General features: G+C 36.2%; 2 protein-coding genes and 1 pseudogene across 3 annotated transcripts; 2 read left to right on the plus strand and 1 right to left on the minus strand.

Moving 5' to 3' along the window:
• Nucleotides 1-2,642: 2,642 nt before the first annotated feature.
• On the plus strand, nucleotides 2,643-18,295 carry LOC132295189 (uncharacterized). 2 transcript variants are annotated; one of them, XM_059793355.1, is made up of 10 exons: nucleotides 2,643-2,935; nucleotides 3,039-3,161; nucleotides 7,801-7,846; nucleotides 7,958-8,009; nucleotides 12,542-12,637; nucleotides 13,377-13,430; nucleotides 13,495-13,560; nucleotides 14,366-14,444; nucleotides 14,528-14,636; nucleotides 17,982-18,295. In XM_059793355.1, the coding sequence occupies exons 1-9, from the start codon at nucleotides 2,870-2,872 to the stop codon at nucleotides 14,603-14,605; spliced, it is 660 nt and encodes a 219-aa protein (XP_059649338.1). In that variant the 5' UTR covers nucleotides 2,643-2,869; the 3' UTR covers nucleotides 14,606-14,636; nucleotides 17,982-18,295. The 2 variants fall into 2 exon arrangements, with proteins under 2 accessions (XP_059649338.1, XP_059649337.1); XM_059793354.1 differs by lacking the exon at nucleotides 17,982-18,295 and having other exon boundaries at nucleotides 2,648-2,935; nucleotides 14,528-15,102.
• A 3,790-nt stretch (nucleotides 18,296-22,085) lies between these two features.
• On the minus strand, nucleotides 22,086-35,559 carry LOC132295190 (SAC3 family protein C). Its single transcript, XM_059793356.1, has 9 exons — nucleotides 35,172-35,559; nucleotides 31,709-31,809; nucleotides 27,792-28,013; nucleotides 26,584-26,805; nucleotides 26,392-26,477; nucleotides 26,077-26,173; nucleotides 25,164-25,256; nucleotides 24,909-25,063; nucleotides 22,086-23,325 (listed from the first exon to the last, which is right to left on the minus strand). Exons 1-9 carry the CDS (start codon nucleotides 35,383-35,385, stop codon nucleotides 23,295-23,297), a joined length of 1,221 nt encoding a protein of 406 aa, XP_059649339.1. The 5' UTR covers nucleotides 35,386-35,559; the 3' UTR covers nucleotides 22,086-23,294.
• Nucleotides 35,560-54,723: 19,164 nt separating this feature from the next.
• LOC132297972 (small nucleolar RNA R71) lies at nucleotides 54,724-54,822 on the plus strand (annotated as a pseudogene).
• The last annotated feature ends 17,267 nt before the right edge of the window (nucleotides 54,823-72,089 follow it).

The raw sequence follows: 72,089 nt of genomic DNA on the forward strand, positions 1-72,089 counted from the left end.
TGAGGATTTCAATTTTCCATCACCACCTGAAGGTAAAAATATTATCTTTCCATATTTATGCATTTAACATTACAAATACGTTAATTTTAATACTTAACATGACAGGTAAGTTTTATTTAGTGGACTCTGGGTACGCCAATCAACCGGGGTTTTGGCCCCTTACCGGGGTCAACGTTACCACATGCAGGAATATGGTAGACATACTAGAGGACCACATGGTAGAGGGGTGTACAATTTTAGGCACTCGTCATTGAGGAATATCATAGAGCGATGTTTTGGGTTGGTAAAGATGAGATTCGCTATATTGAAGCAAATGCCCCCTTATCACTTTGACACTCAAGTTCTTGTTATCATTACCTGTTGTACATTGCATAATTTCATAAGATCTCAAGGTGAATCTGATGAAATTTTTGATTCTGAAACCCCTCAATCTTCACAAAATGAACCTGATGTGGATGACGATGTTCAGGTGGCCAGTGCTACTAATACACAGATACGACAGATGGATATTTATCGTATGGATATTCAAGAAGATCAACGTTTTGGCTTTGTTTATTATTAGTTTCAACTACAAGGATCTCTCTCTCTCTCACATTCATCATGAACTTATATATATATATATATATATATATATATATATATATATATATATATGAAACAAAACAAAGTTAAATGGAATGCAAACCAAAAGAAAAAGATAAATGGAGTGTAAATATTTGCTCTCATTGAAAGATTATTACAAAGTTAGATTTGTAATTTGGTTGCCATTAATCATGTTTATGCAGATTTATTCATTATTACAAATTTTAAGATTTGTAGTTTGGTTGCCACTACATGTAAATTTATTCATAATTTTTTTTCCCAACTCTAATGCAGAATATTTTTATTTTATTTTATTTTTTAAAATTTTAACAATTTATCTCAAATCATAAAGAAAAATGGACTATTTATATATAAACTTACAATTGTATTCATATATATAATTTTTCAAAACAAAAACAAAACAGTCTTTACCAAATAGGTATTCTGTTATTGATTCAGAATTTTTGATAACAAAACTAACTTCCCAAACGTGTTTTGTTTTCGGATTCCTTAAAACACATGACAATACCAAACACGTTATCATATTTCTGATATACAATTATCAAAAATAAAACAATCGTTACCAAACATGGATCCGATTTCTACTAAAAACATACTAATATCAAAACGGTTGTTTTCATATCATAGCAAACCATAACATAAAACATTATCGCCGTCCAAACGGACCCTTAGGTATTCATGTTTAGTTTCGCAGAGAATTGGGAGGGTCAATTTGTCCGCATAAATTATTTTAATTTTTTTAAGTGAACAATGACAAAATTATCCTTAAAAGTTTTAGTTTTGATTATTATTCATCTTTTCTTAATTTTGTGGTCACTCTTAGAGCAATTTTATACAGGCATGGGGGAGCTTGTCCCACATCGGATTTGGATGAAAAAGTGAATGGGTATATATAGATTGGGTGTTAGCCCCACCTAATAGCTTAAGTTTTTGGGTCGGATCGTGAAACATCCACCCATTACAGTTGGTATATATTAGAGCCAGACCAGTCATTGATCCGGTATCATTGGCCTGGAGGGCGTTCGGGTGTGCACCCCAAGTAGGCTGTGTGGTCCCCGCAATGAAGGCGTTATAAGTTCAGGTAGGGGAGAATGTAATAAAGGGGAGCTTGTCCAATATGAAATCCAAATGGAAAAATGAATGGGTATATATATGGGTAGAGTATTAACCTCACCTAATAGCTTAAGCTTTTGGGTTGGATTGCGAAGCACTCACTCATTACACTTGGTCACTAAAATTTAATTATTTTTTTAAAAAATATAGGCATGGAGTAAGAAAGTACTTCTTTTTTTTTTTTTTTTTTTTTTTCCTAGCAAACTAGGGAGAGGAGACTCGAACATGGGTACACTTGATCGGGAAGTTAGTTGATCTACCAAGAAAATACTCCATACTTTTAATTTTCTTCATACTCCAATTCAAATATCGATTTTATATTTCCAAACCCCAAATCCTACTTGAGTAGTTTTGTGCAAGTGCAACATAATAATCCATGCTAATATCAGTTCTTTTTAAAAGAAAGTTGAATGCTTGAGCCCAGTTAGGGGCAAGGGGCAACATCATCTCACACCTCAAATATCACTTTTTAATGGTACCATCCCTTGAGATTTGGACAAATCTCACATGAAGACACCCTTCAAAAATAAGTATCATTCACGTTACAAACGTTTGGTTTATTTTTCATTCACATTTCAAAACGTCAATTTTCAATGATGTCAGACCACTTTTGACATGTAAAATTACCTTATTACCATTTTGACTTGTCTCCACATGAATTTTTTTTTCGAAAATAAGTACCATTCACATTACAAACGTCAGAATTAATGAAGCTTACTGTTGGGTCTATCTTTGCTAGCGTGAAGGTCAGTGTTGGGTCTTCGTAACTTCACCGATTTAGTCTTTGTCATCGGCGTGAAGCAAACTTTATAATAGCTGTTAGATTGGCCGGTAAAGTAAAGATATGAGATGAAAAGAGAAGTAAGGGTTATTTAGTAAATTTTAAAATGTATGTAGGGTAATTTGGTCTCCATGTATTCAAGAAGAGTTGACATATTTGTAATTACTTTTGTGTGCTTATTTTTTGGTGTGCTTATTTTTTGGTGTCTCCGTTCTAGTATGTTTTTTTTTTTTTTTTTTGGTTAAATTAACCCTTGAAATTAATCCATAAAAAATTAAAATAAAAAAGTTCCCCTTCATTAAATGTGAATAAAAACCACGCGAAGCTGTCATTTTTCCTCCCGCCCATTATCTTCTTCACTCAGGATCTATAATGTCTCTCACATTGACAATGTCTCATCTCTCTTACCATACTACAACTCGACTCTCACATCGCCTAGTAAGCGCGCTCTATTTCTCTAATAAATAGTTGTTTATTTTTTACTATTATTCTTGTTCTAACATAAATCAAAATCTTGCATTTCTTTTGTTTCCCCCAAAAGGGTTTCAGTGAATTGTACCCAGAAATAATCATTCCCAAAGTTCCCAAACCCTCATACTCGCAGAAGATACTCAAGAAATTCTCTTTCGATCGTTGTCTTCGACTCTGCTCTGCGAACCACAATGTAAGTTTGCTTTATATATCGTTTATATGGAAAGGTTTCGTTGAATATTCACATTTTTTACTGATGAAATTAGAAGGGCATGCATAGATATGGAATTGCTTCTTTTTATTTAATTTTTTATATGTAATGTTCCCTTCTGGTCTAAGTTATGATGGGGTTAAAACTCTAATTGCCCCATTTTGGTTGATGACATTTAAATGATAAAAAATAAGAAGGGTATGTCTGGATTTGCATGTATATGGAATTGCTTCTTTATTTTATTTATTTTCTTATATGTAATGTTCCCTTCATAGGAATTGGCCATAGTTATGATGGGTTAAAACTCTGATTGCCCCAATTTGGTTGATGTATGTATTTTTTGAAAGTGTCTTGATTTTTTACTTCTGAAACTATTTTGAATTTGGGTGAACCCTTTTTTCTGCTTACTAATGGTCTGATTACCAGTGCTCAAATATTGAGTGACCGAGTGCTCTGATTATTATTTGTGCTCGCAGAACTGAATTCTGGTGCTCACCAGCACGCATTGTGAAAGTCTTTTCAGAAACACTTTAAACCATATCAAATTAAATTTAAGCGTTCTAAAATAAAATCCAAACATATGAAGCATGAAATAATGTATCTAAATGTATTACTGTTCAATATTCAATAAGCACAAACCATTGTCTACACAAACGAACTCAAACCAAATGACTCAAGACTTGTCTAAATTGAAAAATTACAAACTAAAAAGCTTTTGGCACTAACTATGCCAACATACTAAACCCTACCAACCTCTCCATTTGGAAAATTAATGATAAAACTTAAGATAGCCTAATGTAGACACCAAAATCCGGGCGTGACACCTAACATAAATCATATAACTTAATTTGCAACAGAGTCAATTTTCTATTTTGTTGTGCCACTAAAGTGAAGGTCTTAACATCAAAGCAAGCATACTAATCAGGCTCCATTCCTTGTATGAAATTATGAATAAAGCAGTTCATTTTCAGAATGAGAAAGGTACTTTTTGTAGACATTGGGGCAATTGTTTTGATTCTTTATCTTATTCAAGATAACGAAATTGACTTATCAAAAAAAAAATCAGGATAACAAAATTGAGGAATAAACTTTTTCCTTCAAACTTGGTATTTGGTTGTCCTCTCTTCATAAACAAGGTTGAGATTTCTTGAATGGACAACCTATTGTGTTCACCCGCTATGTTGCAAAATCAATATATCCTCTTTTTGGGGATACCACAAAATGGAAGAAATCAAATCCATATTAATGCCAATTTATTTGCCATAATATATGATTTTAATTGAGAAGCACTCATGTTATTTATCAAAAAAAAAAAAAAAAAAAATGAGGAGCACTCGTGTTAAAATCATACATGTTAGCGTAGATTAGACAAACAAAATAAGGAGTGGATTTGCAGATTTCTTGTTCATCTCCAACAATGACATTTAATCTCTCTCACAAAACCATTTAACAAAAACATATATTTTGCCTCCTAATTCTCTATAGTCACTACCCATTAGTTGTACTGGTCTATCCCTGACAGGAGATTCATACCTAGACTTGAATTAGTTGTCATAGAATGTGCGGGATTGAGCTTTATACTGCTTTCTTATCATGTCCAATTTCATTTATTTCTATGTGAAGATCGTTCACCACTTGCCATGAGAACAACTAGGGCAAGAACTTGGAGTAGAAAAGCAAAATCAAGTGATTTTCTGATTAAAACTGAGTGGGGAGTTGAGAAATCAAACAATCAGATTGTTTCTAAAGATCGGTTGATTTAGGAATCAGTGATAAGGAGTGTGCGTGATTGGGGGTCTTTTTGTGTGAGTTGACTGGTGTTTTGAATGGGATTATTTGCTTTAAAGCTGTGTTTGCTAACTTGAGTATCAGTACTTAGATTTAACACCAGTGCTCAACAATTTGGAGTTTTGAGTAATGGTCAACATGTAATTTAACCCAATTTTTGGCTTGTAAGCTTTAAAATACACAAAATAAAATGAATTCATTGAAAAATCAATTGATTTTCTGATTAAAAGTGAGTGGGTATTTGAGAAATCAAATAATCAGATTGTTTGTGAAGATGGGTTGATTTAGGAACCGGTAGTAGGGAGTGAGAGAGATCGGAAGGGTTTCTGTGTGAGTTGACCGGTGTTCTAATGGGATTTTTAGTCTTAAAACTGTGTTTGCTAACTCGAGAATCGGTACTCAAGATTCTAAGCACCAGTGCTCAACTCTTTGAGTTTTTAGTAACAGTCAACCCCATGGAATTTTTATCCAATTTTCGACTTCTAAGCTTAGAAATGCACAAAAAAAAAAAAAAAAAAAAAAAAAAAAAAAAAAAAAAAAAATCATTTAACAATAGACTTCACACACCAAAAATAAAATTAAAAATACTTTTGATTAGTGTGATACTGAGCTCCACCTTGCCATGTGCCTTCAATTTAACAGCCTTTGTGACCACTCCATTATGCTACATGTCTCTATGAGGTGGGTCACATGTGACTATTCTTTTCCACGTGTTGTCTCCCCACACAATGTTCTACTCCATGAGCTGGTTGGCACATAAGCAATTCCAGCTAAATTGTTTCATATCCTTTATGTACTCTATCTTGGATCATGTATATCAATCCCTTAGTCAATGTACACAGTGCTTGGACTTACTTGATATATGGGGCAACAATTAGGTACCATACTTTGAAGTTTAATCTTGATAGCGGATAAATCCATCTCCTAAACTGGGCAATCTCCCATTGGGAGCGATTGGTTTGGCTCTTGATCACCTTTCCTATCAATGTTGCTTTAGTGCTCATGCACCTTGGTTCATGTTGTTGAAGGATTTAAATATTTAAGTTACATCCTCTCTAATAGCTTAAGCTTTTGAAATAGATGGTTGTTAACATGGTATCAGAGCAGGCAAGGTCTTGTGTTGAAACCTCACCATCACCCTGATAATTAAAATTGAAACACATGCAGGTGGAGACTGATCAATCTTTTCTTCTAAGCTGGTGGAGAGTCCACACCCGATCGAAGATCCCCGGCTCACTCCTTATCTGCAACACGTGAGGGGGCGACTTGAAGGATTAAATATTTATGTTACATCCTCTAACAGCGTAAGCTTTTGGAGTAGATGGTTGTTAACACGTCATGCCATCCTCGTTTAGGAGAAGTGTCTGGGGCTCCTTGAGCTCGGTGCACAATAGTGGTGTGACTATGAGTTATGCTGCAAGGCTGAAACATTACTATTTGTGGTCTGTGGATTGAGAAAGGGGTAAACCACTGAACCTACAATACAGTACAATGAATTTAGGCACATATATAATCAGTTTACCAAAATTGACATCATTACTAAAGCCAATATCTGTAATTTACTTATACTTTAAAACGTACCTTGAAAAGAAATTTACTAGTACATACATATATCTACAGTTGTATGTGTGGCGTTTGGTTCATATTGGAGTATAATGGTGTTTCCGTGTCGACCTATTAGAGCATTTAATTTGCGGTATCATTGATCCAGGATACTTGGAGGCATGATGAAATAGGACCTTTCAGCAACTTGGAACAATATTTGTTATGATGAGGTTTATGGAACTAAGAGTACAGATAGCCTTTAGGTTTTAGGGATTAAAAGGTAGAATAAAAAGTATAGATCTTGTAGACGAAAGGAATTGAAGCTGGCTTGGGTTTCAGTCTTTCAGAGTGGTTGACTGCTAAAATTTCTGAAAACTTGTTGCTGGAAATTCTGGACTGTGATTATTTTTTGTTTTAGGTGTTAAATTAAAGACCAAAAGGTAGGGAAAAAGATTGGGGTTAATTAGGGCTTGGTTTAGTAGGATTTTGGGAAAAATACTAGGACTCCTCTGTGGTTGCAAATAGTAATCCATAAACAGTATTGGAGAAGAAGAATCGAGAAATCTCACTTAGACTCTTGTACTCTTCACTCACTAAGGTTAGGTTATATCACACATCAAACAATCATTAATTCTCTAAAGCTCAATTTTATGACTCAGAAATAGTAACTTTGGAAACTTTGACATCAAGATTGTTGGATATATATTAAAGATCAACTGACAAATCCGAAAGAGGACCTCACACAAAATACTACTATGGATTACTAATATGAAGCAGACCCATTGAATCTGGGGGACAAAAAGAAATTCCTTGATTCCTTAAACCTAATAGATCTATAAAAACAACACATTGATAACCATACATTAAGGTTCAAATAAATACCATGGACAGTTGCTTTATGCCACTAAGTCTTCAAGAATGTCGTGACTCGTAAGTGGATATGACTTCTCTAAAGAAATGATGGCTTACCACATGATCTAAGATCATCAGTAATTTGCATTTAGTGGATACCCTTGGAATTTGACTACGCATTTTTATGATTGACAGACCGTTTCAGGAATCAATGTCCCAGTCCTAAGGTTAAGTACATGATTCAACCAAACCGCCCCCGCGGACCCCCCCCCCCCCCCCCCCTTCCTTCCTTCCTTCCTCCTATTTTAGTTATTTTCAGCTGGAATTGCATGCGATGATAATTCAATTGTTTTGCTTTGTTACTTTTTCAATGAAATTTAAAGTTTAAAATATTCGCTAGTTTCTTGCTAATGATTTCTCTTCCTTGCAAGGTTAGGCTTGTGGCATGCCAGATGCTCACAACAGCTTTGGAGACAATGAAGGTACTAATATTTCTGCTGAATAACTAGGTATAAGATATATAAATGCCATATTACAATTTCATACATTCAGAGTTGTAGGTTTCTGAAACGTTTCCTCATAATATGTTTTAGGTTCAATGGAGGAGAATGAAACTAGTCAAGGAAAATTGCCCACTTTCAACGAGTACTTACTACTGCCTTACAATATTATTGGCCAATAATTCAGTTGTGTATTTGTTTCTTATATTACATTTTCTTGTTAAAAACAGTAACAGAGGTAACTGTTTCTGGAGGTCTTTTAACCTGTAGCTTTCAAATTAAAGTGAAAACAATAACTATGTCATAGCCTCATAGGTGGTCAAAATCCTTAACTTTTACCTCCTGTTTTTTTTTACCTCTGTTGTTATTAACCAATCAATGCCACAATGGAAGGATAATACAACCTTAACAATTCTGAAATTTAAAAGTAAAAGTTTAGTTTCTAGTGAAGTAGGGGCATTTCAAGGATCACTTTTCTATTCTTATTGTTGAGAATCTTGATTGAAATTTTCGTTCTGGGACCATTCCCAGTTGTGTACATCTATTTCTTTGTTCTTGTTGAGAATCTTGATACCTAAAATACCATGGCAAGGCAAGAACTAACTGCCTCTAATGTGGTAGCATGGGAATCCCATGGATATCACTGCGTTATCAGGCCTTCAGAGGCATGGCCCCAGGACTCTCAAATTTTAAGAAGATAAAACTAGGAGTCTGAACCTAAACAAATTTACATTTTACAACATCAGTTGTTACATTATTTCAAAACCCCCAAAAAAAAAAAAAAAAAAAAAAAGATACCCAATTTATGGTGAAATATATAATTATTACCTACACTACATCAAAGTGTATGGAACGAGCCAATCATCCACTTTGTTATCTTTTGAACAAAAATGGTGATATTCTTCCTCCATTGCAAAATTATTCATTTAAAAAAAGAATCCAAAACTAGTGTGAGAAAATAAGAATTTACATGAAAATCATTCAAACAATGAATTAGTATGATGCAAAGCTCATCCATGTAGTCTACTATAGAAGGTTAAATTAGACGGGTGCCAATTTTATAACCACTTGAGGCCTGAATTTTAATGTTTGGAGCCTATCCTGAAAGTGGCTACACGCTCTAATATAACCATTGATAGTGTTATTTATCAATTATTTTCAACCAAAATATGTATGCTTTGAATGCAAAAATAGTCAACAAGAAAAGTACAAACTCTTATGTTTCTTTGTCAACCAAACTTACCAAAGTGAATAACTCCTATTAGAGTCTTGGTGGAGAGATTGGAGAAGGTTTAGTGACATCTTCTTCAGGATGGGCTGGGAGATGAATTAGAAAAATCATCTTATTGGATTCTGCGTTTTCCCATATCTATTGTGGTGGTCTGGAAATTGGGCACCTCAAGTCGTATAAGAAATCATTGTTAATAGTGTGTGAAGGGTGGTGGAGGAATACAGTAGACAGATTGGTCCTTGATAGAGGTTATTGTGTCATGTGGGGTAGGTTCTTAGAAGAAAATAAGCAAGGGATGGGGGGATTTCTCATAGTCAATCAGGTTTGTGGTTAGTAGACAGTCCTCTGAGGAGGATGTCTTTGGATATGTACCAAATTATGCAGGATAAGGAGGCTCAAGATTTTGAAGGGTGGGGTGGTTTGGAACTGTAGGGGCTTCCAGGATTGGGAGTTGGAGGCCTTCACCACTTTTTCTTGGTTTGCTTAATATGATTAAAAAGTGGACTGCGTAAGTGGAGGATTTCTTGAGTTAGTGCCGAGAAGGGGCAAATTCCATCTTTGCCACTTAATATAGGATCATAAAGGGTGAGGTTTCAGCTGATTTCCTTGGAAGGCTTATTGGCATGGATAAAGTGCCTCCCAAAATGACGCTCTTTGGGTGGGACGCAACACTTTGAAAAATCTTGGTGATTGATAACCCAGTGAAAAAGGAAAAAAAATAAATAAATAAAAAAGAGGCATTTCTTTACCAGAACTAGGTGCTTTATGTGAAATAATGATGAAGAGAGGGTGAACCATCTGCCCATCTGCTGTTCAGCTGCAAGAGAGTTATGGGCCATTTCCTCTCCCTCTTTGGGATTTTCCAAGCTTACTGTTGAGGTTTTCTCTATTTGGAGGGTGCTAGACTAATTAGAGGGTTCATCTTGTGTTAAATGTGGTACTCCATTCCTTGCAGTGGTTCATTTTGGAGCGAAAGTTGCATGTTCTTTTTTGAAGGGATTGATATTTCAGTAGTGAAGTTAAAATTCACTCACTCTCTCTCTCTCTCTCTCTATATATATATATATATACACACACACACACATAAATTTTGGAGATTGGGAGAGATCTTTTGGTTACTGATTCTTTTGTAAAGTTTTTGGGTAATACAAGTATCAGTATATTTGACACATGTACTTTGTGTATATATGGGTTGCCCTCCCTTGGTACTTGTCACTAATACACTTTTATACCAAATTAATAAACAAATGAATTTGTATTAAACAGTGCAATACTTATGTTGACTTGTCACATACTCAGTTCAAGTTGTGCAAGAGTTTGGTTTAGCATAAGAGGGACAATATGGTTACCTTTTGTACCTTGTCTCATTGTGTGCAAAATGAAGTGTGGTTTCATGTCATTTTTTTTGGGAATTACAGTTTTTGTGCTGTTCACACATCCCATAGGTAATGTTGCACATTCTTTTGTTGGCTGATGTGAGAAAAGTTGTTCATAAGAAGCTGAACGGAAAACTTATGTTAAATTTTTTTTTTTATAAGTAAATGAAAACTTATGTTATTTGGACTCAGGTACATAAATTTGGTACAGGTATGTATTAAAGTGTTAGACTCTCCTAATAATTTTATCTTAGGCTTCAAGGACTCAGCTAGTGAGTCCTAAAATTGAGTATAGAGCAGACACCTATATATATGTCGTATCTTAGCATTGAGGTTTAGTTTACAAATACAAAAAGAAAGGAAAAAATTGGGAGGGGTAGAATTTTAGAAGGTCTATGAAGGATAAAAGGAAAATATAATAGCATCAGACAGTTAGTCTGAAAATAAAAAATAAGTTGGGAAAGAATATAGAAATTTAGGAATTATCATATAATAGTGAAATACTACATGTGAGTTGTGTGATCACTTTTCCTTTCTATTTGTGAGAAGATGAGACTGTCCAAGAAAAAAAGCTGTTGAAGAGTTTGAGCAGGTGCAAACTTCTTCTTCTTCTTGCTCCTATCTAGTACTGGTTCTACACTAATTTTTGCTATTTTATTGATTGTTGACCTCCAGTGGCAGAGTATACTTCAACGACTGATACACTAATTTTACATAGCCCTGGTAGTTGTCTTCTAATTCTACTTCTGCTTCACCCCATTCCAGTTAAAAACAGATGAACACGGCTTTACATCTTATTCACCAGAGTCCAATTAACACTTGAAAACTGCTTTCCAGCGTGGATATTTATAACACTTCTCACTATTGGCAACCGTTCTCTATAGGGTATAGCCATCTTGCTGTCAGCCTACCACATCTTCACATCTACTTCTTAAGCTCTATGATTAGGTTTTCCATGGTGATAAAAATTCCCTTGCCATAATAGATGCCTTGACATTGTACTTGGGAGTGGCAATTTGTGTTTCCATGTTGTATGTGTTGTGTGATGACATGGGTATCCTGCTATATAGGTCAACACGAACACGACAATTTTTATCGGGGTTAAGGTTTCTTGACACAAGCACGGTACAATTTTTATCCATGTCAAGGTTCCTTGACACGGACACGACACGATCCGCATAACTTATTTAGTAATTGGGTAAAAACTTGACATGAAATGACACGACATGCCATAATTATACTATTAGGATCATTTCAACCAATGTACGACAAAATTACATGCTTAATGGATAGTAAATGAGCTGGGTCGTTCTCGTGTTGTTGACCTGACACATTTAGTGAAACGGGTTGGCCGGTCAAACACAAACATGACATGGTTAATTAGCGTGCCAATTCGGGTTGATTTGATTACGACCCAAACACGATTAAGCCAAACCCAAACTCACTTATCTTGGGTTGTATTCGAGTCATGTTAGTTTGTCGTTTCAGGTTTTGCACCCCCTAATTGTACTATGAAAACAATTATATCTCTCTCTCTCTGCATACACACATAAATACATATATATATGAATGCAATTATCCAAGCAGGGTGGAGTTCTTGTTCTAGAGCAATATGTTTTTTCTACCTTCATTACTTCAAGGATCATTTTTCCTCTAGTTCGTATTTCCATGAGCTCCCAATTATATGTATTATGGACTGTACTGAATCTTGTCATAAAAGGTTTGTTCACATTCTTTTGCTTTTAAATGTCTTTTTCTAAATTAAATGAAGTATTACTAAGTTAGACTGACATACTTTACTACCACAAGGGAAATGGATGCCATAGAAAATTGATTTGTTTCATAAGTTTGATTATGATTATTTATATTTTTGATAAGCAAGTTTGATTAAATGAAGTCCATTTGTGCCTTTTCTACATCGTCTTGGCTTGATGAATTCTTTTATTTATTTATTTCTTCCTTCTTTCATCTCCTTTAAAATAAAAAATTAAAAAATTGCGTTAAGTTTGGTACTAGTCCACTTTCTTGGGTCATTTTTTTTTTTTGTGATCTCATTCTTCTTCTTGTCAGGATCTTGAAGAGATTGAGGAGATATGGAATATCTGGAATATTATCTTATGGGCTACTGAATACTGCTTACTATCTTACAACATTTCTCTTGGTGTGGTGAGTGAAAATATGTCCATTTGAGTTAATTATTGTTTTGGGAAAGCAGCAGAACTTAAAAATTTGCACAACATTATAACCCATTGGTAGTGCTTACACTTGATGATTGGTCCTTGGCTGCTATCTGCTCTGGTACTACGTATGTTTTTTTGGTAGTTCTAAGTTATACTATTCTCTTACTGATTGTGTCTGTTCGTCACAATATATCTCGAGTGTGCGACTTTGCAGAGGAACTGTGAAATCATTGTGTTAGGAGATGCAGATTTCATAATTAGGCTCCAAATTATTTCGCGTTTGATAGACATGTCTAAATGTAACATAAAGGACTAGTTCCAAATTTCTGATAGATGTCACCTGTGAAATAAAGTCTTAAATTATTTATTTATTTATATTTTGATTCTCCAGGTCACATTAGCAGAATTTGTTGGATTTGAAACCAATATTTGAGTGCAACATCCCACACCCCTTATTTCAGAGTTACTACAGTGCTGCTCTAGATAAAGTGGTAGAGAATTGCTTGACATGCAAATTTTGTGGTCAAATCTAAATCGAGTAGACATAAAAGTTCAGTAGTTACAGAGCAACAATAGCATCTGGAGGAATTAGTTTGTTTAATAATAAATAATCAAATATTGTCTCACTTTTAACTTACATTCTACAACTTTCCTTATATGTGTTGTTTGCTTATATTAAATAGCCATCTTTACTAGGATTGTAACTAGCTTCACTTGCATTCTAGGTTTTATGTTGCTCCAGCACCAGGAAAAATGGGTTATTTTGCAGCGGTGGAAAGGTAACAAATCATATTTAAGTGTTTCTGATTGTGTGAACTATATCAAATTTCAAGTGCTTTTCAGATTTCTCAAAATAATGGCTATGGTGTGGGCTGGAAGCCAAGTTACTAAGCTTGCTAGAGCTGGCGGGTAAGTTGCTAACTCTATTTTGCCTTATTAATTTTAGTATCTTGTAGGGGTACATACACTCTTATTCACTAAATCTCTCTCTCTCTCTCTCTCTCTCTCTCACACACACACACACGTGCGTGCGAACACATTTTGGTGTCATGATTCACTTAATTTAGCAAACCCAACATGCTTCGTTTTACTTATAAATACATTATTTTTCAGTTCGCACTTTACAACTTCTACCATTAAAATTCATTCTGCTAGGGAACGTTTAGGTAATTGCTGACATTGAGTTGAGTCTTGAAGAAGACTATAACAGCTGCTCTTCTCCACCGCGCAAAGAAAAAAGGGAAAAAATAGAAAGAATTAAAAAGAAAAAGAAAATAAATAAGAAACCATACACAAAGGTGACTCACGCCTACTGCTGTTGACATGTCTTACTCTGCTTGACCAACTGAAGGGGTTTCAATCAATATCTCTCTCTTCAATCTTGGCAGTGATTGCTGTTTTCAAAACTGTGAGAGTATGGACAGAACAACTTCTTGTGCTTTCGTTATTATATTCCAGATATTATTGGTGAATGACCAAAAGTTTGAAAACAACTATCATATCGTTGAGAGAATTTTGGAGTGAGTGATCGTGTCAATGTTTTTTGTTTTCTTAATTCTGAAGGGTTTGTGTATTATTTACTATGTATATGCTTAGATTATGATATTATTTCATGAAAATTCCTTGATAATCATCCCCGCTGAATGAGATTCTCCTTCGAGTCTTGACGTGTATATCTGAAATTTATGAGGTCCAACTTCTGAATTGCATGTAGGGCTCTAGCACTTGCACCTTTTGTGGACAGAGGATTGTCATGGTTTGCTGTCAAATTTAACTTCCAATCACAGGGGAAGGTGTGTGCACATTAAAGAATTTGTTTTTTTAAATCTCGTAATTCTCTAATTATAAGTAAGTTGTTCCTTTGACATGCTTGCAGGCTTTTATGGTGGTGGTTGGATTTTGTTTTGGGGTGGCTATCATGTTGTTTTTGGTTGTGACATTGCTGTGGGCATAAAGCTATTTCTGTTTGTTCCTCACTTTGCTAGGTGGTGGAAGAGGCTTCTCTTGTGATATTTCCGTTTTTATTTATTTATTTTTTCTCTCGAAATAATAACCGTTTTCATGCCTTGAATTGTTAATTGGCTCTCCACATGTTATGAGTTTTCTGAATATTGCAGTTCCTTTTGTTCTACAATTGTCTCTTATATAAAACATAAGAGAAAAAGAGCAAGGGGCACTGTATCAGTGCTCGGATGTGGTAAAAAGTAGGCAAGGGTTTCCGCATTTTTCGAACATGGGTAGAGTTGGTAAAGAATGATATGATAACACGTGGTGTGGCCGATGCTATGGCCTTAGATAGAGCGGAACAGAAGAATTGGATTCATACAGCCGACCCTAGTAGTTGTAGAAAGGCTTTGTTTGTTTATTGTATAAAACATAAGAGAGGAGAATTAGTTTCGATACTGATGTTACTCATATATATGAAATGAATCTGAGAATTTGTTGGTTGGAGACCACATGATTGTGAGATAATTCCATTTTGCTTTTCTTAGCACTATTGTTTTTATAACACACTGTTAGATACTATTATGAATATAATGCAAAATGTATGTATATATTTAACATTAATTGTCTGTCCTTCCACAGTCTAATGATAGCTAATATGTATTTTAAGTGTTAGTTTTTTTCTTCTGGCAATTGCAAATCTATGCTTATTTAATACTCTCACAGGTGTAACGGTGTTGTCCGAGTTGTAAATGGCAGGTCTTAAGTGCCTCCATCCTATGTTCTTAGGTTCGAATTCCCTTCCCTTATCTTCACTAACTACCAACTCTCCTTGCCAGGTCAAAATATATATATATGTTAGAATGTTTATATCGTCCATAATGTTGGGTTATTATGTAATTACCCATAGTAGTTAAGTTTATTGTGTAATTAAGCAATATTGTGTAATTAGAGTGTATAACCTTTGTTCTTTATATAAGCCTCATTGAGAGGGCTGAATAATATACACAGAATATACATTTCTCTCTCTCTCTCTCTCTCTCTCTCTATATCTCTCATGAATCTGAACATGGTATCAAAGCAATATAGATTCATGGGTGTGGGAAACGACAAGTGTGTTGCCCTTGTATGAGATTGGACTTGCGATTGGAATCGTGAGTGTGTTGTTGGTGTCTTTGCCGGAAGTTCTTGTTGTCGGTAGGTTGAGAACAACACTCGTAGTCGTCATCGTCCTTCGTCGACGTCAGATCTGAAGCCCCTTGGCCGCTTGTGTTGTTGCCGCATTGATCGTCAGCAAGCTCGCCAACATCCACCGTCGTTGTTTGCAAAGGTGAGGCTTTATAGATTCGTCTTTTTTCTTGGTCGGAAGTTGGGGAGGTTCGGTGTGGTGTTGCCGATATGTGCTTGCCAGAGTCTGTTGGTGGTTGTAAAGAAGAACAGCCTTGTTTGGCTACACGGCTATGCTATTCCAACCCTGGTTTACTAAAACCGGGATAGCAGAGACTTGGTTTTGATCCAACCCGGTTGTCCAGATCTGACCCGGTTGTCGATTCTGCATTTTTTTTTCCCCCCAGGTTTGTTTGTTTTTTTTTACCTTCTCCATGGCTTCTAGTTCAGACCTATTATCTTCTAGCTCCTTCAATCCTCCTATGACTTCAGTCAAGCTTAATGGCAAAAATTACATTTTATGGGCCAAGTCAGTGGCCATTTTCCTGAAAGCCAAAGGCTTTGATGCTCATTTGGTTGAGGATAAACTCAAAAGCACTGATGCTAATTTCAGTTCATAGGAACAAATGAATGCTCAAATCATCTCCTTAATGCTGAATTGTATTGAACCTCATATTAGCTCCAACTTGTTATATCTGGACACTGCCAAGGAGATATGGACCCGACTCCAACAGTTATATTCCGGTGCTGGTAATATAACCAGAATTTATGAGGTGTGTAGACAATTTTTTGACCTCCAGCAAAGGACTCAAAGTTTAGAAGAATACCTCTCACGAGCAATGAGACTTTGTGAAGAAATGAATATATATCAACCTATCACCTCTGATGTGAAAAGCATGCAGCAGCAACGTGAGGATTTTAATGTTGTTCGGGTTCTCACAGGATTGTCACAAGAGTTTGAACCTGTTCGTGCACAGATTTTGGGGAGTCCTGCACTTCCCTCTCTACCTGATATGTTATCTAGACTCCAGCGTGCCACTTTATCTAGTGGCTCTTCAGGAGGTGCTTCCAGTGGTGTCACTGCTCCTCCTAGCAGTGAACGTTCTGCCTTAGTTGTGAACCAGGGTGGCTTTCAGTCTTCTCGTGGTGGTGGTGGTCGTTTTACTCGTGGCCGTGGCCGTGGTCGAGGTAGAGGCCGAGACTTAAAACTTTGCACTCACTGCGGTCTTACTAATCACACTATCAATTACTGTTGGGATCTTCATGGGAAACCACCACCTTCTTCCTATGCACATCAAGTGACTTCTAATGATGGGGATTCTTTTCTCTCTGCCACACCCACTGCTCCACATGTGGCTTTTGAGAATGCTATGGTTACGATTCCCCGCGATGAGTATGCTCAGTTTCTGTCTTAACAACGGCCTTCCACCTCATCTCATCTTCTATGGGTCCTTGGCCAATCAGGTAGTGCCCCTGCATGTCTTTTGTCCTCTAGTCAAAGTCCCTATATTCTTGACTCTGGTGCATCCGATCACATGACTGGTAGTTCTCATCTCTTATATGATTTTCAGTCTGTTCCTTCCTCTTAAAGTGTTACTCTTGCTAATAGATCATCAACTAAAGTTTTGGGTTTGGGCAGTGACGGAGCCAGGATTTCAAGTGAGGGGGGGGCACACTGCCAAAAAAAAAAATAATACGGAGTATATATATATATATATATAACAACTATAAAATTCAAAAAGACAAAGAAGAAGAAAATTGTTAAAATATAAAAGGAAAGAAAAATGAAAGAACTTTAATAGGAAATAGTTAAAAAGTTTCAATTGAGGAAGAGAAATTTGACTTTTTCTACTAAAGAAATTTAAGGAATGTGAAAAGTAAAAGAAAAAATAAAGAAAAAATACGAATATAATTTTAGGAACTACAAATTTTTGGGGGAGGGGGGGGGGGGCACTATATAAATTTTTTCATATATATGGAATTTTTTTAAAAAATTACCACATATTATAGGTTGCTAGCCAACTCAGGGGGGCACGTGCCCCCCTAGGCCTTCATTGGCTCCGTCCCTGGGTTTGGGAACTATTCATCTTACCTCTTCTATGTCCCTTTCCGCTGTGTTATATGTTCCTCAATTCCCTTTTAATTTGTTGTCCATTAGCAAAATTACTAAATCTCTTCACTATTCTGTTACATTTTATCCCACATGTTGTCTTTTTCAGGATCTCAAGACGAAGAAGAGGATTGGTACGGGACATGAAGTAGGTGGCTTGTATTACTTCGATCCTGCACTATCTCCCACGGCTCTTCAATCATCTTTGTTTTCTTTCCAGTGGCACTGTCGTCTCGGCCACCCATCACTATCAATTCTGCAGCGTCAAGTCCCCGGTCTTAGTCGTGTTGAGTCCGTGTCTTGTGAAACATGTCAGCTTAGTAAGCATTGTCATGTATCTTTCAAAACAAGGGTTAATAATTGTGTTGCTAGTCCTTTTCAATTAGTTCATTCAGATGTATGGGGACCAATAAAACATATTTCTATTAATGGATTTCGTTATTTTGTGACCTTTGTGGATGATCATTCTCGGATGACTTGGTTGTTTTTAATGAAAAATGAGTTGTTTTCTATTTTCAAAATATTTCGCAAAGAAATAAAAACTCAATTTGGGTGTTCCATTAAAGTTTTACGTTCTGACAATGCCAAAGAATATTTTTCGGACCCATTTGAGACTTATTTTCATGCTAAAGGCATCATTCATCAATCCTCTTGTACTTGTACTCCGCTACAAAATGGAGTAGCTGAACGTAAAAATCGTCATCTTCTGGAAGTCTGTCGTGCCCTTTTATTTCATATACATGTTCCCAAACGATTTTGGAGTGATGCCGTTCTTACGGCATGTCATCTTATTAATCGGATTCCCTCATCAGTGTTAAAAGGTAAATCTCCTCATTCTGTTCTATTTCCCGACTCCGTATCGTTTAATTTGACTCCGCGAGTCTTTGGCTGTGTGTGTTATGTCCATAACCTTGGACCCGGTCTTGATAAACTCGACCCTCGTGCTACTAAGTGTGTTTTTCCTGGGTATTCTCGCACTCAGAAGGGCTATCGTTGTTACAGTCCTCATTTTCAACGCTATTTCACTAGTACTGATGTAACATTTTCTGAGTTTCTCCCATATTTTTCTGATTCTACTACTCCTCTCGATATTACTTCTGAGCCACCTATGCCAACGATTCCATCTTAGTTTCTTGCTTCCGCACCTCCTCGCTCTGCTGTCCCATTGCAAGTTTATACTCAACGACCACGATCGCCTACTTCGCTTCCTCTATCTCCTTCAGAGTCTTCGGATCCGACACCTTTACCTGATGATTTGCCTATTGCTCTCCGTAAAGGTATTCGGTCGTGTGTTACTGCATATCCCATTTCTAACTTTGTCTCCTACCGTCATATTTCATCCTCTTTTTCTTGTTTTTTATCCAAAGTATCTGCGCCTTTTGTTCCCAAGACTTTGCAGGGTGCTCTCTCTGATTTGGGTTGGCGACAAGCCATGGTGGATGAAATGGATGCCCTTCACCGTAATGGAACATGAGATCTTGTTCCCTTACCTTTGGGCTCCAAAATGGTTGGTTGTAAGTGGGTTTACACAGTTAAATACTTTCATGATGGGTCTATTGAGCGGTTGAAGGCTCGTCTAGTGGCAAAGGGGTACACTTAGACTTATGGTATTGATTATGATGAGACTTTTTCACCGGTTGCTAAGATTTCTTCTATTCGGGTTCTTATTTTCATTGCTACCAATTTTAACTGGCCATTGTTTCAATTGGATGTCAAAAATGCCTTCTTACATGGTGACCTGGTTGAAGAAGTTTATATAGAGCAACCACCTGGGTTTGTTGCTCGTCACACTGTTTGTTGCCTTAAGAAGGCCTTGTATGGACTGAAACAATCTCCACGGGCTTGGTTTGGAAAATTCTCTAAGGCGGCATTAGAATTTGGTCTTAACAGATGCCAGACCGATCATTCGGTATTTCACCTGCGCACTAAAGCTGGCTTCATTTTTCTTGTGGTGTATATAGATGATATTGTGATCACAGGTGATGATTTTGCTGGCATTGCTAAGTTGAAGTTGTTTCTGCAAAATCGATTCCACACTAAAGACTTGAGTAAACTTAGGTACTTCTTAGGTATTAAAGTTGCTAAATCCAAGAAAGGTATAACTTTATCTCAATGAATATATGTGTTGGACTTGCTAGAAGAAACGGGTATGTTAGGTGGTCGTCCGATTGATGCTCCTATGGATTCAAATATAAATCTTGTGTCTGATGAGGGTAATCTATTTAATGACCCGGGCAGATTTCGTCGCCTTATTGGGAAATTAATTTATATCATTATCACTCGACCTGATATTTCATATGCAGTTAGTGTTATAAGTCAGTTCATGGGAGCTCCTAGAATGCCACATTGGATTGTTGTTCTTCGGATTATCCGATATCTCAAGCAAGCTCCAGGTTTTGGGTTACTATACAAATCAAATGGTCATCTCAGGGTGGAAGGTTTTACAGATGTTGACTGGGCTGGTTCTCCTTCAGATAGGAGATTTTCTACTGGTTACTGTACATTTGTAGGAGGAAATCTTGTTGCGTAGAAAAGTAAAAAGCAAACGGTGGTAGCTCGTTCTAGTGCTGAAGCTGAGTACAGGACAATGGCTCATATCACTAGTGAGTTGACATGGATACAACATTTTCTAAAAGAACTTGGGTTGATAGTTGAAGCTCCTACTCCATTGTTCTGTGATAACCAAGCAGTCGTTCACATTGCATCGAATCCTGTGTTTCATGAGAGGACCAAACATATTGAGGTTGATTGTCACTTTGTTCGGAAAAAACTATTAAGTGGGAGTATCTCTACTCCATTTGTGAAGTCTGAAGATCAACTAGCTGATATGTTTACCAAAGCACTTGGTCATAACCGATTAAGGACTATCTATTCCAAGTTGGGATTATTTGATATATATTCTCCAGCTTGAGGAGGAGTGTTAGAATGTTTATATCCTCCATAATGTTGGGGTCATTATGTAATTACCCATAACAGTTAGGCTTATTGTATAATTAAGCAATATTGCGTAATTAGGGTGTACAACCCTTGTTCTTTGTATAAGCCTCATTGAGAGGGCTGAATAATATACACACAATATACATTTCTCTCTCTCTCTCTCTATCTCTCATGAATCTGAACAATATACACACACACATTGATACTTTCATCAACCCTCATGTAATGGCTTCACTACAATCATAACAGTTGCTCCTAAAATGGTAGTCCTCCCATTATTGTTGGGCAAATTGTGTTGACCTTTCGCGTGTTCTTCGTTTGATGGTGTTAATGGAGCTTGGTAATTTTCTATCTCTCCTCAACTCTGAATATATAAATTTATTTATTTATTTTTAATTTTTTTTTTTTTTTTTTTTTTTTTTTTTTTTTTCACTTGAAAAGCTCGGAGTCTCAAACTTTCCTGCACCACCACTTGAAATTGCAAACTGATTAATTGAAGACCTATCGATGTTGAACAGTTACAAATTAATATTCAACATTTGCAGATCCGAACATGAAAGCGTTGGTTCCTCACGTGGAAGACAGTTGAAAAGCAATGCATTATGTACAAAAAAATAAAATAATAATAATAATAATAAAGAATTTTTTTATTTTTTTTGAAAAAACAACTATTTATCATTTATTTTTATTTTCTTTTGGTTTGATAAATATTCACACCCATCTATAAATAACAAGCCCTCGTCTCCCTTTTGAGAAATGATAAGTTGTAACAACATAACTAATGTTAAAAGGATAGTCTTGTTTCACATCAGATCAGGATGAGAAGTAAATGAATTGGGTATTAGCCCTACCTATAGTTTAAGTTTTTGGGTTGGATTGCGAAGCATCTGATCCGTTACAATTGGTACAAATTTAGACTCAATCTTTGATCTGGTACCACGCTAAGAGCCCAGTCTGGATCTGTTTGGGTGCGCTACCTCGGATAAGTAGGGTAGTCCAACCGCAACGAAAGCGTTGCGAGTTCAGATGAAAGAGAATGTTACAAGGTGAGTCTTGTCCCACGCTGAATTCGAATAGAAAGTGAACTGTGTATATATAAATTATGTGTTAACCTTTTGGGTCAAATTGCAAAGCAACCAGCCCTTACAACTAATGACTTGGCTATCCTTGACTTGGTAGCAAGGAAAAGATAGAAAGGAAGGGAATTACAAGAAAACTGGGACTGGATATGATTACAATTGTCAAGGAGGGACAAAAGTAAAGGAAGGTGATTACCCCTTTTTTTTTTTTTTTTTTTTTTTTTGGTACTTTTGTCGTTCAAACTATATCATTTCATATAAAAATGATTAAGGGCATACCAGTAAAATCACAAAGAAATTCTTCCCTTACACCCCTCGTGTCTCAGTTAACCAAATAAGAGGAAAAAGATCATTTCAGCATTCCATCTCCATATCTCTTTCCCTCCCAATTTTTCGTCACTGTACCAACCAGACCAGATTTGAAGGGATCCACAATTCAAAAATAGGAAAATAGAACAGCCAGACTTTTGAGTAACTATTCAGTAATTATATAAATATAATAAAGAAAAGAAAAAATTGACACATAAAATTCACCGGTGGCTAAGTCCGATGACATCATCACACTCGCATAAAATAGAAGGGGTAGTCCGAGAATTGGACTACTTATCATTTTCCATATCAGAAATGTGTTGGGTCATATCAAATTTCCATCTCTAATTAGAGTTTTTTTTTTTTTTTTGGTTTCCCGGCATCTCTAATTAGAGTTTACTCTATCTGACTGAATTAATTACTCACATACATCTGAAACTATAACCTTGACTAAATGCATCAATAATATTTGTGTGTGTGTGTATATATATATATAAATTTTTCCTCCTTTGGGTGAAAAATGTTAATATTAAAATTAATATCAAAATATTAGACAAACCACAGCATAAGAGACTTGCCCTCAGGGTAAAAACAGACATCATCAGTGATCATCCCAATCATATTTACATACATTTCTTATAAGTTACAACTTACAATACACCAGTCCATAGTGAGATAGAACTGTAAGTAGGATGGTGCCCGGCCCCTCCATAGTGAGATAGAGCTGTAAGTAGGATGGTGCCCGGCCCTTCGAGGGTAGGGTCCCAATACTGCAGCGGTTGCCTCCTAGTCACCACTTACTCTCCTGCAGAAATGGCAGGGAGGAGAGGTATGCATAACCTATCCTTAAAAAATAAGTCCATATCTCTATGATTCAAATCATGACTGCTGAGAGTGGTGAAACAAGCAACCTTTCTTTTTTCTCAACTCCTTCGGAATTTTAAGAGCCAGCAGCAGGCCTTCAGGTTACCTCAAATGGTTTGTTTCCCGGCAGAAATCTTTCTTCAGTTCATCAAACGGGTAACAAAGTAGTGCTGCCCAAGGCTTACCTTCCACATCCCTTTAATAACAGAAGGACAGCATCTGTCATGCCTACATTATTGGAACTCTGAACCTTCGGCAAAGAGTCTGAAACAGCATTAACACAGTAAATTTAATTAGCCGTTAGATTACTCAAACAGCATATTCAGCACTCCTACGGAAATTTATTAGCCATAATCAGATTACATGTGTCCTGCATTTTCTAAGCACAAGATAAAGCTTGCCATGCTTTAAACAATGAGCTGAAATCTGCCCTTCTCAGTATATAACTTTATCCTTAGCGATCCATATTAAGAAAAGAAAACAAGATAAATAGATCAATCTACAGCAGTTTTCTTCATATTTATACATGTCGATATACATACATGTAATGTACATGGAAGTTGATTTTATTTCTTTGCTGAATCTATTTGTTCCGAACATTTTGAATAATTGAAAGGCAATTCTTACTCTTGTGGTTCTAATTCCAATATTTCTGATAATTTCAACTATGAAACCTGCTATCCATCGTAAGAATAGTCCTCACATTACTTTACAGGATATAGTTCAGTAGTTGAGAATATCAATTATCTTGGCAGAGAGTGAAAGGGAATATCACTGTATTGCAAATAAAGCATCAATTCAGTTGATAAGGGGCAGAATAGAAGATATTTTGATGGGGAGGAATCTTCCATTGGAGCGCTGAAATTTTCTATTATTAGTTCTCTTTTTAGTTGTTGGATGGGGAGAAATTGTATATCTTTAGATGAAATCATGGATTTTTTGGGTTTGGCTCCGGCCTTTGTATAGCTTCCAGGATGCGTTCTCCTTTTGAATGCTCTCTAATATACTTTTATTTGTGTCAAAAAAAAAAAAAAAAAAAAGCAGCAATTCAGTTGATATATGTGCACAACGCATCCTAATATAAAATCAGTGTTCCACCCTCCAGAAAATTTCAATTTGCTGAAACAAATAAGGATTTATTTATTTATTTTGGTGAGCTAACCAAATGTATTTTATGTACTAAATTATTGAATTTACAATATTAAATCATTTTTTTCCCCCAACCCCAAGTGGTTGGCTCAAGTGGGTAAGTCACTTGGCCCTAGTGCCTCATGAAGCATCAGCTCTAGGGTTCGACTCCTCCTAAGTGCAAACAATTCCTTGGAGGGGGGTGTGTGAGTATCAAATAGGAAAAAATATAAAATAAACCATAATTATTCTGTAAGAGAAAAAAGCATAGAAACATTATTCAAACAAATTTATTTTTTAAGGGCAAATTACATTGATCCCCCTAAGATTTGGTCGAATTACCGCAATGTGCTGTGAGAATAAACTGTCGCTTTGTTGGCTTAACAGGGATAAACAATTGGGTTGAAATGGTCCTTTCAACTCTCAACTTATTTAAAAATTATTTGATTAAAATATTGGCAGCAATCAAAAGACAAAAATGGTACCACAAAGTTGGATACAGGCTCTGATATTGTGGGTGATACAGGCTCTGAGAATAGCAGCAGGCATGTCTAACAGAATTCTAGGTTGTTACTATCACCATTGTTGTGTTTTACAGCAAGTCTAAGGTTCAGAGACATAGTTAATTTGCATGATTGCCTTTTCATATGAGCTTGATGTTTTAAAAGGACCCCCATAAAAACCAAAAGGAAAAAGGTGATCTTGTGTTTAAAAGTTACCTTTCAAACTGCTCCGAACTCAAAAGGCAGTAGTTTTGAAACCCTCCTTTGGGACGACAAAAGGTTGTTTGCTTCGCAGGTAAGAACTTATTTCCTAGTTCATCTGTGGAAATCTCGAGACCACAATCATTGCAGAAAGACTCCACATCTGATTCCTGAAGGACCACGCAGTCAAACGTGAGTTTCAAAAATAAAAGTAAATTGAATTTGTACAATAGATAGTAATGGATCAATGCCAGTTGATGGAAATCTTACCTTTATCATCAGAAGTTTGGATAGGTCTGAAAGTGGATATGGATGAAGCTTGTAACCTCCATGATTCACAAAGGAAACTGCAAACCCTCGAACCTTTAATATAGTCAACAAAGTACCATATCAGTTTAAAAAAGAAAATAAAAGAAAAGGAATAAAATTGAAACTGACATTCAACAATAACATCAAAGGAAATCATATATCCATTACAAGTTGCCTCAATAATAAGCAACAAATATGGAAAGAAATTGCTTACTACCTTAGGATAGTAAAGTTCTGAGCACATTTACTTTATACTAATCTCAGAGAAATAGTCCTATAATGCCAGAAACAGAGGCTAGAAAATGGTGCACCAAGGCTCTAGTTCATGTGGCGAAAAAAAAAGGGGGGGGCTTTAGTTCATGTGGCATCTTCTCCTCCTCTCCCATGGAAGGATGAGGGTTCAAGTCCCTTTGGACAACTGTGTGTGCGCGTGTGTTTTCTTACCTGAAAAAAGAATACAGTCAATGATGGTTCTAAATACCATTAACAAAGACTAGACAAAAGAGGTGAGAAGACAGAAGAAGGGGATGAGAAAATAGAATGAAGGGGTAGGCCGGGAAGACTATTGAGAAAAGAAAGAACCCGAGGTAGAAGAGACATAAAGGGAGTTTGCAAACTCACGAATATAATTCAATAATCCAAAACTTAATTGTTCGTTTACTGTTCATCCAACCAAAGAAAAAAGAAACAAGGAAAAAGACAGAAATAAAATCTATAGAGTATAATTGAAATAAATCATGTACTTCAAAGTTCCACCAGAACAAAAACCCAACTAACTAAGGCATTTTGGATAAGATCGTTGATGATGAAACCAGCAACGGGAGGTGAACATAGAAAAAACAGAAAAATATTTACACTGATAATTGAAAACAACCTCATTGATGTAATGTTCAATTATGCAATATTGCAGACAGGATGCCTCAGCTACTGTAGTACAAATGAAACGCTTGTAATTGCCCAACCGAAAGTATCTGTTACAAGAACATATAAATAACATAAAATACCAATCTTTCAGTTCAACTAATGTCGAATTTAGCACTGAACACAAAAAGATATAATGAAACCCTTTAATTCGTTGCTTCAATGGAAACAGATAAGAAAACCAGTTACAAAAGCAGCAAATATCATCTATCCCAAAAAAAGAAATAAATAAAAGGAAGCAGAATTCTCCAATGATTTTCGATATTACCTTAAAAGTCTCCGGGCAAAACTCATTTCCTTCGACTTGATAATACGAGAAGGAACGCGACGAAACCACAAAGAGAGGGACTCGCCCTGTGGGTGAGGAATAGTTACGAGTGAATTTAAGACCTCATAAAACGCTCCAAGTAAAAATGAACAAGCTAAATTATAAGCTAAGCAATGAATCTAAAGAAGAAACCATTGGTTGGCTGTCTGAACCCAGATGGAGAAGCACATAAAGTGAACGGAATTCAGCTTCATTTTTATAAATGGAATGGGAACTCCAATTAGCTTCATACAGATCATATAGAGATGTCAGAGCCTTTGTCAGCTGCTCCATGTTGAGGTGGTGCATTGGAGAAATGTTTGAACTGCCACTACATCTTCGAAGCTTGTGGTGGGATATGACATGAAATTTAACCTATAAAGATAAAATATATCAGAATCCTCTATATGTGCATGTCAGAAGCACCCAACAAAAAGGCCGCTTCTCTTGGCTTGAACACCTTTAATTCTTGAAAAGAAAAAAGAGGAAATAAAAGAACACCATGGAGTTTCACATATTATGCTATATAGTTTATTCATTCATGAATGTTCATTGAGACAACACAAAACAGAGATGGGGCCTTCTGTTCACCTGCAGTGGGGTGTTTTTACAGCAATTCACAACTAATATCACAGCCTCACCAAGAAAAAGAATACAAGAAAAGGTTCAATCTTCCTTTACTGCTTCACAAGTTCTTAAAAAATGAATATGTTGACATAGTACGGTAAAGAAAAAGAACACAAGAAAAGGTTCAATCTTCCATTACTGCTTCATAAGTTCTTAAAAAATGTATATGCTGACATAGTACGGTAAGTCATTGCATCACAAATGACAAAGTAAACTTGTGTCCTCCAGTTTAGCTAAAACAAGATTGGTAAATGCAATTTAGTTTTCCTGCATTTTTTCTAATTTACAGAAATAAAAATAACATTTTAATAGTCAAAATGTATAATATGTACATTAGAAGGCCAAGAAAGCCCAACAAAGTCCGCCAAATGAAAGCTTCTAAGCAACATTAGACTGAATGACGGGTCAATTCCTGCGGAAAATATATGACATGACCTCCTTTGAGAAGAAAGAACTCAAGAAAGCCACCTTGTTAATAATGTTATTCAGAAGATCTTCTGCAGGGTCTCCTTATCTTCAAAAACCCTTGTCTTCCTTTGCCAAAAATAGCACATAACACTACGAAAAGTTAGCTTCTACTTCGTCTTCCCTATCAATCCCAAGATTATACAAAGCCTCTTGTAAAGCTAACATTAATGAGTTTATTAAAGTGCAGGAGATTATTAAAATTTTCCCCAAAATAATAATAGTAAATAGATAACATTAATGATAAGATGAATAGATGAGAATCATACCATTTTCTCATACATGTGGATTGCTTGATCATCAATGATATTTTGCATGCTAAGATCTTGCCTTATAGACCTCGTCCTATCAAAGACAAACTCATGAACCACTTCGAAAGGAAATTCTGAGGAATCTACCAAGTTTAAAAGGTAGTTTAAAGTGTCCTCCAACACTGGGAGAGGTCGTACATCTGAAGCTTGCAAGTGCTTTGTGGATATAGTTCTGCAAAACTAGTAAGAGATATGGAAAGTGAACCATATTCTGCATCAAATGTAAACAATGCATAGCATTTTAAATATCAAATAATTATATAAATATATGACTAAAAAGGGAACTAGAAAATTCAGCCTTGTTATCCATCATGGAAGTACAACATTTGGTAAATTAGATCCGAAATTATACAATAGAAGTTCTCAAAAGAAGGGAGGGACACTTAAATGGAAACAAGCCAAATAGAAGTCTCTTTTGTCTTAAATTTCAAACTTTGTAATAAGTGTAGATTACTGAAATATACCTTTCCAGCTAATTACAAGGAAATTTCTAAAATCAAATCCTAACAAGAAACTTAGCAGATTTATGTTATTAGCAGCAAAATGGTCCAAATTCCAGGAGTTATGGGGTCTAAAATCAAGTCATAACAAGAGGAAAGAAAATGATTTTAAAAAAAAAAGTTTCATCAGAATCATGTGGATCCAAAAATATCCACGAATATTTCCACTACAGCAGACAAAAATGTTTTAAAATTTTTTAGTAACTTTGTACCAAGCTACTTTCCTAATAACTAAAAACTTTTTTTTTCCTAGTTCTAATTACTAATAGCTTCATCATAAGTGACTTCAGTTTAAAATAATGCTAAAGTACTAACTACTTTGACCTTACTTAAAACCTGCAAATAACTAAACCAAATCAAATATAACTCACTAAAACTAGACCCATAGACTTGACTCATTATTAGACTTACGGGAACTTCCCAAAATACCCCCATAGACTTGATTAAAATAATAATAATAATAATAATAATAATAATAAAAGATCCACATTATTTATTTATTTATTATAAACCCCATTGATCATCCCTGCACCCAAAGCAATATCTCAATATCGATCTCGATCACATCAATTTTCTATTATTGGAAAAAAAAAAAAAAAAAAAACTCAACCTTGAATTTTGTATTGATGGAGTGCAACAATTCTAAATTCCTGATTTTGCATCATTGGAGTAGTAGGAATTAGTGAGCAATTTGATTTCGCCAAAATAAAATAGGAAGCAACAACAATGATACTGGAAAGTTTATCATTTCATCCATACAGTTGCATTTTCTCAGAAGTTAATATCGGTGTGCAGGACAACTAAAGATTTAATAAAATCATTAGTTTGTTTTGGGTTACAAAATTTAATTATGGTCATCCGTAACTTTGACAATTTTAGATTCAGGGTGGTGTTCATATGGTTTTTTTGTACTTTTCTTAAATAATGCATCAGTCCCAACCCCACTTTCCTCAACATCACCTTGTATACATGATGAAATTTGCCAAGACCTCATCACCTTGTTTCTTTAAAGATAATATTTAACATATATTCAACCTTCCCAAGAAATCATTCTGATCATTAAGAACTTTATGTAGGCCTTCAATCAGTTCAAAACATTCCTCCTCTAACGACGATCTTGACTTTTCAGATTAGTCAACATATTGAAGAAGTTAATGATATACCTAAAAAGAATTTGATTTATCTGATGCACCAAAATGAAGTAAGAAAGAGTACAGAACCTGGTCTATAAGAATTGCAATGGACTTAATTGTATCAAGGTCAAAAAAAAAAAAATGAAAATAAAAAATCATTCTATTAATAAAATTCTGCAATTTTCATCAAGATGGCTCTATCCACAAGCTATTGGGGTCAAAATAAATTTGTAAGGGAAAAAAAAAAAAAAAAAAAAAAAAAGAATACTAAAAAGAAAACACTTAAATTCAAATCTTAAATACCCAATGACTATTGTTATGGATGATGTACATAAATATATATATATATGTATATATAGCTTTAGTAGTGTTTGGATGAGCTTTCGAGAGGCTCCAAAAGGAATTTTAAGTCCAAAAAGTCCATCAAAAAGAAAAAGAAAAAGCAATAATCAATGTTTGGTGATGTCGAACAAATGAACATTCAGAGGAGCTGGCTTCTCAAGAAGCCAGTTCAGGGAAAGTCAATTAGGCTTCTCCGAACCCATCTTCCGTGACATTACAATTAGTCCTCTTCCTACTCGTCATTTTCTTCTTCTTTCTCGTATTTTCACTGATCTCATTCACTCTCCTCCATCTCATGACTCACGCCCAAAATAAAAATACCATACCATCTGTATGTTCCATCAGTGGCTTCTCCTATTTAGAAAAAACGAGATTCTTAATTAACTGCAGATAGGAAACTAAGGATATGAAGGTTAATGAGTAAGCATTTATAGGCACATGCTTTCTCCGACAGTCTCCTTTTTAATCATGGAGAAGGTCGAAGAATCATCGAGCCTTATGTTTCATTTCCCCTCTTTCTCTAATCCCCCTCTCTTTCTACTTTCTCTCTATAGATAACACATTTCTATCTTCATCAACCTTATCGTCATGTAAAGTTGGGATTTCATTTGGGTGAGACTGAGATCTAAGATTATTGATTTATTGACAAGAGGAATCAGATAGGGGTTGAGATAGTATTATGTGGATCTCCTCTCTTGTCTACTGGTTAAATTTCCCTGGATGTCCATCTCAATACTGATTAACCTAGCCAAAGTACCACTGAACCCATCACCCTGAAAACCTATCCAACTTGTGCTCGCCAAACTTTCTCTGATTCCTATCTACTATTTATCAGTCCTACTTTCCCTTGCTAGAGTACCGCTCTACTCATCACATGAAGGATCGCAGATTTGCCCAAATGTGCTCATTCCAATGCTGATTGAGAACAATTCCACCATTGTCATTTATCATGTTGGTGTTGGTGAATTCTGATACAAGATCGTTTGTTTTGCTGGGACAAGGGTTAAATTTGGAGTTGCAAAGATAGACACACACACACACGCACGCACGCACGCACACACAAAAGATTAAAAAAATAGTAATGATAAAAAAATTGAAACATTTGGTTGTAATATAATCCGTTTAAAGTGTTTTGTAAAAGGAACGACTGTTTTGGCTCGCTGGGTTAATTTTTGTTGAGATCTGGAGTTTTTGGACAGTGAACAAACTTTTACATTTTGCAATTGAAAAAAATCAGATTATCAAAATTCCTTTGCTTATTTCATCTATAATATTCAACATTTCTCATCTACATCAAGTGAATCATGATTTTAGCCAAATAGTTTGTTCACTGCAATCATGTGTTGTACTAGTTTAGTTCAATATAGTTGAGAACACTAATCAGCAGACCTTTTTTTTTTTTTTTTTGGTCTGAGTTCCTTACAAATTCTTCATGCAAAGACCTTCTGAGGGAAGGACTTTTGCTGTCAGAGAGTTGCACAAAACAAGCCCTGTGTAACTTTCGCACAAAGCAAAATTACTAATGACTTCATCTTCAAGTAACCCTAATTTAGCAAATCTCTTAGCCCTAATTAAAACCCATACCTCGAATAAAAACAATTACAGCTAGATCTGCAAACCCAACCTAATTCTAGACTTATAAGAAATTCCTAAAATGCCCCTTAAATTTAATGAACTGAAGTAAACTAAATTAAAATAAAGAAGCCCCTTTATTTTCCTCCCTTTCTTTCCCGTAAATTCAATGAATCATCCATCATAGTCAAAATAATATCTCAATCTTTATCACATCAATTTGACATGACCAAAATGGTAGAATGCAAAAATTCTTGTCAGATAGTTTACATAACTGAAGGTCCATTCGAATATAAGTAACACTAATAAACAGATTTCTAGAGATCACCTTTTTGACAGCAAGACTTGAAGATGTTTTCCCAAGATTTCCGTTTAACCTCTCGAACACAGCCAAGTCTCGCAGCCGCTCACGTTGTGCCCTTTCCTCTTCTACATATTAGAAATGAATAACACAGAGAGAATAGGTGTTCAATAAAAGGAATGTGCTATAGTTATGAACCTTGCATGTCAACAACTACTGGTGTATATATGCAAAAATAAGTAGAAAGACTGGCTGAGTTAAAGCAATTCAATAAAAGAAAGTAGACAAAAAAATGTATTGCAAAATTTTGAATTGCATTTCATTTTAAGTATGAACAAAGCAATAGTAATTAAGGTACCTTAATTCATTTTTAATTGCATTTCATTCTACTTTTGAAGAAATTCAGGGATTCTCGAAAAACCTCTTCAAATTAAGGTAGCATGGTGGATAGTCATTAATTTATTGAAAATTGGATGCTAAAGAAAACATTCACTCGCCCAGAGTCCCAGACACGCATATTCATATAATTAGAGGATTCAAGTCTAGAAGAGTAGAATCAGCAATGGTTCTGAAAATAGATTTGAAAAAGACTTATGATTCAGTAGCTTGGTTTTTTTAACTCAATTTATCACAAGCTCAAGGTTTTGGTCAGAGATGGATTGGATGGATAAAAGATTGTCTACAATCAGCTTGGTTCTCAATGCTTGTAAATGGCTCCCCTGCTGGTTTCTTTCAGCCTCAAAAAAGGCTTAAGACAAGGGTGTCCCCTTTCACCTCTGTTGTTTACCTTAATCACTAAATTGCTCTCACCTGTGGTGCAAAAGGAAGCTATAGAGTGGAGATATCAACTCTGATATTCTACCCCGAAAATCAATTTTGATTTTTCTCACTCGTTTTATGCTGATGATTTGATTTTGGTGGCTAAAGCAAGTCAGGGTACAGCTGATTGTATTGCCTCTTTGTTGCAGCAATTTCAGAATTTATCTGGTTTGCCAGTAAATTAAGAGAAAAGTCATGTTTTTTTTCTCCAAGACAGTAAGAAGGAAGAGAAATCTATTGAGGCTACTGAACATGAAACTGGGAACCCTTCCAATGAATTACTTGGGCGTTCCTTTGATGGACAGAGACTTACAACATGCTGACTGTAAACCTTTGTTGGATAAAATTGCTGCTAAAAGTCATAGTTAGACTTCTATTGATTTTATCTTTGGCTGAGAGCGCAGAATTAGTGAAAACAGTGATTTCCTCTTTCTTCTATTATTGGTGTAAGGTGTAAAATCCCTGCCATTACTAGCTCTTCCATTGATAGTATGTTAAAGTCTTTTGTTTGGTGCAGTAGAGAATCAGCAAAGAAGTTGCGCCTGCCGAAATGGAGATCTATTACTTGTCCTAAAGGGGAGTGGATTGGCATTAGGAAGCTCAATGAAATTAATTTAGCTTCTAAAGGAGTTCTGTTCTGGGAATTTTGTAAAAAAGGAAAGGAGATGGATAGTATGGTTTCTGGCCCTTTATGCTGCATTCCCTTCGATATGGTGATGCACGAAGGCATCAAAATTTTAGTCTTTCTGGAATCATCTTCTTGAAGCAAGACAAATTATTATCTCTGGGACTCAGTTTAAGGTTGGAAATTGTCAAAGCATGAGGCTTTTTCTTGATCCTTGGTGGAAGGGGAAGTCTTTACTTCAAACCTTTGGTAATAGAATTTGCAGGAAAATGGATCTGTCCAAATTTGCTGGGTTGAGTGCCTTGATTCAAAATGGAAACTGGTGCAGACCTGGTCACATGTCTTCTGAGGTTGATTTCATTTGGAAAGTAATTGAATTTATTCCAATTAACTCAGGGATGATCAGGTTAAATGGAAACATGGGCAATTCAGTTTGAAATCTGTTTGGCAGAAGAACAGACATTCAAATGAGAAAAATAATTGGTATAAATTGATCTGGAACAGAGGAAGAAGACCTGCAGCAAGTTTCACTCCTTTTTTCTTTTTTCTTTTTTTTATTTTTTTATTTTTTATGAACAAACGTCCCTTCCTTGCTCAACCTTCAAAAGAGAGGTATTACATTAACTGCCATCTTCCCCAACTGTATGAATTCTGAGGACTCTGTTGAACACTTGAACATTTTTTCTTTAATAATTGTACACTCAAGCTTTGTGGAAATGGATCTTTGAAGTCTTAAATTGGAGATGTGGACATTTTAATTCCATTTGCCTATTATCCCAATGGTTCATCAACCAGTTTAAACAAGACTCTCGGAGGAATGGCACATAAAGGCAAATATTCACAACCTCTTTATGGACACTATCAGGAGAGCTAGAAATCAAAACTTGCATGATCCTTCTCCTTGCAATTTTCACCATTTGGCTAGACTGGTTATATGGGAGGTGTTGCACTAGAGGAGTCTCAAATTATCTGATCTTCAAAATATATCCCATGGATGGAACTTAATGTTATGATATCTTTATCTTGATTTGTCGGTGGAGGTTGGAACCAGTGGTTTGGCAGAATCAATCACCTGCTAGTAAAGGTAGTACCTGTCACCTGGTTTATGCTTTGGTTCCATGGAAGTGTAAAGACCAGTTATTTGTGAACAAAGGTTTGTGTTCTGAGCGGCATGAGAGCTGGAGGTGGTATTTTTTTATTTCTAATGTCTGTCGTAGCCAGATTGATTGTGTAAATTGGTGGTTTTTGAAAATGGGATTGGTCTATCCCTTTGTATATTTTTTGAAGGGATGCCCTCTTTCTTTCTTGTATAGCTGCTTTTTCATTAATAAAAGCTTGTTTAGGAAGAAAAAAATTAAATACATATAGTTTTAAAGTTCAACTAAATGGAAGTGATTCACTTTTGTTATAGGTTTCGTGGAACTTTCCGAACTTCAAATTTTGACAAAATTAAATTTGAACATAATTGATACCATAGCCCTTCATGGACACTTCTAGACAACCAAAAGCATGGGTACCAATATGTTTTTCTTATCACATTCGAGTCTAATCACACTCGATTCGGTTTTACACACCCCCAAAGCAGTTTTGGATGTATTTCTATATAATCCAATAAATTTGCCATTACAAAAGTGATAAGAAGCAATCTCAATCACCATATGATATTAATTAAACTAAATAGCAGCAATCACAGAAAATGGTACTAACAACAGCAGTGAAAAATATGTGCATTCACAGAAAATGGCAAGAACAGCAACAGAAATGTGAACACTTTAATTAAAACTATTAGTTCAGTTGCTCGTAATACAGATTTTCAGTTATAACAAAAAGGGTATCTAAAACCATCTCACATAACACAGGATATAATTTTTTTAATTATAAGAAATAAAGACAAAGCTTTTGTTTGTTTGCTGAGAAAATTCTACTAAGAAGAAAAGGTAGAAGAAAGTTCCTGCTGCGTGGCCAAATAATTGAATACATAACAACATGAATGATTATATATATACATATATATATATATATATATATATATGCATCAATGATTACCTGGGCACATATGAGGGCAAGTTCCCACAAGGGATGGAAGAGAGTTGAAGGAATCATAATCATCTTCTTCTTGTCGATGCTTTTGTTGATGAGTAGTTTTGTTTTTGTAGTGATGGTCAGAGTTTGAAGGTCTGACAGATTTTGTGGGATTGGATTGGAATTTGTGTGATGAGAAATTGGATGAGTGGCTTTTTCCTCTTCTACTGCGCTCCATGATGCATCCCCCTCCCACCCTTCTCCTCTCTCTCTCTCTCTCTAAATATATACTCGTATTTATATATATATATATATATATATATATATATATTATATCGCCGCTGCAACCAGCGAAGCTCACAAGATCCACTTAAAGTGTCGTCTGATAAAGAAAACTGACTTTTTTTTTTTTCTTTTTTTTTTGGGGGGTGGGTAGGCTCAATAGATATAATCATCGAACAAAATCCTAGAAGTTACATTATCTTACAATAAATTATACGGAGTAAATTTTAAAGTGTTGAAACACATAGTTTGCAGTACTGGTCAATATTCCTACATGCGAATTGATTTATTCTTTGGATTTACATTAGTATTCATCTTAATTCTATACATAAAAGAAAGTGGTAAAATTGTTTTATAAATACCAAATCTAATTCCGTCAATTTATATTAATATTTATCAGAATTCCTATTATCACGACCACAAACACCATCGCGAGTGCAAATGATAAATGAAAGTGGTAAAACTGTTTTATAAATACCAAATCTAAAACCATAAAACTATTTCTTTGGAATTTCTACTCCCAGTATTATGTAATAAACTAAAAATATTACTATAATATAATAAATGTACACACAAATTTTGTATCGGTAAAATAAAGAACAAAATAAGGAGTAAATAATAAATTTTATTAATATTTGATAAAGGGGTACAATTCTTTATAATATTCTTTACAAAGAAAGAATGTCCTCTGATTCGATCTCCTAAATTTTCGGTACAAATGCTTTACTATTTGATGTTGAATCGGCTGCAACGAACTTTCTTCAAATTTTCAAAAAATGAAAGAAACTTGGATTGATTTCCGTTTGAGAGTCGTAAAAACTTAATCTCAAACGATTGAATGAAAGACTTTGAATAATTATCACAATTATAATTTGGATAATTATCTTATCCTCAAATATATATATATATATATATATATATATATATATATATATATTAAGAATAATTATAATTTTATTTAACTAACCTAATCTCCAAGTGGGCCTGGTTAGTTAGCAATTTGAAATTGACCCATTAAAGTAGGTTGGGTCAATTGAGTAGTTTGGGTTGATCCATGACCTATATTTGGTAGTGTGCTTAGGTTGTTTGGTTAACCGGCCCATAATTTAAAGTGTGCTAGACTGATAATTAGCCCAAATTATAGGTTAAACCCATGTGAATTTTTTAGTCTCTAAAAATACCCCCACTTCAAGTCTCAAATTTGCTCACGCTTGCTAGGTGCTGAGGGCTAGACTTGAAGAAGATTTTTTATTTTTTATTTTTAATTTTTTTTAATAATCAAATTAATAACCCCTAATGTACATGGTTTTGTCATGCCCGAATTAGTTGGTAATGTCATGGATAGTTTAGTTAAACAATGATTATAAATAATTTTTTTTTAATTTTTATTTATTTATTTTTTTTTTTGACAACAGTTGTCTTCTTTCAAACACTTAATAATAAAATAAGTGTACATGAAATTTGGAATGCAATCACTTGAATACAAAATCATCCTTCCAAACCAATTGGTTGATTTACATATAGCAACCGCTAACAAATCCTCAACAAAGATATAGGAACTTGATTTATCCGAATTTATTTGAAATGTGGCAAATCTTTAGATGGATTCTATCTCTTTAGGAGACCTTTATCTATATATATATATATATATATGGGTGATGAGGTAGAGAACTGCACACACGTCGGAGAAGTCTCAGGTATACAAAACGGCTTGCTATCTGTTCATGCCCTTCCTTCTTTATATACGTGTATGTATGTATGTATGTATGTATGTATGTATATGTATGTATGAAATATATAAATATATATACGTGCAAATCTTTAACGTCATCAATGTCTGATGTAACCCATCCCTCATTTAATTTTATTTATTTATTTATTTTTATTTATTTTTTCTTCAGCAAGGATGGAGTTTTCTTTTTAGTTATGTCAAAGAAGCCTAACGGGCAGAACTAATCGCAGGTAACTAAAATCCTACAGTTGTATGATTGAATTATTTTGAATTATTTTTTTTCCTGATTTAGGCTGATTGGTAGGTAATTAATTTTTCGATTATTGTATATTTAGTTATATATTTTAACTAAATATTACTTTACAAATTGAATGTAACACTATTATGAATAATATTGAATTGAGTTTTAATTCTCATATTTTTTTTTATGTGAATTCGAAAATGGTATCAGAGCCATCATTGAATTGTATTCTTTAAATCTCTTTTAATTTATCTTTGAAATTCATAGACCCATACATTCCAACACCAGACCCATACACATACACATAAATTCACATCCACATACCCATACAGAGACCCATACATTCACCATATCCAGACACAGACCCATACCCACTGCTATCACAAACCATAGCCATCGCCGGACCTTCATCGCTGTTCAACCGCCGACGACGACGCTGCGGCCATCTCAGAACCACCAAATCGCCATAGCCGTCGCTGTCTCCAACCGACGACGCCGACGCTGCTTTCCAACCGACGCCGACGCTGCCGAACCGAACCGCTGCCTACAACGGAACTGCTGCCTGCCGCTGCTGGCGATCTGCCATCGCCAGATCTGAACTGCCGTGAACCGCTGCTTGCCGGCGACTCTTCAAATGGCAACGAACCGCTGCACCTCGACTGCCAAATCGCTGTAGCCGGATCTGCTTCACTGTCAGCCGTCGCCGGATCTGCTGCTCTTACCGGCAACGAACCGCTGCACCTCATCGCATCGCCTCGCCGGATCACATCAAACTGCTGCCTCGCTACATTGCGTCGTAACTCCATCATCGCCGTCACGTCGCCGGATCAGGCCATTCTCTGCCACTGCCCCTCTCATCTATAAAGGCCGTTCTTTGAATTTTTATTTTATTTTATTTTTGCGTCTATCTGTTGCAACTTAACAAAGAAGTTGAATATTTTTTATTTTTATTTATTTTATTAATATATATATATATATATATATATATATATCTATAAAAAAAATAAAAAAAAATAAAAGAAAAAAAAAAAAAAAAAGAGGAGAGAAAAAAAACAAAGGAAGGAAAAAAAAAGAAAAGAAAATGAGTGAAAAAAATAGTGAATCATCTGCGACGAATCAGTTCCTATTTTTGTTCAATTTGAAGGTGTTTTTAATGTAGGGATTAGTCTTACTGAATCCAATTATGATGTTTGGTCCCAACTAATGGAGATGTATATTGCTGAAAGGGGGAAACTCTCCTATATTTGTGGCAAGACTAAGCCACCTTCTGAATCAGAAGATGGTTATGACAAGTGGTATGCAGAAAATCAGAAAGTGAAGCGGTGGCTATTAATGTCCATGACTCCAGAAATTATGAAATGTTATTTACGCTTACCCATTGCCTACGAAATCTGGAATGCTCTATTAAAGGCTTTTTATGATGGGAATGATGAGTTGCAAGTTTTCGCCTTGAACCAAAAGGCCTTCATCCCTAAATAAAAGGGCAAATCTCTATCTAAATATTGTGGAGAGCTAACTGAAGTTTTCTGAGAAGATAAAATAGTCATGAAAGATCCAGATGACATTGAAGCATATCGGAAGTCTATCGAGTGACTACTGGTTCACATCTTTCTTACCGGACTAGATGGTGATTTTGAACAAGTTCGTGGAGAAATTCTACGCAACGATCCAATTCCAGACTTGGAAGGCTGCTACTCTTTGGTTCGACGAGAAGCGGTACGTCGTGCAACTCTGAACGGGGAATCTGAAAACTCTGACGCTTCAGTCATGATGGCTCGAAAAATCTAAAGCCACCAACGGTGAAGATAAGTCTACCTACAAATGCACCCATTGCAATCAGACTGGTTATACCAAATTGCAATCAGACTGGTCATACCAAAAGTCGTTGTTTCGAACTTGTGGGATATCCGGAATGGTGGGATCATAGTCGTTGGAAGAATAATTCAACGAAGACCTCCACTGCAGCAGTTGTTAAGACAGATGATGATAATGCTGACAAGGCCTTGGGGTTGGTAGTAAATGGAGATCATGGTGGTAAGGTTTAAATATTTTTACACATATTATTAATAGTGCATGGATAATTGATTCTGTTGCTACAGATCATATGACATTTGATTCTAAACAGGTCTCCCCGCTTAATTCCTCCTCACAACATTTTGTTTCTATTGCTAATGGTACTTTGACCCAAGTTATTGGCGAAGGATCTTTGACACTCACTGATAATCTAAATTTAGATTCTATTTTAGTTGTTCCATCTTTATCTTATAATCTTTTGTCAGTTTCCCAAATAACCACAGCTTTATCTTGTGTTATAATTTTTTGGACTGATTTTTGTGTGTTTAAGGACATCCAAACAAAGCAGAAGATTGGTTGTGGTATTAGGCGAGGGAAGCTGTATTACTTTGACTTGCTGTCAAAAAGTTCTGACAAGCTACGACAAGCATGGAAAGCAGATGGTTCTGAGGAGGAGAAAAAAAAATTTGAAATCTGGCTGTGGTATCGACGTCTGGGGCATGCTTCCTTTGGTTATCTTAAAAAATTATTTCCTAGTTTATTTGAAAATTTTGATGGTTCTAGTTTACGCTGTGATGTTTGTGAACTAGCAAAGAGCCACCGTACTTCGTTTCCATTATGTTTGAATAAAAGTCCACTTCCTTTTTTGGTTATACATTCTGATGTTTGAGATCCATCCAAAGTTACTACTTTAGGTGGATCGCGTTGGTTTGTTACTTTTATTGATGACTGTACTAAGATGACCTGGTTGTGCTTGATGAAATCCAAAAGTGAAGTGAACTTATTGTTTCAAAAGTTTCATAAAATGGTTGTAACTCGTTACAATGCACATGTTTAGGTTCTCCGTAGTGACAATGGTGGAGAATATCAGAGTTTTGACCTTCAACAATATTTGGAAGCACATGGAATTTTTCATCAAACCACTTTTATTATGATTCTCACATTTTTTAGGACGGCGATTCGAGTGGTGATGGCGATTCTAGTGGTGATGACTCACAAGTTGGACCAGCCAATCAGGAATCGGGCGAATTGGATTCAAGTGGTATACATTTGGATCAAAGTGGTGATGAACGCCCAGAAATGGAAAGTATGGCGCCAACTCAACAGTTGTCCGAGTTTGAGTCCCTCGCAACTAATATATCAAACCAATCGCCTACTGAGGATGTTCCTGATTCAGTGCCTGAGCCACTCAGAAAACAATTACCACAGCATCACACTAGAGATATTCCTAAACTCACATATGAACCCGAACTTTCTGGTAAAGTTAAGTATCCCATGAGTCATTATGTGTCAAACCATCATTTGTCATAATCAAATTTGTCATTTGTAAATCAATTATCTACTGTATCTATTCCTAACAGTGTACAGGAAGCTTTAACTGAGCCTAGGTGGAAAGCAGCTTTGAACGGGGAGATGAAATCCTTACAGAAAAATAAAACTTGGGAACTCATTGATCCTCCACCAGGAAAGAAACCAGTAGGATGTCGTTGGATTTACACTGTAAAGTATAAAGCTGATGGCACAGTTGAACGCTTTAAATCAAGATTGGTGGCAAAAGGTTACACCCAAACTTATGGAATTGATTATACAGAGACATTCGCACCTGTAGTCAAAATCAACACAGTTCATGTCTTGTTGTCTTTAGCTGCAAACTTGGATTGGCCATTACAACAATTCGATGTGAAGAATGCCTTTCTGCATGGTGAATTATCTGAAGAAGTCTACATGAATCTCCTACCAGGATGCATGATACCTGAAAAGTATAGTAAAAAAGTCTTCCAGTTAAAGAAATCATTATATGGGTTGAAACAATCTCCGAGAGCATGGTTTAGAAGATTCACAAAGTCGATGATAGCCTTTGGCTACCGTCAGAGCAATTTAGACCACACATTATTCCTGAAGAAACAATAGGGTAAGATCACTGCACTTATTGTATATGTAGATGACATGGTGGTTACCGGGAATGATCCTGAAGAAATGAAGGCTCTCAAGAAGTACTTGTCCAGAGAATTCGAAATGAAAGAACTAGGTCCTTTGAGATATTTTCTTGGGATCGAAGTATCTCGGTCTAATAAAGGAATCTTTCTATCTCAATTAAAATATGCCTTAGATCTATTACAAGAGACAGGCATGATAGCATGTCAACCAGCTGAGACACCAGTGGAAGAAGGACTGAAGTTATGTGTTGAGTCCAACCAAGTACCTGCTAATAAAGGAAGATACCAAAGACTTGTAGGGAGATTGATGTACTTAGCACACACAAGATCGGATCTGGCCTATGCATTGAGCAATGTTAGCTAGTTTATGCATGATCTTGGAGAGCAACATATGACTCCAGTTATGTGTATTTTGAGGTATCTGAAATCTGCTCCTGGAAAAGGAATTTTGTTCACTAAAAATGCTGGTTATCAGAACATAGATGCATATACTGATGCTGACTGGGCTGGAGCTATAGATGATAGGCGATCTACTTCTAGTTACTTCACTTTTGTAGGAGGTAATCTTGTTACATAGAGAAGTAAGAAACAAAACGTTGTTGCTCGCTCAAGTGCAGAAGCTGAATTCAGAGGTATGGCGCTTGGACTTTGTGAAACTTTGTGGTTAAGACTTCTCTTGCGGGATTTGGGTTATCTACTTAGGCGATCGATTCAACTATATTGTGACAATAAAGCATCATGTGATATTGCCCATAATCCAGTTCAACATGATCGTACGAAGCATGTCGAAATAGACATATTCTTCATTAAGGAGAAGTTGGATGGAAAAATTGTGGAGTTGCCTAAGATTCGATCTGAGGATCAACTAGCCGACATTCTCACCAAAGCACTCTCAAATCAAGTGTTTTCAAAATTTTTAGACAAGTTGGGTATGTATGACATCTATGCACCAACTTAAGGGAGAGTGTTGAGATTTTACCTATTATACAGCTATATGATTGAATTATTTTCTCCGTGATTTAGGGCTGATTGGTAGGTAATTAGTTTCTCGATTATTGTATATTTAGTTACCTATTTTAGCTAGATATTACTCTATAAATTGAATGTAACACCATCGTGAATAATATTGAATTAAGTTTTGATTCTCATATTCTTTCTCTGAATTTAAAGATTTTTTTTGGCCAAAAAAGAACCATTGTGGGCTTCATTAGAAACAAATGTTTATGATAATTTGAATTCCAACAAGATCCCACTTGACCAGAGCAAAAGTCTGATATGTAAAATACAATAATGATTCATACAAAATAAAGACTTCTAGTAGATCATACCATTTGCTCTCTGAAAGTCTGTTTTCAGTATTGTTGGAAAAGGCAGTTTTTTTATGCAGCCACATAAATTTCCATTACACACCAAGGTACGAGCATTCCAGCGAGTATATATATATATATATATATATATATATATATATATATATATATATATATATATATATATATTTGCGATTCCTTTCCCCGGATTCTCTGGAGTTTTAATCTCCATTCTCGGCTCCTCCCATCTTCTTTGGAGTTCCAGAAGTGTTGGGATTTATATGCCCTGGCATAGCAAATTCCTGTTTGGATTAAGTGACATATGTTCCTGACGTTTCTGAAATATTTATATTTTATACGATTGGTGAATTCAATGTATTATATTTCGATTCATTATAAAATTGATAATGTCCATTTGATTACAAGAGATATTTATATATATGTATGTGATGGCAATCAATGCATGATATATAAATAGTAATCATAAATGGTTCATAGTCGGTAATTATGGAAGGACTCATAATTAATTAAGATTTGAACTGGATCCGCGTTAGGTTGAGATATATTGCGAGAGCCGTCGTATGCAATTGCTCCCTATCACTGTCATGGCATTTGACTCTTAAGTATGAGAAAAGTATAAACTCTTTTATTAATTAATAATTACTTTGATTTGTTCGGCGGATTTTTCGGGATCCTTAGACCGACACTTTGGGTAGTTATGTAATTAATAGTTAGAGGGTTATATTTTCAATATTTGCATTATTGCTACTTGTATTTATTTTGTATTGATTATGATTGATCACAAAGTAAATTCGAAGGCCTTCGTGTATTTTTAGACAAAATGATTTATTATATATTTAAATTATTATTTTTGTCAAATAAATGTTTTATTGTGATTGAGCCAGAAATAATCAAAGGTACCAAAATAAATATATTAATTAAGTAGTTGGATTGATGGCTTTATTTATCCGATAACTAATTATGCATAGAGGGGTCAAAGTGTAATATTGACTTAGAGGTTATTTATTATTTAATTGGAGTTCAATTAATTTCTTTTAGTGGAGTAGAAATTAATTTATGAATTAATTGAATTGAGTTCATGGACCGGGCCAATTATTAATTCATTGTAGCCAATAAAATAATAGACCCAATGGATTCTCATTCATAGCCCAACTTGATATTGGAATCATATTAAATTTGAGACATGTGAATTAGAGATTGAGAAGGATTTGTAGTTTCATTTTCTTTATCTTTATGTTGCTTATAAATATACATAGTCTATGTATATTTTTGGGGGTGATTTTTATGAGAAGAAAAAAAGGAATATATTTTCTCTCTCTAGAAAATTAGGGTTTATGTTCTCATCTAATGGAGGCTCCCACAAGCCTAGTTTTCCAAGGTCATTCATGGAGGCTTATGAGTGATTCCTAAAGGCAAAACAATTACCAAGAAGATGGAGATCTAAAGAGAAGTCATCTTGCTAAGGGATCTACAATAAGTGAGAATATTCACTTTAGAGGAAAGTTTTAAAGGTTTACTCAGACCTATGATGTAAGTATTCAATTTATTAATTGAATGATACATCATGTTTTATTTTTACATAAAACTTGTCTCTATGTGATGAATCAAGATCTATGAATCAAAATCCCTCGAAAAGTTTTTAAAATTAGCACGTTTCCCAATAAGAAGTTCTTGACAATATGCAAGGCATTCTGTGTGGTATGCCGTTGCCAAGTCTTTTATCAAGTCCTTTCTTTTAATGATACCAATCATTCGGTTGGGATAGAATTGAGGGCGGCGGCGGAGGACGGAGAGAAGGGTAGAGTTCGAGTTCGCCCATTAGTCTTGACACACTGGCACACTCATGCCATGCCCTTCTTTCTATGACTTTTTCTGGGCTCTTACCAAAGTTTAAAACAAACCCATTTTCATAGTACCAGGTTTTTTTTTTTTTAGATAGGACAACTTTGATGCCGGTTCTACCTATACGGGTTAAACTCAATTGGGTTTCTTATTTGACATTCAGAACTCTGGATGTGAAAACCTTCTTTTATTTTATTATTTATTTTTTCATATTGATAGGTTTATAAAATACAAGGGAAAAAAAAAAAAAAAAACTTCAGAAAGATTTCGCCATCCGACCAATATTTTTGTCCCGGGGTACTGTCTTCAATTAAACTCAGAATAAAAGATACCAATTAGTGCCGTGTATCTTTATATTCAATCTGGTTTCTTTAAGTTCAAGCTGTTATCTGCAGCTTGGCTAAACAACTCCTGGACCTACTTTAACCCCTTCTCTGCAGCTTCCGAAGTTTAAAACAAACCCATTTTGAGGACTTGCATGATATGTATATATATGGCTTCTAAGTAAACCCACCTGTTAAAGCAAACCCGGCCACCTAGTATAAATGTAACACACTCCCATCTTTGCAATTTTATTTATATACATATTTTTTTTTCTGTTTGTCATGCATTTTGACTTTTGATCTTTAAATGTTACAGCTCACATTTTGGTGCTGAAGAAGTGGTTGCTCACATTTTGGTGTTGAAAAAGTGGTTGATAACATTAATGTCCACTAATCAGTAATAGGTAAGCTACTGTATATGTTCTTGTAGCATTTTTTTTTTTTTTTTTTTTTAGGCCTGCCATGGTACCCGTTTTGATTTTATTTCTAATATCCATCACTGACCGGTCTGCCGCACTACCGTCAAGTTTGGAGAGTGTGCATTAAGGCGAGGGTCAAGAGTTTTACATTTATAAAAGCCACTACTACCTTTCACTATAAATATAGCTAGGGCGAGTAGGGATCGTCTCAAGGGATTGTAAGGGTCGAACAAGGTTGTGGAATTGCTATTAGGGCTAGTAGGTCGAGTGATTAAACAATTGGTTGGTTGGTTGATTAGACTAGAGAGCAACTAAATTAAACTAAATGATAACAAAAGAATGCAATTAAGAGTAAGCAAGAGAAAGAATAGTCTTAGGGGTTCAGAGATCACCACCAAGTAATGCATTTCTATACCATTGACAAGTGATTAATGAGGGCAAATGGTGTGTTGCAATATTGGTGTGTGTGTGTGTGTTTGGTTGATTCAATAAGCAAGGATGACTAGTTAAACATGTATTGTTTAAACATCATGTGAAAGGCACAATATATCTAAGCAATGAAGTATATATTGTCTAAACAACATGTGAAAGGCACAATAGATCAAAACAAGTCATTAATCATTTCATTAAGCTCACAATCCAAATACAACATAAGGTTAGAGACATATGTTACTTGCATTCAAAAGCTTGGATCATCAAACAACAAGTATGGATTGTCTTCCCATTTAACACTACACTACAACTACACTACATCTGCACTACTAGCATGAAAATAAACTAGGGGAGAGGCACAATCCATTAAGGAATAAGTATGAACCATCAAGAAAATCACAAGAGCATTCCATTAAGCACGATGTTTTGACAATCTCTAAATCTATAGCATCAATACACATAGACATGCATCAATAACACAAAATGTAGAGACAAGCACATGAACATCTATTCTAACTTATATAGACATGTGGATAGAATGAAATGATCAATTGAAAGCATTTAACCACATAAATCATTGAACAATCAAGATCTATATATATATCAAAGTGTCAAAACATTAATTACAATACTAATCCCTCAATAATACACAAGATTAAGATATAGAAAGCATACTTGGGGCTAACTCTAGCCCCAAGAGGATGTCTAGCCACTCATAGTGATGTTGCTCCAACCCTCAAGGGCTAATTCCATGGAAGAAATCTGCTCCTTGTTGATGAAGAGTCTCCAATGGTGTCTCTAGCCTCCTCATCCTCTAAGCTTGCCTCCTTTGAGAATAATCCCTAGAATATATCAAATGCTAAGTCTCTCTCAAAAAGTGCATCATATTCCTTTTATAGGTAGGTTAAGTGACACACCAAATGAGCTGGGGTCGTGCAAAGAATATTCTCTAATGATTGGATAGAGGACGGATTGAACAAGCTGGCTTTTTAACTTTTTCACACTGGAGGAAGTTCGATCGATCGAACCTTGGACTTGGATCGATCGAACTTGGTTGAGATCCATCGAACTTAGGCTGGATCGATCCAACTGGTTGAGCTTTTTGGGAAAAGACAAATCTGAGATATTTTGAAGATATTTTTAGGAAAAAGGACAAAAATGGTTGGTAAGGTGGTACAGCTGTGGATAAAATCAATAATTTGAATAAGGACAAAAGTGTTCGATCGATCGAAGGGTGGTGTTGGATCGATCGAACTTTGGACTTTATGCTTTGGGTCAAGGTTTGGATCTATCTTGAAGTACTGAGATCGATGAGTGTTCGATCGATCGAACCTTGAAGTTGGATCTATCGAACTTTGCTGCTTCCCACCTTTGGCTTCATTTGCTTCTTTCTTTCTCCACTTTGCTCCTTTCTTTGTTGAATCCCAGAATAACTTCAATTAAGCTCTTATTTGGCTGAGTTAGCTTATTTTCGGGATAAATGCCTGAAAATAAAAATAATACGAAATCAATCTAAAGCGGTAAAGTAAGATAGATAAATGTACTAGAATGCTTAAGCTTAAGGGGTTTAAATACGCACTTTTTAGCGCTCATTACACCCCCAAAATTAAATATTGCTAGTACCTAACAATGAACTGAAAAGTAAAGGAATAAAATGAACAACTATACAAGTATGAATCTAGAAAACAATAAATGGATAACGCTACTTTCATAGGTAACACGATTACACTTAGCATATGCAATAAGCCTTTTAAACCCCTAGTGGACGAGTGAAGTCTCGTGAAGGTTTCCAGAAATGATACCCACAAACATTAAGCTCATTCTTTCAAAAGAGGAACCAATATTGCAAACAAGCATTGGGAGAAAACTACCTCAAGTATGCAATTTTTCAAACATTTCTGAGCAATCTCCCAAAATCTCAACATCAAGCAAACAGGTATGGTCCTCCACACATCAAGAAAATAATCATGCAAATCAAAACAACTCTAGAATCCTTTTAAGTGGACCGGCATCAAATATGTTGCTATCTAAGCCAACTAAAGAATTAATCACATCCTTACCCTCAAACTAGTACACAAATCTAGTACCGATCATCAAGACAAAAAGTGGATCTTTTATTAAAGCTTTATTGTTCTAGGTGCGCTTATTTTTATTTTTTATTTTTTATTTTTTTTTTAGGATCAAAGATGGAAGCATCGTGCAATGTGTTGATCTATTAAGCTTTCTAGCAATTCATGAGGTCGAGCGTTAGGTCAATGACTCCCAAACCAGACGGCTTTAGGGCATTAGGCATTCAAATACCCCTACGGACTTACAAACTCAAATCAACTAGGCTACAGATCAAGATAACAACCATCTAATCATTTCCTACTTCTCACCTTTTGGGAGAAGTCCTCACTTTTATTGCTTTTGCAACTTTGCTCTTTTTTTTTTTTATTTTTTTTTATTTTTTTATTTTTTTTTTTTATACAAGTTCAATTATTAACCTAGAGTTTGGGCCCTCCACCTTTCGGGGCGAGAAGTTCAGTGCTTGATGAGGCTAGAATCCCGGCTACTTAGTGAAAATGGGTTGTTATCCTCCTTTATCAAGAATGAAAGCTTTCAATACACTACTAGCTCAATTGGGATATAACCAATTCAATAATCAACAAAGCATGTACCCCACAAATGAATGCTAGTGTGGCCTGTGCTAGTGTAGAATACTAGAGTAAATCTCAAAACAATCACAAAATCATGATGATGTGGACCACAAGTGCAAGCAAGATATCAATCTTTTGAAAAATTTACTCCTAAATGGCATCCAAAAGGCATACAAGGAGTATTGGACTCTCAAGTCAAGTAATTTTTAAATTTTAAGCAATATAGTCCTAAAAAGATCAAAATCATAGCTAGATATGGACCAATCATAGAAATATCCCTCAAATACACAAGTCATGCTCAAAATCTTGAAATTTAAGCTAACACTGCAGAGTACCATTCCCCCCAAACTTAAATGGCACAATGTCCTCAATGTGCAAGGAACAAAGGAAAGAGTATACCAGTGCACCTAAGGCATAGAATGATCAGGACTAAAATATCCGAAGTGGGTGGCATGGCCCCCCCAAACTTAGGATGAACTGTGGTCCTGAAAATTGGCACTTGGATAAACTCATCAGATAACAAAATGGGATAATTAGTGCACAGTGGACATGCAAGTGTAAATGGGATAATGAAATAAAATAGGGAGAGAGATATAAGGGTGGTCCTGAAAATCAAGAAGCACTCTCTCACTGAAGTCACTGTGATGCACCTGATGGAGTCAAACAAATAGATATGAGAATATAATCATATGACATCCACAATAAAAACATGCATAAATAGAAAATACAGTACTGGTACATCAAAAGATCTAAGCCGACAGACCGGCTGCAAAAATAATAGTATCGTACAGTGACAAAAATAGAGATCAGAGAGGGATCAAAAGATAGAAGGAACTGGGAACTCAGGATGTTGAGGTAGGACAGGCAGGCCGGGCTCCGCGGATATCTCTGGATAGATCTCGGAACATAGTCGCGACATCCGTACAGAAGGTAGCAAAATAAGCTTTGTGGGTAGTAAGATCAGCTCGTATAGCAACAACAGCATCCTCAAGAGTCTGCAAGCGTACTCCAAAGCCGGGGGTCAGATCTGGAGCCTTAGGTATAGATGAATCAGAAGAAAACTCCTGAGTCTGCTCCTGGTCGTGAATGGGCGACCCAATTGAAGAGTACTACTTTGTGTCATTTGCAGGGCGCTCTAAATCAATATCTATATGCTCGGCAGCTGGATCGACTAGTGCGTCGTCCGCTGCGGGATCTGCTGTTGCTGCCTGAGCTGCTGCCTCTGCCTCATCCTCAGCCTCTAGCTCCTCTGCAGCCACTACCGCGTGGTCCTGCAGTCTAGGTATAATGGCGTTGTAGCTCTTGTTCCAGTCCTTCTTCAAGAAGTGACAAAACCTCTCTCAGGGTGCTCCCGAGGATGAATAGGGTAGCGCTGGTCAATAAGAATCTGGGTGATGAGGTGGCCGAATGGGAGAGACTTAGCCCGTCCGAGCGTCTCCTTGCTAATATACTTGTCAAATAGCTTCCTCATCACGCTCCAGATGAGCGCGGGAATAGATAGCCAGTGGCTCGTGTAGAAGGCGTAGAGGGCTGTCAAATAATCTCCCCTCCTCTGAATCTTGTGCCCTGCCATGTAGATGTTCCGGAAGAGCATGGAATTAATGAACCACATGTCATCTGGAAGATATGTCCGGGTGGCGAAGGTCTCGCCACCGGTATGGTGACCTGTAAGAAATACCGCCATGTCGGCATAAGAAGGCCTGTATAGCCTCGGATATGTAACCTGAAGCTCTGGAGGACAGCGGTGTGGACAATGGCAAGAGCGGGCTAGTGAGTCCACAGTGATGGTGATCTGATGGCCATCTATAGTAGTGACCAGCTCTGCTGTGGTACGCAGGGATGGTCGGAGGTTCTGGAAGAACAACCGTACTAGCCGCAGGTAGACTGGCTCTGTGATTGGGGCTAGAATAACTACAAGGCCCTTCTGAATGATGTCATGGTAAGCTGATCGAGTCAGCACCGATCTGGAGAAAAAGGCTGTATAGAACACCGACTTATAGTTGACTGCCATATGCACATATCTAAGCGCGGGCCTATCACGCTCCTGAGCTGGCTGGCGTGGCGGAGATGGTACTGGTGAATGCTCAGCTCCAGTATGTGGTGGAGATGGTGATGGTGTAAATGCAGGATGAGCTGTAGAGGTGGATGGAATATGATCATCCTCAGCCTCATGAGCAGGTGACTGAGGTGGAGTAGGCTGTAGTGGCTTCTTCTGTGTATGAGAGGGCTCTGCTGGCTCCTCTAGCCGTGGTCTGATATGTCGCTAAGGCCCGTGTTGCCTTTTGGCAACGGTCTTGCGCTTAGTCATATTCTGAAAAATAATTAAAAAAATTGCAAGGGGAGTTAGTACCAGAATTAAGAATTGAAAGTACAAAATAGAAACATGCATGTCAAATAAGATAGACAAAATATAAAGATGACATGAATCTATGCAAATGACAAGATATGAAACATGCTAAATAATGTAAGTATGAAATGCATCTAATGTGGAATATCACAGGCATTGGGCATATATGAGATAGCATGAACACAAGATATGAAGAATGAAGTGTGTGTGTGAGATCTGTGAAATTTGATCGATCAGAAAAAGAAGTGAGATCGATCACAAAATTTGGATCGATCGAAAATAAGTGAGATCGATCTCACAACTTCGATCGATCTGAGACACAAGTTCGATCGATCGAACTGTGCGATGAATGTAAACAGTCACAGATATGTGACTTTGGAAGCACGGGGCCCACACGAACGTGTTCGTGGGCCCATCAACACAACAAATCAACAAATCCCATCACTATAGAAGGCCCATTCTCCCAAAATGAATCAAAAATATATAAAACATATATTCAAACATATATACACATATATACATATCTATAACTTAGTGCTTCAAAGCTTCAAAAATGGAGATTCAGTCATGTATAAAGTATGAATGTAACATATAAAGCATGTAATCATCATATCGAAGCTTAAATCATATATGAGATCTCGGATTTTACCTCAAAACAATGAGAGAAGTGGAGAAGGTACGAAGGAAGTGAAATCCGAGATGAGGGAGAGAGTGTAGCTTGGATCTCGCCGGAGATGGAAGAGATGAGAGTGCACAGTGACGGCGACGAGAGAAGCAAGGGTTTGGAGGGTTGGATCGATCTAAATGACCGATCTTGAGACCCTCCAGGTCTATTTTAAAAACATTCCCGATAGATTTCGATCGATTGAATTGAGATTTCAGATCGATCGAACTTTGATGGACTCTCCTCAAAGTATTTTTTGAAAATTTTGAAATTTTTGAAAAATGAAAAACTAAAATTAAAAATTAGAATTAAAATTAAAAATTGTAAAATAAAATAAAATATTTTTGAATTTTTTTTGTTTTGTTTTGTTATTTATTTATTTGAATAAACAATAATAAATAAAAACTAAATAAACTAAAATATTTTTGAATTTTTGAAAACTTTTTGAAAAATAAAATAAAATGAAATGAAATAAAAATAAAATAAACTAAAAATAAAAATGAAAATGAAAATATTTTTTTGGATTTTTTAAATTTGAAAAGTCAAAACAAAGTCAAACTATGAAATGGAGAACTGAGATCGATCGGAACAAGAGTTCGATCGATCAAACAGAGAGCATAAATATGCAGGTTTTTGGCTCAGAAAATTGGCGAAGTGTTGGAACTTGAAGATCGATTAAACTTTGAAGTTGAATCGATCGAAGAGGTTCAGATCGATCTTGGAATATTTTCGATTGATCAAACAGAGAGCTGAAATATGCAGGTTGATGCAGACTCAAAAATTTTCTAAGTGTTGATGCATGAGATCGATAAAACTTTGAAGTTGGATCGATCGAAGGTCTCCTGATCGATCTAAGAATTAGTTCGAACGATGGGACAGAGAGGTGATTTGGATGCAGGTGGATGCAGGTAGAAAATTTTTCTAAGTGTTGGATGCAAGTAGAAGTTCGATCGATCGAACTCTCAATTGAGATCGATCGAACTTATGCAAAATGCTTAATCACAACACAAAATTCATGCAATCCTAATTATAGTTCCTATCAATGCATATGAACAAAAAACAAGTATCTAGACTTCGCAAGAAATGAAATTTAAGATAGAAATGAGGGAGGAATAGGGTTTTGACACCCTACGAAATGTTGTTGCTAGTCTTTAACGTTTCTAGCAAGACGTTGGGCTCTTTTAGCCCGGATTAAAGATCTTGTAATGCATCCCCTCCTTGTTGGGGTGATAGATGCTTTGAACTCCACCCAACAAATGGTTCTTTGAAGAACTTGTCGGATTAAGATCAAAAGAAACTTTTGATCCTTTATCTATGCAATCACAATCTTTGGGATTCCATGCCCTTTCAAAGCAAGAATTTGAAACAACACTTTTAGAATGCAAGGTTGAAGATGATCCTTTGGAAGTTTTGGTCTTACACAAAAGCTCACTTCCTTGACATTGAAGATCATGACATTTTTCTACAACATTAACCTCTCCTTCATATTTGTCAAATGAATTGGGTGTGGGATTGAAGATATTCAACTTCACCTCATGTGGCCAAATGAGATTTTCATTATCTCCGTCCTACAATTAATGTTGGCATTAGTGGTTGCCAAGAAAGGACGGCCAAGGATAACAGGAATTTGGCTCTTAGGATTGGGGGCTGGTTCCGTGTCAATGACAACGAAATCAACAGGAAAGAAGAATTTGTCAATCTTTATCAAAAAATCCTCAATTATACCCCTACGCTTCTTGATAGATCGGTTGGCAAGTTGCAAAACTACCGACGTCGGTTTTAATTCACCTAGGCCCAATTTGACATAAACCGAGTGTGGAAGAAGGTTAACACTTGCTCCTAAGTCAAGAAGCGCCTGATTAATGATATGATCACCAATGATGCATGAAGTAGTAGGTGAACCGGGTCCTTAAACTTTGGCAAAGTATTATGTTGCAAAATTGAGCTTACTTGCTTGGTCAAAACCACTTTTCTTGGTGCTTGGCTCTTGTTCTTCCGCTTTTGGGTGCACAAGTCTTTCAAGAATTTGGCATTAGCCGGAATTTGCTTGATTGCATTCAGAAGTGGAAGATTAACTTTCACTTGCCTAAACATTTCTATAATTTCATTGGTTTTTGCCTTTTGCTTGTCTCTTGAAATGGATCATTTTAAGGCATCCGGAAATGGAACTTTTGGTTCAAACACTTTTTCAGAATTTTCTTTTGATCTATCTTCAACACAAGAAGTTTTCAAATCACTTTGTTTCAAATCATTTTTCAGCAAAACTTTTTCAACATCATTTTTCAAAACTTCTTTTTCAAACACATTTTTCAAGACTTTCTCATTTACAAGATCATATATATGCAATGAAGGAGGAATGGGATGTGAAACGGGACGGGTGACAAGTTAAGGTTGCACCGGCTCACTCTCTTCATTGGACATTTCAACTTGATTGTCCACAATCCTACCACTTTGCAAGGTAGTCATCGCATTAACATGTTCAATAGTGTGGCCTTCCGATGAGGAATGGGTTTCCACAACACATTGTTGCTTAGGTGGGGCATTTATAGACATCTTTCCCTTCTCTCTTGCATTGAGAGTGCTTGCTATTTGCCCTACTTGGGTTTCTAGCTTCGCAATAGATTGAGAGTGGGAATGAAACAATTGAGTGTTAGCCTCTAAAGTGCCCAAAGCATTTAAAACTTTTTCTTCAAAGGCGGGACTTCTAGTATTTCCTTAGGAATAAGATTGGTTGGGAAAATGAGAATTAGCAAATTGATTCCCTTGTGATTGATAAGGTCTATAACCTTGGGATCCTTGGTTTTGAAGTGGAGGTGGAATGTACTTCCCTTGAAAACCGCCTTGGGAAGGGTTTGAGCCCTCTCCTTGGTTTTTCCAAGAGAAATTCGGATGATTCCTCCAACTTGGATTATAGTAAGTACCATAAGGATTGTTCCCTTAGTTCACAAAAGCTGCATTGACTTGTTCAATAGGTTCATTTTGCATTTGTCCGTGAGGACAATGAGAAGTAGAATGAAGAACACTAGAATAAGTCATACATGTTTCATTTGATGCACGATGAGAATGGTTAGGGAAGGAAGATACTTGGTTCGCCGAGTTTTGGTTAATCAAACCTTTGAGATAAAGACTTCATTTCGGCGTCTATTTCATTTGAATGGTCGACTTGATGTAAGCCAACACTCTTCCTACCTTCTGAATTTCTACCATTCTTGGATGATAATGTTTTATACAAAGAATTTTCACTCATGCTCTCATAAAGACGCCACACGTCATCCTCATGCCTATCAATGTATGAGCCACCCATGGAAGCATCAACCATACCCTTATAATTGTCCGATAATCTCTCAAAGAAATATTGAACTAATTACCATTTGGGCATGTCATGATGTGGACACTTCCTAAGCAATTCATTGAAGTGTTCCCATGCCTCATGAAACGTTTCTCCATCCCCATGTGAAAATTCTCGAATTGAGGTTCTCATGACATTGGTCTTTGAAACTGGATAGTACTTCTTCAAGAACTCTTGTTGCATTTCTCCCCAAGAAGTGATTGAAAAAGGCCTAAGATTGTTAAACCAATACTTTGCCTTGTCTTTTAAGGTAAATGGAAAAAATTTGAGTCTTAAGACCTCTTCCGGCATGTCCGTATATTTTACAGTGGAACATACTTCAAGAAACTCATCCAAATGCTTGTAAGGTTCTTCACTTGGAAGTCCATGATAGTTAGGAAGCATTTGAATGGTATGTGGCTTATTTTCATATTGATGTGCTCTAAATGGAGGCAATTGGATGCATGTAGGCGCATTATACTCATTAGGCACATAATGGTCTCTTAAAGTAAGAGGTGGATTAGCTACTTGAAGTGCAACATGAACACCTTGGTTTTGAATTCCTTAATTGATGATAGGAGGTTGTGGAGCATACATTGGCCTTGGCATTCCATATGGAGCTTGGCCTTGTTGTTATGGTGGTTGGTGAATGTATGGCCTAGGCATGCCTAATGGTACTTGTATGTTCTCATTGTGCACATTAGGATGAAGAATACCTTGTTAGTCTATGTGGCCAAGGTCCTCAACATGATCATCATTATGGTCATCCATTGATGGATTGGTTCTATTTGAACTTCCTCTTCCCCTAGGATTTCTAACGATGGATTCAAGATGCAAATCAAGAGGGACAAGAGTTGGTCTCAATGAACGACGTCCATGCATGCACAATACAAAACACAACAAACACAAAGAATGACAAACACTATACCTTCACAACAATTTCGATGAAACTTCCTCCACAAACACTTAATTCATACTCCCATGCTTTAACAATAACGATGTAAAGAACAATTAAAAACAAGCCTCCACGCGGGCCGACGATTTAACTAAGGGATTGAGTAAAGAAAGTCTCACAAAGGTCCTTTAGCACTTCAACTCCAAATTTAAAGCTTAGCTTAGCAATTTTTTAAAATTTTTAGCACTTTTCTTTGCTTGCTTAGCTTGAATGCTCCTTTGCTTGCTTCCTTTCCAACAATGCACCTAGTTAAGTAAGAACAACACAATAAGTAACCAAAAAGAAAAATAAAAAAATAAAGTAAAGACATGATCAAAAGAGTACTAATCCTAATTGATTCCACAATTCCGACGTTGCCAAATCAAATCAATCCCCGGCAACGACGCCAAAAACTAACCGGTCTGTCGCACTACCATCAAGTTTGGAAAGTGTGCATTAAGGCGAGGGCCAAGAGTTTTATATTTATAAAAGCCACTACTACCTTTCACTATAAATATAGCTAGGGCGAGTAGGGATCATCCCAAGAGATTGTGAGGGTCGAACAAGGTTGTGGAATTGCTATTAGGGCTAGTAGGTCGAGTGATTAAACAATTGGTTGGTTGGTTGATTAGACTAGAGAGTAACTAAATTAAACTAAATGATAACAAAAGAATGCAATTAAGAGTAAGTAAGAGAGAGAATAGGCTTAGGGGTTCAGAGATCACCACCAAGCAATGCATTTCTATACCATTGACAAGTGATTAATGAGGGCAAATGGTGTGTTGCAATATTGGTGTGTGTGTGTGTTTGGTTGATTCAACAAGTAAGGATGACTAGTTAAGCATGTATTGTCTAAATATCATGTGAAAGGCACAATATATCTAAGCAATGAAGCATATATTGTCTAAACAACATGTGAAAGGCACAATAGATCAAAACAAGTCATTAATCATTTCATTAAGCTCACAATCCAAATACAACACAAGGTTAGAGACATATGCTACTTGCATTCAAAAGCTTGGATCATCAAACAACAAGTATGGATTGTCCTCCAATTTAACACTACATTACAACTACAACTACACTACATCTACACTACTAGCATGAAAATAAACTAGGGGAAAGGCACAATCCATTAAGGAATAAGTATGAACCAACAAGAAAATCACAAGAGCATTGCATTAAGCACTATGTTTTGACAATCTCTAAATCTATAACATCAATACACATAGACATGCATCAATAACACAAAATCTAGTGACAAGCACATGAATATCTATTCTAACATACATAGACATATGAATAGAATGAAATGATCAATTGAAAGCATTTAATCATATAAATCATTGAACAATCAAGATCTATATATATATCAAAGTGTCAAAACATTAATTACAACATTAATCCCTCAATAATACATAAGATTAAGATATAAAAAGCATGTTTGGGGCTAACTCTAGCCCCAAGAAGATGTCTAGCCACTTATGGTGATGTTGCTCCAACCCTCAAGGGCTAATTCCACGGAAGAAATCTACTCCTTGTTGATGAAGAGTCTCCAATGGTGTCTCTAGCCTCCTCCTCCTCCTCTAAGCTTACCTTCTTTAAGAATAATCCCTAGAATATATCAAATGCTAAGTCTCTCTAAAAAAGTGCATCATATTCCTTTTATAGGTAGGTCAAGTGACACACCAAATGAGCTGGGGTCGTGTAAAGAATATTCTCTAATGATTGGATAGAGGACGGATTGAACAAGCTGGCTTTTTAACTTTTTCGCACTGGAGGAAGTTCGGTCGATCGAACCTTGGACTTGGATCGATCGAACTTGGCTGAGATCCATCGAACTTAGGCTGGATCGATCCAACTGGTTGAGCTTTTTGGGAAAAGACAAATCTGAGATATTTTGAAGATATTTTTGGGAAAAGGACAAAAGTGGTTGGTAGGGTGGTACAGCTGTGGATAAGATCAATAATTTGAATAAGGACAAAAGTGTTAGATTGATCGAAGGGTGGTGCTGGATCGATTGAACTTTGGACTTTATGCTTTGGGTCAAGGTTTGGATCTATCTTGAAGTACTGAGATTAATCAATGTTCGATCAATCGAACCTTGAAGTTGGATCGATTGAACTTTGCTGCTTCCCACCTTTGGCTTCATTTGCTTCTTTCTTTCTCCACTTTGCTCCTTTCTTTGTTTAATCCCAGAATAGCTTCAATTAAGCTCTTATTTGGCTGAGTTAGCTTATTTCGGGATAAGTGATTGAAAATGGAAATAATACGAAATCAATCTGAAACGGTAAAATAAGATAGATAAAGGTACTAGAATGCCTAAACTTAAGGGGTTTAAATACGCACTTTTAGCGCTCATCAACCACTGTTCATATTTTGGTGCTAGAGAAGTAGTTAACCGGATAGGATTAGTTTGGAGTTGACATCCCGGGGTCGCATCAACAAAGGTATGCCAATATATATATATACCCATCAGCTCTGTCGGGCATTATTTCTTTGATTTTAATACCCATCATTTGATTTTGTAATCATCAGCTCTCAAGGTCTTTTTTTTTTTTTTTTTTTTTAATACCCATCAGCTCTGTCGGGCATTGTTTCTTTGATTTTAATACCCATCATTTGATTTTATAACTATCAGCTCTCAAGAGCATTTTTTTTTTTTTAATACCCATCAACTATGTCGGGCACTGTTTTTTTGATTCTAATACCCATTATTTGATTTTGTAATGATCAACTCTCAGGGGCATTTTTTTTTTTAATACCCATCAGCTCTGTCGGGCACTGTTTCTTTGATTTTAATACCCATCATTTGATTTTATAACCATCATGCAAGGGCATTTTTTTTTTTTATAATACCCATCAGCTCTGTCGGGCATTGTTGTTTTGATTTTAAGTCCCATCATTTGATTTTGTAACCATCAGCTCTCAAGGGCAAATTTTTTTTAATACCCATCAGCTTTGTTGGGCATTGTTGCTTTGATTTTTAATACCCATCATTTGATTTTGTAACCATCAGCTTATAAGGGTAAATTTTTTTTTTTTTAATACCCATCAGATTATTACTTATTTCTTTTGATGAGTCATAATTGTATTTGTGTGTGTGTGTGTGTGTATATATATATATAACACCAATGTCGCATCTCTTGTATTTTCAGCTATCGGCTTCTTAACTCTAGTGCATCAACCATGGTGTTTTTTAAATGCTTCAAGAAGAGAACCCTAGCCATTATTGAAAGGGAAAGTGACCCTCAAGAAAAGGGAACAACATTAGATGTGGGTACAGCATTTATCGGCAATTCCTCTCTGTATTTGCCAAGGTCATCGTCAGATGCTCAATATTTCCTATCCCAATGGTCAAGGGTGTCTTCATGCAAACTCACCAACCTTGGATTTAATAAGAATAATGAAAATATATCCATTTCAGAGGCTTTGATACTGATTCAGCACTCCATAAAAAGGCTGATAAACCAGAACAATTTGCACTTTTGGGACATAAAGTGCATGCTAATGAGGTAAAGTGGAGTAATGCTTTGAAAGTTTTAGCAGAGTTGTCATATACTGAAGGATATTTTGAGTGGACAAAGGACATTTTGGGTCACCATAACAATTTCCTTAAAAAGGGGATAACATTATTTGACGCCATATTTGCCTCATTGTTCTCATATGATCGCTATGGACCCGTGCTCAAAGCTTTCCTCGAGTCTTGGTGCCCTTCGACCAATACCCTCCATTGTTTAGTCGGAGAACTTTCCATTTCCCTTCGAGATTTACGTGTGTTGGGTGGTCTCCCTTTTGGTGGAAAGTTTTATGATAATGTTGTCCCTGATGCAATCGAACTATCTACTGTAAGAGATGATGGAACTTTATTACTCCCTTTCAGTTGCCGATATTTATTCCTAGCCTTTCATAGGCTCTGTAAAAAATGTAAAGTGGACCGTGCAGTAAAAATATCTGATTAGGTGGATTATTGGTTTAAAGGTGCCATAAGGCATAAGAAGATACCTCCAAGAAGGGTAGCGAGAAACAAAACTCAACGTCCGAAAGAGACTTACAACCCTTCTGGAGTGATTCCACCACCTAAAGCTCTTTCTGCTCGAGAGGATGACGTTCTTAACAGTCTTGGGGTGGAACAAGAAGTGAAAGAAAAGACTCATTTAGCTGCATTTTTGGCGTGTTGGCTATGCAAATTTGTTTTACCTGCCAATCCTAGTAATATGATTCGGCCTGGGGTATTTAAAGTTGCCAGCATGATGGCAGAAGGGGAAAAGTTTTGTCTTTCGATTCCAGTTCTTGCCAGTATCTACAGGGGTTTGAATGATGTGATTTCTTCGCCTGAACTTGGGAATTTTAACGCTGTATTTCAGATACATTATGTGCACGGGTGGATGGCTGAATATTTTAAGACCCATTTCTTTGCTCCAAATTCTAATTTCTCACCTCGAATGACCATTTATTCAGGAGAAGGGTCAGCGACGCATTTTGAGGAGTTAGAGGCACAAGATTTGTTTAGATTTTGTAAAGGTGTTGACTTATCTAGCTTGTCGAAACAGTTTCCCCAAAGAAAGTTTCTAATTGATGATGGGAATTTAAGTCTTTCAGATTTCGAGTGTATGGCTACCCTTCGTTCAAGTTATTTAACGTTACGCCATGGGAACCGTTTCATTATCGAGCCTTATAGTCCTTACAGTTTCAGCAGACAATTTGGGTATCACCAGGATGTTCCTGGAAAGCTGAAAGAAGATATCCCCAATGGCACCTTAGAAGTGATTTCAAAATATTAGAAATTGTCCACGCGATTTCGTACGCAGTCTAAAATGTTAGTTCCATCAAAATCAAGCTTTCAGAAATTTTCAGCTACAAAAAACTATGTTAAGTGGTGGTCTCGTGTGCATGTAGACCCATTTGCAGAAAAAAGAGCTTTTTCGGGACAGATCAAAAGCGCAATTTACCGAAAAGTAGCCAGCCAAGGTTAGAAAAGTCTTTATCAGCGGGCTTAAGTCAAATTTTCCATCTACACCAACATTAAGAGATGAAACCTCTGGGAATTATTTGGAGGTGACCAAAGAACTTCTGCCATCAGTAAAAACTCATCCTCGACGTCAGTTAGTAGAGGATTTAGACGAGGACAAAAAAGACAATAATGCAGATCGTAATTGGAAACATGTTGGGGACAAGACAGAAGATGTCGTTACTCGTGACCCTATCGTAGTTCATCATAATATGGAGCGTTTATTTGATGAAGTGCCCAGCAGTTCACAACCTATACAGGTAACTTTTATTTTTTATTATTATTATTATAATTTATTGTCTTCCTTCTTTTTTTTTTTTTTTTTTTTTTTTTTAGACATAAGGCAACGAAGGCTTTCTTGGAGAAAACCTCGTCTTTGTTACCGATCTTTTTTGTAGAGAATAATCTATTGATGGACCTTCTTCTTGGGACTTAGCGTCTCAAAGAGGAAATAATGCGATCATCCTTGATGAGGTGAATCATCCTATTCAGAATGTAGTGTCTCACGAGAGACAGTCCCAACCTCTAGCCTTGTCAATGGAGCAGGAGGTTCCAAGTCAGCCACCATAGAGGGTTAGTGAAACATTTAAAGTGAATATTGAATCATTAGTTGAAAAACAACCCCTTGGGAATGTTCAGTCATTGCATCAAATTGCGCCCTCTGAAGCTATTACACTAGATGCAAAAAGGTGTGATTTCTGAAGCTAAACGCATAGTGGCTACGCTATTTGAGGGTAAAATAAAAAATGCAATAGCAAATACCCCGCTTTTGAAGATTCCGTCGTTCAGGCCAAAGCTTGAAGAACTCTTTCACGGACTCCCTCTGTTTTCTGTGGATTGTTCCAAATTTCGAGAAAGGATTGAGACATACCTTTAGAGTGCTGAAAAATATAATCAAATTCAATCTGAGTATGCTTGTACCTTAACTGAAGAGACACGTGTTCAATGTCTGAATAATGTTGATTCTCGCCTTAGTGAGGTTCTTGCCTTGGATAATGTAGATATGGAGTGTGTTCAGTCACTTCAAGAAGCTCTCATTAATGATGAGAAAGAAATTGAATGTTTGCGTGCTTGGATCGTGGAACGCAAAGCTTCTATTGAGGAGATTAACGCAAGAATGCTTCAGAGAAAATATGGTATTACAAGCCTTCGAGAAGAGCGACAAGCGGTTGACAAAGACGAGATCCAAAAGCAATCTTGGTTGTCTTGATTTTTTCTTTTTTATTTTATTTTTTGATCAATCATGTATTGGAATAATTCTCAGAAAATTGTCCTCTTGCATTTTGATAATAAAATTATATATATATATATATATATATATATATATATATATATATATATATATTTTCAAATAAAGAATCTTATTTATTTAACCGTTCACAGTTAAACTCTTGTGGGCTAGGAGTAATAAATTTGTTTATTTATTTATTTATTTTTTTTTGGTAACTAAACTTAGAATGTAGTTCTAAGCTGCCTACGTACCCTCAAAATAAGGATCAAGTCATGACGTAGTTCAATGAAAAGGAATTTATTATTATTATGCGCAATCATAGTTTTAACTCATGTGGGCTAGGAGTAATACATTTTATTTATTTTTATTATGTGCAATCATAGTTTTAACTCATGTGGGCTAGGAGTAATACATTTTTTATTTATTTATTATGTGCAATCACAGTTTTAACTCATGTGGGCTAGGAGCAATACATTTTTTTTTTATTATTATGTGCAATCACTGTTTTAACTCATGTGGGCTAGGAGTAATACAATTTTGGCTCATTTGATCAAGAGCATGGTGCCATCATGTGTAGTAACGCTTTAAGAACTTTCCATTAATGGGTCCAATCCTAACTCAATCTTCGTCGACGATCTTGTATGCGCCATTGGTGTAGACTTCTCGAACTACGTACGGTCTATCCCATTTTGACAAAAACTTGTTGCCAATGCGGTGTTTCATGATAATAGGTCAACGAACAGCAAGTACCAAGTCCCCAGCCAGGAATGATCGAGGTCGAACCTTTTTATTGAAAGCTTTAGAGAGTCGAGCTTGATAGCACTCTAATTGTTGTTGAGTTTCTAACCTTTTCTCGTCCAAAGCTTCTAACTTTTAAAGTCGCAAGCAAACATTTTTCTCATTTGTAAGTCCCTCTTGTATGGCTATTCTCAAAGAAGGAATTTGTTGTTCTAATGGAAGAACAACTTTTGTAGTTCGATATGCCCAGAGTGCTTCTTCGATTCGCTCATGCCAGTCTCTCTTTGTTTTATTGACCACTTTTTTCAATAGATCACAAAGAGTTTTATTGAACGCCTCTGCAAGTCCATTAGCTAGACCATTATACATAGAGGAATTACGTTGTTTGAAGCCAAACTTCTCACTAATGTCAGTCACCCAACTATTTTTAAAGTTATTTCCGTTATCAGTAATGATATATCGAGGGACACCATACCGATATATAAGGTTAACTTTAATGAATTCACCAACGGTTTCCTTTTTTACTTTTTTAAAAGGTGCAGCTTCAGCTCATTTGGAGAAATAATCTTTGGCTGCCAAAATGTATAAGTGACCCTTAGAAGATTTGCATAGAGGTCCAACCACATCCAATCCCCATGCATCAAATGGCCATGAGGTGACAGTAAGGTGTAACGGTTCCGGCGGTTGATGTATAAAATTTGCATGGAATTGACATGCTTGGCATCTTTTTGCATACTCCATGTAGTCTTTGACCATGGTAGGCCAATAGTATCGCATTCTCTTTATACGGAAGTGGAGCTTAGGGCCGGACTGATGAGCTCCACATATTCCAGAATGCGCTTCTTCCATTGCATGGGTTGTTTCATCTTCTCCAAGACAACAAAGGTAAAGACCTTCGAAAGAACGCCTATACAACGTGTCTTTATAATAAATGAATCGAGGTGCTCGTCTACGTATCTCAGTCCTATGGCATAGGTTTTCAGGAAGCCTTCCATGCTCCAAATAGTCGATGAGAGGACATCTCCAATCATTTTCAGCAGTCACGATAGAAATTGGATTATTCTCTTCAAATTTATCTTCAAGAACTTGTGGTAAAACCCATCGTTGGCATACTGGCACGTTAACTATGTCTTCATTAACCAATGCCAATGTTATAGTTAAATTGGCTAGAGCATCAGCCATACGATTTTCTTTTCAAGGAATATGTTCTAAGACGGTGCTATCAAAATTTTCCAACAGGTGAGAAGCATAACAGTGATATGGTATCAGGTTATCTTTCTTAACCTCATAATCTTAGAGAAGTTGATTAATCACCAGTTGAGAATCTCCGTATATCTCTAGATCCATAATCTTCATCTCACTTGCCATTTGAAGACCAATAATTAAGGCTTGATATTCCGCAACATTATTTGAGCATTTTTCAGTAAGTGTAAATGCATATGGAAGAATCTGCCTTTATGGAGAGACGAAGACTACGCCTGCCTCAGATCTATCAGACCGTGCTGATCCGTCAAAAAACATCATCCAAGGCTGCAGAATATCAATAAAGAAGACTTCTTCATCTGGAAAATCTCCCGAAATTTCCCAATCGGCTAGGATAGGGTAGTCAGCCAAGAAATCCGCCAAGACTTGCCCTTTCACTGCTTTTCGTGGGACATAAATCATCTCAAATTCATTGAACAGGATAGACCACCCTGTCAAACGCCCAGAAAGAACAGGTCTAGACATTACATACTTAAGAGGGACTGTTTTTGCAACAAGGTGCACCATATAAGTCAAGAAGTAATGTTTTAATTTCTTGGTGGCAAAAACTAGTGCAAGACAAGTTTTCTCAATTGGAGGGTACTTTAACTCTATTGGTGTGAGCCTGCGGCTCAAGTAGTATAAAGCCCTTTCCTTACATTCTTCATTGTTTTGTGCAAGAAGAGCACCGAGGGATTCTTCTTATGCGGCTATGTAAAGTATGAATGGTTTTCCTGGTATTGGTGCTCTTAGCATTGGTGGATTAAGAAGATACTTCTTGATACTGTCAAAAGCGTTTTAACAAGCTTGATCCCACTCAAATGGGGCATCCTTCTTCATGAGTCGGCTAAAGGGTTGGCAACGTCCAGACAAATTTGAGATAAATCAACGAATGAAAGCAAGTTGGCCTTACAGGCTTCGAAGCTCTCTTAAATTTTTAGGCGGTGGCATCTTTTGTATGGGGTCGATTTTGGATGGATCTATCTCAATACCACGATGACGAACCACATATCCAAGGAACTTTCCTGAAGTAACACCAAATGCACACTTAAAAGGATTCATCTTAAACTGATTCTTTATGAGGCGGTTAAAAACTGTACGAAGATCTTGTAAATGATTATCTCTTTTCTTTGTTTTAACTACAATATCATCAACATAGCACTCGACAATCTTATGGAGCATGTCATCAAAGATCCTTTGCATAGCGCGCTGATATGTTGCCCCCGCATTTTTAAGTCCGAAGGGCATAACCTTGTAATAATAAATGCCCTTTGGAGTGCAAAATGCAGTTAACTCTTCATCCTTCGGAGTCATTCGTATCTGATTGTACCCCGAATAACAGTCCATAAAAGAGAGAGTTTCATGCTTCGTAGTTGCGTCTACTGTAAGTTCAGGAATAGGAAGAGGAAAGTCATCTTTTAGACATGCTTCATTCAAATCACGAAAATCTACGCATATCCGTATCTGTCCGTTCTTCTTTTTCACTGGGACAATACTTGAAATCCATGTTGGATACTTAAATTCTCGAATGAATCCCACATCAATCAATTTGTTGAATTCTTCCTCTATTTGCGGAATAAGTTCTGGACGAAAGAAGCATTGAGATTGTTTAATCAGACGGGTTCCATGTTTGACAGCAATGTTATGAACTGCAACTTTAGGATCAAGAGCTGGCATTTCTTTGTATGTCCAAGCAAAGACATCCTTATACTTAGACAACAATTGGAAGTAGTCATTTTTCCTCTGATGAACTCAAGAATGCACTAACAAAAATTGGTTTTGGCTGATCGTACGTCCCCAAATTGAATTCTTTAAGTTGGTCAATGGTAGTTTGCCCCCCATCTTCTAGTCTCGGGGGAGCTTCCTTGACTTCGTCTTCTGATGGATCAGGGTTTGATTCTTCTTCGATGGTGAAGTGATAAGATATAGCATAAAACACTTCATTCTCACTTTGTTCTTTATTGTATTCTTCTGTTTGATTGGTGAACACAATGGTTCATCTTTAACTTTTAGTGCAATGTCATTTGTAATGTCTACCTCCGTCTGACGCTTCATTCGTGAGGGAATCAAACTCTGAACTTCGTTATCTTTCATTACATTGTCATCATTTTTCTTCAGTTCTTTTCCCTTTTTGCTTCTTATTGATACCTCGTTGGTGGCCCCAATTCGAGAAAAGACAGACCTTCAAGGTCGATGCTGCAAGGAATCTCTCTTTTGAGCAGAAGAATTATACGTGGCAGACTATTGACATAAAGATCTGTCATATTTAATGTTCGACTTGATGAACTCAACCTATCGAATATTGATGCTTAAGTCCATGAAACCCCTATGCGGTCAAAAACTGACTTTTGAGGAATAGACTGTTGGCCTTGATCATCATCAATCTCTTTAACACCAATGTATAAAGCATTCAACTTTTTGTCCTTCTTTGAGATTTGGATTCGAATGGGCTTAGTTGATGTAAAGCTAAGACTAATTTTTGGTGGACTGATCCTATGTCCTTGTTCTCTCAACTTTCTTTGTGTTTCATTAAGACCATGCATTTTCTCACCAGTGACATTAGGGTTAAGTTTTCCGAGACGTGTAGGGTTCTCGAAATTATATCCAGACTTAGCTAAAAGTTTGTATGCTTTTGGATCTAACCCCTCCTCTGTTCTTTGTTTTGGAAGTGACCCATGTTCAACTGGAGCATGAGAAGATCGGATAAATCCTTTCAATGGAGGTTTGACAACAGAAGATTTTTCGATCTTCGTGAAGGGAAGAGTTAACTTTCCTTGCAACCCTTGTAAATCCTCTTTTTCCTTTGTGTGTGACATTTTCAACTTAACTTCTTCACTTTCAAGTATTTCAATGAAAAGTGACTGCCCTTCTCGTCGTTGAGATTTTAGAATATACTTGAAAATAGGTGTTGCACGATGTGCTTTTATCGCGACCTCTCGCTTTTGAGTTACCTTTGTACTGTTTATCACCGAGATATCTAAAGGATTTGACAATACTTCTTTTCCTTTTATAGATTTTTCTTCTTGCATAGATGACGGGTTTGTTACAGACTCTTTAGAGAGTGTATCGAACTCAATATAATATTTCGCATCTGCAAAGTGAGTTTCAACTTCTGCAAATGGTTTGTGATCTGCCACCACCGTCTGCACACCATTTTTATAGAACTTAAAACATTGATGAAGAGTTGACGGAACGACACCGTTATCATGAACCCAAGGTCGTCCGAGCAACAACTTATAAGACGTCTTTGTATCAATTACATGGAATAAAGTTTTTGCATGCAATTCACCAATCGTCAGATTCACGCGAATCATGCCAATAGCTCTTTGCCCTCTTTGGTCGAAACCTTGGATAATGAGATGACTACGAGCTAACTCATCAACTGTGATACCAAGTCTGTTCAATGTAAACTTTGGCATGATATTCACTGCTGAGCCACCATCAATAAGAATGCGATTAACCTTCTGTTCTCTTGCATACCCAGAAACAAAAAGAGGACGATTATGTGGCTTCGACCCTAATTGAAGATCCTCATCCGTGAACACAATCGTTGTACAACACGAACCAGATGCAACTTCAACTGCTTCTTTATTGTTAGATTCTTCAATGGCAGGTGTAACTTTCATAAGGTCATCCATAATTCGAGCTTCGTTTTGATTCTCATTGCTTTCGAATTCTAACTTAGGCTACGTAATGGATACCATGCAAGAGGTTATAACTTTGTCGTTGAAGTATCCTTTAGGAAAGAAATCCCGTAGAATAATGGGTTTGTAAATATCGTCACCTAAGAATCCACATTCTGGTAACTGTGTTTTATTAACAGCTTTTCTATTTCTGACATTTTGTTTAGGGTGATAGTGAGATTTCTTCTTCCTTTACCCCCTGCCATGACGAATACTTGAAAGACATAGCTTTGTTGCTTTCGTTGTTTCTTTTTCATTACTGAAGTCCATTCTTTCTCATCATTCTGGAGTAACTCCTCTTCAATCATCATATCATCGAGTGTACCTCCTTGGGGAAGATGGATTTGAACTGGTTCAAATTAGCCAAACTGAATAGTTTTGGGATATGTGTTGAAGTCTAACAAAGGTTGTAGTTGGGAACATTCATGTTCAAAAATGAAAGATGGAAAGGCAGCAGCTGTGTGATTTGAGGTTGCTACCTCATCAGTATCTAACAGGATCTTTCCTTGCTTTGCCAAGTTCATCATTGCTTCCTTAAAAATGAAACATTTTTCAATTAGATGGCTGACAATACGATGATATTTGCAATATCTCGGGTCGTTTACACACCCCATCTCTTGAGGTCGTTTACATTCTGGAAGTTCAATAACCTTACTCTCCAATAAAGACTCCAATATGCCGAGAACATCGGAATCTGGAAACGGGTATTCCTTCATTTCCAATTCCTTGAGCGTCGGGCATTGCCTTTCTTTCTCTTGTGACTGGCGTGAATTACTGTCTTCTTTCTTTTTGTCTTTGACAAGAATCTTTATTGGGACAGTAGAGACAGCCATGGAGTCTTTAGCAATATTCCTTGATGCTTTTTCACCTTTCTTCACCTCCTTTTTATCTTTACGCGGCTCTGAAACTAAAGGATCCTTACCACCACGGGACTTAATGCTGATCTCCATGTCATGGGCGCGCATAGCCAACTCTTCAAAAGTGTGAGGTTTTATACCTTGTAGGATATACAAGAGGTCCCAATCCATACCTTGCATACACATCTCAACAACAGAGAGTTCTAACAAACGGTCATTACAATCCAAACTAATTGCTCGCCAACTTTTGATGTAGTCTATAATAGGCTCATCCTTCATTGTCGTGTGTTAGTCAACTCAATCATACTAACAGTGCGACGTGTGCTATAGAACTTGTTTAGGAACTCTCATTCCAGTTTCTCCCAACTATCAATTGATTCAGATTCTAAGTCAGTATACCATTCAAATACATTTCCCTTAAGGGAACGGACAAACTATTTGACCAACAAGTCCCCATTAGATCCAGCATTGTTGCAAGTCTCGACGAAATGAGCAATGTGTTGCTTGGGGTTTCCTTTTCCATCAAATTGTTGAATCTTTGGAGGTTGGTATCCCATAGGCATCCTCATGTTATCAATTCTCTTTGTGTAGGGTTTTGAATATATGAGATTGCTTTGAGGGACTCCACCATATTGTGTACGGATTGTGTTTGTTATCATATCTTGCAATTGTTGAACAGATAACGAAGCAATAGAAGAAGCACGATTGGTTTGGTTAGCTACTTGTTCTGCTATAAGCGTCCTGTGACAGTCTTCTGATCGGGTACCTTGAGGTATTGACTTTGAAGGATTCTCATATGGCTGCTTTAACTTACCAAGATTCTGAGTTTCTAACTTGTTCATAAACGTGGCAATCTGTAAATTTTTCTCTTCACCAGCCCTTATGAGATTTTCAATTGCACGTGACATCGTGGCTAATTGGTCTTCCACCGAAGTTATGTTAATCATCATAGCCATCATGACATCTGAATAGGAAAGACCTTGAGAGCCAAAAATTTTCGAAGTGATTGATTGTTCCGAGGTCTCACGTGGTAACTCAGAGAATGAACTAATGCTAGAATTATCATCAGAAAGGGAACGAGGTGAATCCGGTGACGGGGTCTTCTCCGGAGCAATGTTAGAGTTGACCTTACGGATGTTAAGGGTGTTGACATGTTAAGTCTTCACACTCATTGATTCAGCGGGATTGGTTTTTCCCAAAATTTGTTGTTGTTTGGATGAAGCGATTGCTAGGGCCTTGCTTAGTGTCACAGGGCCAATTGAGGCATTTTCATCGCTTGAGAGGTTCTTAGTCTTCATGCCGCTTTTTGTGGCAACTTTGACGTTGACCTTCGCGGCAACGATGTTCTTTTGGATATTTTTGCTTGTCTGAATCTTGGGAGGTGCCATGGATTCTGATAAAGATGAGTCTTGATGATTTGATGTAGAAGAAAGAGATGAAAGGCAGGAAGAGTCCCACCGGGCTTGTTTGAAATTTGTACACACAAATTTTGTATCTGTAAAATAAAGAACAAAATAAGGAGCAAATAATAAATTTTATTACTATTTGATAAAGGGGGTACAATTCTCTGTAATATTCTTTACAAAGAAAGAATGTCCTCTGATTCGATCTGCTAAATCTTCGGTGTAAATGCTTCAATATTTGATGTTGAATCGGCTGCAACGAACTTTCTTCAAATCTCCAGGAAATGAAGGAAAGTTGGATTGATTTCTATTTGATAGCCGTAGAAGCTTAATCTCAAACAATTGAATGAAAGACTTTGAATAGGGCTGGCACTTGTAAAACGTGCTTATAGTCCTTTGTATTCAAAATGTTAAGTCTTCAAAGCTTTAAGAGGTGAATGTGTGTAGAATTCGGCAGAACTTTCTTCTTCTCTTCGGATCCCTTTCTCCTTTCCCCCTCCCTTCTATTTATAGACTTCATGAAGTGACAAAATAGTCATTTGAGTAACTTTGGATAATTATCACAATTATAATTTGGATAATTATCCTAAGTGATAATTATCCTCAAATATATATATATATATATATTAAGAATAATTATAATTTTATTTAACTAACCTAATCTCTAAGTGGGGCTGGTTAGTTAGCAATTTTAAATTGACCCATTAAAATGGGTTGGGTCAATTGAGTAGTTTGGTTGACCCATGACCCATATTTGGTAGTGGGCTTAGGTTGTTTGGCTAACCGGCCCATAATTTAAAGTGAGCTAGACTGATAGTAAGCCCAAATTATAGGTTAAACCCATGTGAATTTTTCAGTCTCTACAATAAAAAGTTCAAAATTCTCATCAACTCATCTGCTATGATTTTTCTTTTACCTCCAATTAAATCATAGCAATAATCGTAATCATTCCGAGCCTTAATTTTTTCTACGACATGAATATTTTTTTATGTAAATGATATAGATGAAGATAGGTTGAAAAAATAAAACTTTAATTGTGACAAAATATAAACAGTACCCAAGGATCATGAAGTCATCAGTTAATATCGATTTGAGATGTGTTATGGCTATCTGAAAATGAAGTAATGTAATTATTTTTTTAAGGAATAAAAAAAATTGAAGAAGAAATTAATTGTTAGTGATCTAACGGTATTAAGTCCCTACTTCTCAAATGAAGGTCAGGGTTCAAGTCTCTGTGGAGGTATGAATGTGTGAGTGTTTACCAACTTAAAAAAAAATTGAAAAAGAAGACCAAGAATGAAAAGAAATGAATAATTAAAGAGATTCTTAGAAAATAAATATATATTTTTGGGCTGGGGGTGTGTGTTGTCTGTATGTGGGGAGGCATTTTATAAGCATTTATAAATTATAGGCCCATGTTTAATTAAAATTAATGGGTCACGTATGGGCCACTGGGCCGATGCTTGCTTCCCATATATCTATACTTAGTAGGACGTGACAATTCGTATTCACTAGTCATAATCGTGTCGTGTTGTGTCGACTTAAAAATATTATTATACTAAATAGTTCAATTCGAACACAACCTATTTAATAATTGTGTCAAAAACCCTCAACACTAACCCGATTTGTTCATTAAACGAGCTATAAATGTGACCCGTTTAATGACATATTTATTAAAATAAAAATATTATATTATTTAAATTATTAATAATATATACTCAAACAAATAAAAAAAAAAGTAGAAAAATGTAAGTTTCAGTCCAACCAAATTACTAAAGAATAATCTCTAGTCTACAAAAGAAAAAAATTATAAGACACAAGTTTAGATAGTTATTTTAAAACTTAAATAAAAATTTGTTTATGACATTTATAATTAAATGAGTATAAACGAGATACACAAGTTGAACTTCTCAACCCGAACACGACCTGATTAACTAGACGGGTTAATCATGTCGATCCGTTTACGATCTGAATATATTTAAAGTCAATTCAAACTAGCTAAACTCATGTCGTGTTCAAATCTTGTTGACGAATTGTGTCAAAATTTACCACCTAGGATTTATGCGTGATTGCCAAGGTGATAATCTAATTGTATTTGAATCCCATTCTAATTCATTTTTAAGGATATTTTCTTCCCCAACCGATTTAGTAGCAACGTGGGACCATGCACAATTACTTTCCAAACATTATAATCCAAGGCCTGGAGGAAGATCCTCATTCTAGCTTTCTCACCACCCAAAATCTTTCTCCTCGGTCCTCACAGACAGCTGGACCTCCTTTTCCACAAATTCATCTCTCTGTATAATTCATCTATAT

The sequence above is a fragment of the Cornus florida genome, unplaced genomic scaffold, assembly GCF_030987335.1.
Source record: "Cornus florida cultivar Cherokee Brave unplaced genomic scaffold, ASM3098733v1 CherokeeBrave_3.0.0_Hap2_Chr02, whole genome shotgun sequence".
Classification (NCBI taxonomy): domain Eukaryota; kingdom Viridiplantae; phylum Streptophyta; class Magnoliopsida; order Cornales; family Cornaceae; genus Cornus; species Cornus florida.

Bases quoted from the DNA above. Each gene is read 5' to 3' on its own strand.
- LOC132295189 (XM_059793355.1), top strand. From the start codon at position 2,870: ATGTCTCTCACATTGACAATGTCTCATCTCTCTTACCATACTACAACT. The intron at 7,847-7,957 runs GTACTAATATTT...AATATGTTTTAG, and splicing joins CAGCTTTGGAGACAATGAAG to GTTCAATGGAGGAGAATGAA. The intron at 13,431-13,494 runs GTAACAAATCAT...AGTGCTTTTCAG, and splicing joins TATTTTGCAGCGGTGGAAAG to ATTTCTCAAAATAATGGCTA.
- LOC132295190 (XM_059793356.1), bottom strand. From the start codon at position 35,385: ATGGAGCGCAGTAGAAGAGGAAAAAGCCACTCATCCAATTTCTCATCA. The intron at 25,064-25,163 runs GTAAGATTTCCA...GTGGTCCTTCAG, and splicing joins CCAAACTTCTGATGATAAAG to GAATCAGATGTGGAGTCTTT. The intron at 23,326-24,908 runs GTAACTTTTAAA...ATGCTGTTTCAG, and splicing joins AGTTCGGAGCAGTTTGAAAG to ACTCTTTGCCGAAGGTTCAG.